The sequence below is a fragment of the Vicia villosa genome, unplaced genomic scaffold (genome assembly GCF_029867415.1).
Source record: "Vicia villosa cultivar HV-30 ecotype Madison, WI unplaced genomic scaffold, Vvil1.0 ctg.005650F_1_1, whole genome shotgun sequence".
NCBI lineage: Eukaryota > Viridiplantae > Streptophyta > Magnoliopsida > Fabales > Fabaceae > Vicia > Vicia villosa.
Window position 1 is genome coordinate 37,212 of NW_026706658.1, and position 72,089 is coordinate 109,300.

At 36.1% G+C, this 72,089-nt stretch overlaps 5 protein-coding genes and 2 non-coding genes across 7 annotated transcripts in view; 5 read left to right on the forward strand and 2 right to left on the reverse strand.

Moving 5' to 3' along the window:
- Positions 1–14,222: 14,222 nt before the first annotated feature.
- LOC131642710 (small nucleolar RNA R71) lies at positions 14,223–14,329 on the forward strand. Its single transcript, XR_009295978.1, has one exon. It is a non-coding gene; the product is annotated as a small nucleolar RNA R71 (small nucleolar RNA).
- Positions 14,330–28,156: 13,827 nt separating this feature from the next.
- LOC131642704 (F-box/kelch-repeat protein At3g23880-like) lies at positions 28,157–29,841 on the forward strand. Its single transcript, XM_058912924.1, has 2 exons — positions 28,157–29,329; positions 29,446–29,841. Exon 1 carries the CDS (start codon positions 28,185–28,187, stop codon positions 29,325–29,327), a length of 1,143 nt encoding a protein of 380 aa, XP_058768907.1. The 5' UTR covers positions 28,157–28,184; the 3' UTR covers positions 29,328–29,329; positions 29,446–29,841.
- Positions 29,842–33,347: 3,506 nt separating this feature from the next.
- On the reverse strand, positions 33,348–34,532 carry LOC131642705 (F-box/kelch-repeat protein At3g06240-like). Its single transcript, XM_058912925.1, has one exon. It carries the CDS (start codon positions 34,530–34,532, stop codon positions 33,348–33,350), a length of 1,185 nt encoding a protein of 394 aa, XP_058768908.1.
- A 5,415-nt stretch (positions 34,533–39,947) lies between these two features.
- Positions 39,948–41,120, reverse strand: LOC131642706 (F-box/kelch-repeat protein At3g23880-like). The gene has a single exon (XM_058912927.1). The coding sequence runs from the start codon at positions 41,118–41,120 to the stop codon at positions 39,948–39,950; it is 1,173 nt and encodes a 390-aa protein (XP_058768910.1).
- Positions 41,121–43,139: 2,019 nt separating this feature from the next.
- LOC131642707 (uncharacterized) lies at positions 43,140–44,183 on the forward strand. Its single transcript, XM_058912928.1, has 2 exons — positions 43,140–43,472; positions 43,602–44,183. Exons 1-2 carry the CDS (start codon positions 43,140–43,142, stop codon positions 44,181–44,183), a joined length of 915 nt encoding a protein of 304 aa, XP_058768911.1.
- A 22,669-nt stretch (positions 44,184–66,852) lies between these two features.
- LOC131642709 (small nucleolar RNA R71) lies at positions 66,853–66,959 on the forward strand. The gene has a single exon (XR_009295977.1). It is a non-coding gene; the product is annotated as a small nucleolar RNA R71 (small nucleolar RNA).
- Positions 66,960–69,409: 2,450 nt separating this feature from the next.
- Positions 69,410–72,089, forward strand: part of LOC131642708 (uncharacterized) — a 2,726-nt gene continuing 46 nt past the window's right edge. Inside the window, exons 1-2 of the mRNA XM_058912929.1 lie at positions 69,410–69,646; positions 71,377–72,089. The exon at positions 71,377–72,089 is cut by the window's right edge and continues 46 nt beyond it. Coding sequence (XP_058768912.1) covers positions 69,410–69,646; positions 71,377–72,089 — 950 coding nt within the window. The remainder of the gene's footprint in view (positions 69,647–71,376) is intronic.

Below are 72,089 nucleotides of genomic sequence, written 5' to 3' on the forward strand. Positions count from 1 at the left end.
TAACACCTTACTTGCATAGTGTATGACATGAAATATTTTTCCTTTTCTTTGGCCTAATACCGCACCTATGGCATAATCGCTAGCATCACACATAAGTTCAAAATGGTTTTTCCAATCGGGTGCTACGATCACAGGTGCGGTGGCTAGCCGTTCTTTTAGGTCATTGAAAGCTTGTACACAAGATTCATCAAAATTAAAACATGTACCTTGGTTGAGTAAATTACTCAAGGGTTTGGCAATCTTTGAAAAATCTTTCACAAATCTTCTATAGAATCCTGCATGACCTTAAAAGCTTCTTACTCCTTTGACATTTATAGGAGGTGGAAGCTTTGAAATTACCTCCACCTTGCCCTGGTCCACTTCAAGTCCTCTGGAAGATACTTTGTGTCCGAGTACAATTCCTTCAGTTACCATGAAATGGCATTTCTCCCAATTTAATATCAAATTGGTTTCAATACATCTTCCAAGTGCCACATCCAAATTATTCAAGCACATATAAAAAGTTTTTCCAAATACTGAGAAGTCATCCATGAATACTTCAATACTTTTTTCAATGAGGTCTGAGAATATGCCTTGCATACACCGTTGGAAAGTAGCTGGAGCATTACACAATCCAAATGGCATCCGTCTATATGCGAAAATTCGGAATGGACATGTAAAAGCTGTCTTCTCATGATCTTCTGGGTTTACCACAATCTGATTGTACCCGGAATACCCATCTAAGAAGCAATAGTAATTCTGTCCCGATAACCTCTCAAGCATTTGATCCATGAATGGTAGAGGGAAGTGATCTTTTCTCGTAGCTTTGTTGAGTCTGCGATAATCGATGCACATTCTCCACCCGGTTACGGTTCTTGTTGGAATGAGTTCATTCTTGTCATTACGGATTACCGTCATGCCTCCCTTCTTTGGCACAACATGTACTGGACTCACCCATGCACTATCAGAAATTGGGTAAATCATACCTGCTTCTAGAAGTTTGATCACCTCCTTCCTTACTACTTCTTTCATTGTTGGATTTAGTCTTCTTTGTGGTTGAGCTACCGGTTTGAATTCTTCCTCTAACATGATCTTGTGCATGCAATATGCAGGACTTATACCTTTCAGATCTGCCAATACCCATCCAATTGCAGCTTTATTCTTTTGGAGAACTTGAATGAGTCTTGCCTCTTCTTTTGTAGTCAACTTAGAACTGATAACGACCGGTTTATTTCCCTCTTCATCTAGAAAGATATACTTCAAATGAGGTGGGAGTAGCTTTAATTCTATCTTTGACTCTTTAACACCCTTTTTTAGCTCCAAATCTTCTACCTTGTCCTCCTTTGTGATCGTGTTGCCACCTTTCTCTAGTTCCTTTCAAAACAACTCAATTTCTTTTTCTTCTTCTTGAGTAAGTACATTGAAGGATTCAACAAGAGATCTCTCTAAAGGGCTAGATAGATGAATTTGGTTTGCCACTTCAACTACACTCTCTTCAGTAACATCCATGTGAAAACAGTCATTCTTGTCTTTTGGTTGCTTCATGGCATCGAAAAGATTAAAGCATACCTCTTCATCTTGAAATCTTAACTTCATTATGCCATCATCAATATCGATCATCATCCGGGCTGTTTTCATGAATGGTCTTCCAAGAATGATAGGTGACTCCTTATCTTCTTCCATGTCAATCACAACAAAATCTACCGGAAACAAAAATTTGTCAACTTTCACTAACATGTCTTGTGCAACTCCATAAGGAAGAGTGGTTGATTTATCTGCTAATTGTAAAGTCATTCTTGTTGACTTCATCTCAATATTTCCCAACCGCTTCACTATTGATAGAGGAATTAAATTGATACTTGATCCTAGATCGATCAATCCATTCCCAATATTTTGATTGCCAATTGTAACCGGCAATGTGACTCTTCCAGGATCTCTCGTCTTTTGAGGAAGGCGTGATATTATAGCACTACATTGTGCATCAATTATAGCAACTTCTTCTTCTTCCGGTCTTTTCTTCTTTGTCAAGATATCTTTCATTAATTTCGCATATTTTGGCATTTGAGCAATTGCTTCGGAGAATGGAATATTAATTTGTAGTTGTTTAAAAATTTCCATAAACCTTGCATATTGCCTCGCATTGTCCTTCTTTGATGGAGCATGGGGATATGGCAAATGTTGACTTGGTATCACGTTGCTTGCCATCTTTTCTCTACTACTGTTTCTTTTTAGCTTTTCTTTCTTTTTAACTTCTTTATTCACATTTTCTTATTCGGCATTATTATCAATAATTTCATATTCTTCATCTTCTCCATCATGTTTTCACCTTTCTCTTCCGTATCATCTTCAACATCATTCTTTTCAACTTCATTATTACTTCCTTTTTGCCCAGTCCTAGTCACCACCGCTTTGCAATGCTCTTTTGGATTCTCTTGAGTGTTGGCTGAGAAAGTTGCATTTGATTGATTAGCTGCAATCTGTTTAGCCATTTGGCCCACTTGAGTTTCCAAATTCTTTATAGCTGCCTCTTGATTTTTTTGATTTGTCATTGACATTTGCATGAACTGATTCATTGTCTCTTCCAACTTAGATTGTCCTCCTTGTTGTTGTGACGATGGTTGAGTGTAAGGTTGAAAGGCTTGTTGTTGATTGATCGCGACTTTACGTGTCTATTAATCTGATGACTGCAAGTGCATAGTCGTGTCGTGTAGTTTTAAAAGATATCGAATCCACAGGGACTATGAATCGATCTACCGTTATCTAAGGTTACTATGTAAAGCTAAGGCTACTAATAATTTGATTGTTCCTAAGGGAGAGTGTTTGTGAATAATAAGAAATATAATAATGAACAGATATCAGTATGTATTTCGTTTAACTTTAGGTGATCCGAAGGTCCATTGGGTGATGCATAATTCAATTAAAAATCTTTACTAATTCAATTGGTTAAAAATCCTCGTCTCAAACTTTCACTCTGTTGATTTAGATTACTATACTAACTCTTAATGTACGCTTTCGCCATCCCATTAGATATTAGAAAAGCTTTTTGGAAACAACGTAACTAATAAAATGCCTGTTTTATGAAGTTGTTATCTATTTAAATCTCCTAATCTCAAACTTTCGCTCTGTTGACTCGGAACATGCTAATATCCATAACGTACGCTTTCGCCATCCCGCTCGGGTGTAAAAACAGTTTTTGAAAATAAATAAGTCCTAATTAGTTTTAATACGCTTTCGCCATCCTTAAAACTAATGTCCTATGTCTACTATCCAGTTAAAGATCTCAAACTTTCGCTCTATTGATTTTAACCCCTCAATCTTTCTCTCTATTGGTTTTAAGACTTACTAATTAAATTTGACATACAAACCAAAAACAAGTGATAATTAATAAAACATAGTTTAAGCCAATTTATTTCGGATCCCACAGTTAACTTACTTTACATACCGATACCTTAGTAAATTAGCCAGACATATTAATACGGTTAAGCATGCATAAATTAATTTGGCTTATAATAAAAGGCATGTTAATTGGCATATAATATATCATGCAATAACTATATAAATAAAGGCGGTAAATATTAAACCTGAATTAAATAAATTGCAATTGAATCTTCGAGTACTGAACTTCCACCACAGGTTGGCTGGATCGTTCTTCGGAATTTAAACGGACGAAAATTAAAACAAGGAAATAAAATCGATAAATCTAACGTAAGGCTAGATTTATAAAAGGTTCACAACAATTTCCGGTGTAGAAATTGTTGTGAGAAAATAGACTGTTTGAATGAAAGCAGGAAGAAAATATAAATCACGGTACAATTTCGGCAGCACTTCGTTGGCAGGAAATCGGACCTTGAGAACTGAGGTGACTGCTTCTATTTATAGGGGATGCTTTGCAGTTGCGTTGCGTGAAAAGAGGGAGCTCAGCTGACTTGGACTTGGAGACGTGCGTCTCCACTTTTTGGGGAAGCTCCTTTGAATGACTTGAGACGTGCGTCTCAAGTGGAGAAAATATAGGGGACTGGAGACGTGCGTCTCCCTTTTGCTGATGTGGCCAATGAGACGTTGGAGACGTGCGTCTCCACTTGCTTGTGTGGTTTGGGCTACGCACAATTGATTCTCAGTGGGCTGGTTTGTCTCTTTTGGGCCTTTGGGTCTTCTTTAGTACATTTGGGCCTTATTTGCACCTCCTTTTCACTTCAGCACCCATTTTTCATCTTTTAGGCATAAATAGTGGTCCTTTTAGCTCCATTTCCTCTCCTTTTCACAAATAGTCATAATAAGAGTGTAAAACCTGAAACAAAGCAAAAACTCGCGTAATATCATAATAAATCAACATAATAAACGGAAAATGCTATAAATATCTACGAATTTCAAGCTAAATATACGATATAAAATCGTGTTATCAAATTCCCCCAGACTTGAACCTTTGCTTGTCCTCAAGCAAAATAATAAGGTAAAGATAGGAGGACAGCGAAATGAAATACGCTTCCACCATGTCGTTCGATCATACTCAGCTACATAGTGTTCTTGTTTGAAAATAATGGTGCAGATCCTAGCAATAAATTTATAGTAGCGACACTAGACAACTCCCAGCATGCATAGCAATCCGAATCATGCCATTATAGCTTGACCTTGACTCGTCATCATGTTTTACCCTTTTCATTCGCGCGCAATCACATTAAGCCCATTATCTTGACACGCACATAGCAGAGTAGTCGGTTAGTGACTATGATCCTTCTTATGGAGTTCTGGCACAATTATGTGGTATACTCCTTAGCGCTCATTTGTAGATTGTGGGGAATCCGACAATAGTCCTTCCTACCAAGTTCAGTACCAGATGACTTCTGAACCAATAAACAATGAGTTTTTAAATTCTTTGTATTTGAGATTTGTGACCGTTAGGTTAAATGATCTTGTGAGGATCACCTTACTTAGTAGGCACATTTCTTTTTAGCGGTTAAGCACATAATTATTATTATAAGGATCATACACTTATATTCATCGACTCTCTGCGTAGTTGGTGTCTAAGACGGTGCCGACTGCTAGAATAAACTACTAAGGGTTACTTCAAAAATTAAAGTTGATGGTTTCGGTATAAAGGGTATTCAAATCGGTTACGCATACTTGGGGGTTTTAGAGTGTTGGGACAATAAGGGTATTGGCTTGAATCTTTATCGATTTCTATGCGTTGAGTGTTTGAATAGCTTCGTATTTCTCGAACGTGTGGGGTTGTGCGTTTATCGTTTTGGAGTAAAATTTTTGTTATGGCTCAAGAAAATGGAAGAAATTGTAATAACTACGGAATTATACATATAAGACTTGAAATTCCATAAATATTCTTTATTGAATTAGAAAAACATTACAAGGAAGGGAAATAAAACTAAAAGGAAGGGAAATAAACTAAAAGGAAATAAAACTAAAGCAAGTAATACGACTCCCCCAGACTTAAATGATGCAGTGTCCTCAATGCATGCGAACTACTCCTCAGTGTTGCGGTTGCGAGAACTGCTTGCGCCTCTTGTACGAACACGGCGACGTCTATCAGTAGGAGAGCCATTTACACGAATGTTAAGATCATGCAATTGTGTAGCAATTTCAATGTATTGACCTTCGTTCCTAATAGCATAGTCACGGTGCTCTTGTTGCATCTCTCGAATGAGCCTTAGTGTTTCAGTTTGATTTGTCTGCATAGCTTGAAAGAGTTGATCTTGGCGTTGAATTGCAGCGTACATGGCATCAAGAGTGATAGGCGGAGGGTTGTTTTGAGGAGGTTGGTTGACATCAGCTTGTTCTTGGTTGGGTTCTCCTTCCATTGCATCCACAGGTTCATTAGGATGTTCAGGTTGGTTTTCTTGAGGGTTGTCATTAATGAGCCTCCAACGCTGAACATAACGGATGTTGATTTGCTCTGGGCATGGCAGGATGACATAAGGAATTAGAACTTTGTTGACGACCAAAGTGTAGCGGCTATCATGGCGGGGTGAAACCAAGTGAGAGTCACGGCAGTAGGTGAGATCGAGTGATTGAGCAGGCATCATGAGATGAGAAAGGGAGATGAGGTCATCACCTAGACCTAAGGCACAGGCGAAGGAGGTAATAATTCCGCCAAACAGAAAGGGGTTTGTAGCAGGGGCGTTGATGCAGCCTTGGATGTGTTGGAGCATAAAAGGTGTGGCATTGAAACGGATATTGTTAAGCGCACAGTAGAGGAAAAATAATTCATTTTGGTTTACCTTGTGGTTGTTGGATCTTGCAAAAATAGTGTGCCCCAAAACACGTTGAAAATAACGTATAGCGGGGTTTTGAATGTGAGAAGCATGTAGAGCCCTCCAACCGGTAGGAACTTCGCCAGTAAGATTAAACCAAAATTCGAAAGCAAGTTCTTCCCAAGATCGGCCATTGAGTTCTTGAAAGATTGCGTGGAGAGCATTTGGTGCATTATTAAAATGCAAGTACGTATCCACGACTTCTTGATCCAGAGTAAATTCACGGTTGAACATCCGAAATTGGATGCTACCGGTTAAGAGCGGTTGATCAGAAGGAGTGTCGTAGTTGAAAGAGCTCAAGAACTCTAAGACGAGCGGTTCATAAGTTGGTACGGGTTCGGTACAAAGATGGTGTAGGCTAGATTTAGTGAGTAAACGGGTGACACCATCTATGAGACCCAGAGTTTCTAGACATTCGATGTTCACAAATTTTGTGGGAACAACCGAACGTTCATAGAATGCGAGGTATTTGGTTCTTTGAGCATCGTTGTCATCCTCTCGAAAGATAATATTTGTAAGGTTAGGAGGTGGCCTCTCTGGACGCACACTACGGATGATTGAACGTGGAGGCATGATGTGTTTGGAAAGAAAAATAGTATGGAGAGTAGAAGAGTAGAAAATGGTTTGGAGGTTGTGAAGGAGAAGAGTGGTGGTGGTGTGGTTTTATAGTGAGGTTTGAAAATGGTGTGGTTAATGGAGAATTAAAATGGAATTATGGTGATGTTTGAAGTTTGAATGGAATGGAGAAATGGGAAATGATGTGGAGTTAAAGAGGTGAATGATGGAGGATGAATGAGGTTTATGGTGTTTAAATGGAAGAAATAATGGGGAGAATGAAGAAGTTTGAATGGTGAATTTTGAAATTCAAATTCAAAATTCAAAATGGGGAGTAAAGAGTCTTCTGTGTGGTCAAAAAGCAACGCAGACTGCTGGCCTTGGGAGACGCGCGTCTCAGGCAGTCAGTCTGCTGGGGAACAGGGCATGGAGACGGGCGTCTCCTGTCCTTTGCGTGCAGTCTACTGGTCCCACATGATTGGAGACGTGCGTCTCCTAGCTTAGGCAGGTGGCTGTCACGCGTGCATTGGTGTGGACCAGTTCTGACATATAGGATTTATTAGAGAATAGCACAGATTGGAATATGGGATGTTACTATAAACAGCAAAATACCAGACTGGGTGAGTTATATGCATTCATAAATATATAGCAGTCAGACAGTAGAATATTATAACATAGTAGCAGTAATGAATAAAATATTGCATTTCAGATTAAAAACTGGTACTGAATGTTGATAGAATTAGAGTGTAAAAATGCAGAAAATTAAATTCTAATCTAGGAATTGGAAATTGCTAAAACTAGAAATAAAATCTAATAATCTAAACGGTAACATCTAGCCACGTCTATTGTTGTGCACATTAGAATAAATGTGTTTGAAGACTTCGTCGAATTGAGCATTGACGGTGTCGATGAAATCGAAGAAGTGCATTTGCAAAGTGTGTAGCTCGTTGCGCACATGTTGTACATCTTGTTGCAGTGCAGTGATGGCTTGCTCATGTGTGTTCTGATTAGGCAGTCTTTGGTTCACTGATGCGGTGGATGTAGCAGGTTGTTGAGGTTCAAGCTCGACATCAGTCATATCAACAGTATAATCATCAGTAGGAGTCTCAGGCTATACTCGGAAATGGGTTCATCTTCAGGAAGAGGTTCATAATCAGGAATGGGTTCATCTTCAGGAAGAGGCTCATAGTATCCAGGAGGAGTGTCAGGTTCAGATTCCGATATGTGCATTTCCTCATCAAAATGTTCATAAGCTTGTGGGGTTTCAGGTGAGGATTCTCTCTCAGGGATCTGACCATAGTAAAGCCAGTTAGCAGGGTTGTGCACACTCGTCCTTGGGCTCGGTAAGGTGAACTGATCCAATACCTTATTATCAATGATTAAATCAAACTGATCAGGTCCAAGGTTACCAATGATACCTCGATTAAAGCAGAAGCGAATATCCATGGAATTGTGGGAACCAAGAGGTGTCAATCTAAGTAGAGGTATTCTCAGTCCTATAGCATTAGCAATCATAGTGACAAATCCGCCAATCCTAATAGGTAAAACTTCGTCTTGCGTGATGCGCTCGAAGTTTGTTAGCATGAATGCGATGGCATTGACCGGACGATTCTGAGAGGAGCAGAACATGATGAATAACTCTTCTCTAGAAACTTCAGTGACATTATCGGGTTTACCAAAGATGTAGTGAGCAATTATCTTATGAAAGTATTTGAAAGCAGGGTTATGGATGTTCTCAGATTGAAATTCGTTCTCTTCAGGGTTATCATTTCCAGTGATCTTGCCCCAATATCTTTCCAACTCCCAGTATGCAAGACTGTCTTCAGCTACTTTGGTGTATGCATCTGATCCATGAGGTAGTTCTAGCATTTCAGCAAAATCTCGGATGCAAAAGTTAAATTCCATACCAAAGAGTTGAAAGAGGATGACTCCTTTCCTCAGCCCTTGTCCACAGTTAGGAAGATAGGTCAAGGAGCTCAAGAATTCCAGAGTGAGCTTTCGGTAGGTACTAAACTTGTGGAACAGGTGAGAACCGGTCCAACCGATTTGGTTCAGCAAGTGCATGACGCTCTCTTCGATACCAAGTCTTTCCATAGTCGGCTGGTGAGGATAGCAAGTCAAATCCATTTGTCTTTCAGCCAGCTTATCAAATCTTGCTTCTTGTCCTCTACCACGGAACACAACTTCCATATTATCGACTTCTTGCATCTTGATTAGTTAGTAGTTAAGAAAACCTAGAAGTTGAAAATATTAAGAGTAAGTTAGAACTAGGCTAGTGTTGATTTAAAAGGAAAATAAAGAGAAAAAATAAAATAAAATAAAATAAAAATGTAACAAGTTATAATAATAATAAATATAATTATAAAAAGGAAATATTTTCTCGATTTAAGATAGCAGTTATAATTATAGTAATTATTATAAAATGTAGGAAAAATATAAAAATATAGAAAAATTAAAATAATTCAAAATAGGATAGAAAATTAAAAATAAAAATTAAATAGTAAAAGAAGTAAAAATAATTGTGGGTTGTCTCCCACCAAGCGCTTTGTTTTATGTCGTAAGCTCGACGATTTAAAAATAGAAAACTATTTTTTCGAATGAGCGGGCAGCTCGTCAAGTTTAAAAAGTTCGATGTTTTCATCGTGTTCGAGATGATGGTAATACTTAAGGCGTTGCCCATTTACGACAAAAGGTTTGACGGTTTCTCCTTTGATTTCTATCGCTCCGCTCGGAAACATGTTAGTTATTTCGAAAGGGCCAGACCATCTAGATCGTAACTTACCAGGAAATAATTTTAGTCTAGAATTAAATAGAAGTACTTTATCGCCTATGCTAAAAAATTTCCTAGATATACGCTTGTCATGCCATTTTTTCGTTCTCTCTTTATAGATTTTGGCGTTTTCGTAAGCGTCTTGTCTAAGTTCGTCTAATTCGTTTATGTCTAGAAGTTGTTTCTCACCAGCGGCAGTGTAGTTTAGATTTAAATTCTTAATGGCCCAATAGGCTTTATGTTCTAATTCTACCGGAAGGTGGCATGATTTTCCATAAACAAGTTTGAATGGGGTAGTTCCTATTGGAGTTTTGAAAGCTGTTCTATAAGCCCATAAAGCTTCATTTAACTTGGTTGACCAATCCTTTCTAGATATAGCAACAGTTTTCTCCAATATTTGTTTTATTTCGCGGTTAGATACTTCTACTTGTCCGCTTGTTTGTGGATGGTATGGTGTAGCTATTCGATGATTTACTCCATATTTTCGAAGGAGTTTCTCAAGTATTCTTGAAATGAAATGAGACCCACCATCGCTAATTACCAGTCTTGGCACACCGAACCTAGGAAAGATGACGTTTTTGAAGAGTTTGATAACTACTCTTGTATCGTTTGTGGGAGAAGCGATAGCTTCTATCCATTTCAAAACGTAATCGACAGCTACGAGTATATATTGATTTCCAAACGATGATGGAAACGGACCCATAAAGTCTATTCCCCAGACGTCAAATATTTCTACTTCTAGAATGCCCTTTTGAGGCATTTCGTCACGTCTCGAAATATTTCCGGTTCGTTGGTATCTATCACAGTTTAGTACAGCAAAATAAACGTCTTTCCACAGGTTGGGCCAGAAGAGTCCAGATTGAAGGATTTTGGCGCAGGTTCTAGATGTGCTATGGTGTCCTCCACACGGTGCAGAATGACAGTGTGTTATTATGCTTCCTATCTCTTCCTCGGGTACACAACGTCTAAAGATTCCATCGGGGCCTCTTTTAAACAGGAGCAGGTCGTGCCAATAGTAATGTTTTAGGTCATGGAAGAATTTCTTCTTCTGTTGGTAACTTAGATCAGGAGGAAGTACACCAACAGCTAGGTAGGTTACGAAATATGCATACCAAGGTGTGTCAGATAGGGCTAAAGCTACTTCTGCAGAGTTGTTAGTTTCAGTGATTGGATGGTATGGTTCTAATTCATTGGCTTCTAACTGAGCGATGAGTCTTTCATAAGGGAAATCATCGTCAATTGGTAATTGTTCGGGTTTCAGATTTTCCAATCGAGAGAGGTGATCTGCTACGACATTTTCAGTTCCCTTTTTGTCTTTAATTTCTAGGTCGAACTCTTGTAATAACAGGATCCATCTTAACAGTCTCGGTTTGGCGTCCTTCTTGGTTAAGAGGTACCTAATGGCGGCGTGGTCAGTGTATATGATTATTTTGGCTCCTACCAGGTAAGAACGGAACTTGTCTAATGCGAATACGACAGCTAATAATTCTTTTTCTGTCGTGGCATAATTCATCTGAGCTTCGTCTAGGGTTCTACTCGCATAGTATATGACATGTAGTTTCTTATCTTTTCTTTGCCCTAGAACACCTCCTACAGCATAATCACTTGCGTCACACATTATTTCGAAAGGTTCATTCCAGTCGGGAGGTTGCATAATTGGCGCAGAGATTAATGTTTGTTTAAGCGTATGGAATGCTTCAGTGCATTTATCGGTAAAAATGAATTCGGCGTCTTTCATCAGTAATTCGGTTAAGGGTTTGGTTATTTTAGAGAAATCCTTAATGAAACGTCGGTAAAAACCAGCGTGTCCTAGAAAACTTCTTATTTCTCTAACAGTTTTGGGAGGTTGAAGGTTTTCGATAATTTCGATTTTGGCTTTATCTACTTCGATCCCTCTATCGGATACGATGTGTCCAAGTACAATTCCTTGTCGAACCATGAAATGGCATTTTTCCCAATTAAGGACTAGGTTTACGCCTACGCATCTTTTAAGTACCAATTCAAGGTTCTCTAAGCATTTTTCAAAACTTCCTCCACAGGCCGAGAAGTCGTCCATAAAGACCTCCTTTATTCCATCCAGGAAGTCGGCAAATATTGCCATCATGCATCTTTGGAAGGTCGCGGGTGCATTGCAAAGTCCAAAAGGCATTCGTCTATAAGCGAATGTACCATAAGGACAGGTAAACGTGGTCTTCTCTTGGTCGTCAGGGTGGATAGGAATTTGGAAAAATCCGGAGTATCCATCCAGATAACAGAAATGTGAGTGTTTAGCTAGGCGTTCGAGCATTTGATCTATGAAAGGTAAAGGGAAATGGTCTTTTCGGGTGGCTTTGTTTAGCTTCCTATAGTCTATGCACATTCTCCATCCAGTTTGGGTACGTTGTGCTACAGATTCGCCTTTTGCGTTGGTGATTACAGTAACTCCTCCTTTCTTTGGTACGACGTGAACAGGACTAACCCATTTACTATCGGATATTGGATATATTATTCCGGCTTCTAGCAGTTTTTGGATTTCCTTTTTAACCACATCGCTCATAATTGGATTTATTCGCCTTTGATGTTCTCTAGAGGTTTTACAATCGTCTTCGAGCATAATGCAGTGCATACAGAGGGAAGGACTTATTCCTTTCAGATCTGATATGTTATATCCTAAAGCGGTTGGGTATTTTCTTAGGATAGTAAGTAATTTTTCAGTCTCGGTTTGTCCTAAATCGGCATTAACTATAACTGGTCGGTTTTGTTCTTCGTCTAGAAATTCGTACCTAAGGTCGGTAGGTAGTGTTTTAAGTTCTATAGCAGGTTTCTTAGGCCCAGGTATAGGATCAGGAGTTAATGCTAAACATTCACTCAGGTGGTTATCTTGATATTCCCCACGCCAGTTGTCTTCTTCAAATATTGGCGGTATAGGAATTCTTAGGATCTCGGTTTCCTTATTTGGTTCGGATTTTATTTCATTAACACACTCGTCGATTATGTCGGCAGAGCAGCATGTGTCAATTATAGAGGGTGCTTTTAGGAATTGGGAAAGAATAAATTCTATTTTCTCTTCTCCTACTTCGAAGGTAAGCTTTCCTCGCTTGACGTCTATAATTGCACCAGCGGTTGCTAAGAATGGTCTTCCTAATATGATCGGGATGTTAGAATCTTCTTGGATATCCATTATGATGAAGTCAGTTGGGATGTAGAATTGGCCTACACGAACAGGGATATTTTCTAACATTCCTACAGGGTATTTAACTGAGCGGTCAGCTAGTTGAAGAGACATTCTCGTTGCCTTAAGCTCACCTAGATTTAGCTTCTTACAGGTTGAAAGAGGCATCTAACTAACACTGGCTCCTAAGTCGCACAAGGCTTTCTCTATGATGGTTTATCCTATTACGCAGGGTATAGAAAAGCTACCAGGATCTTTCAATTTAGGAGGCATGTTATTTTGGATGATAGCGCTACACTCAGCGGTAAGCATTACGGTTTCGTTATCCTCGAGTTTCTTTTTGTTCGATAGGATTTCTTTTAGGAATTTAGCGTACGAAGGCATTTCAGTTATGGCTTCTGTGAACGGTATGGTTATGTTTAATTGTTTCAGAAGTTCTACAAATCTTTTAAATTGCGCTTCGGTTTTTGATTTAACTAATCTCTGAGGGTAAGGAATTGGTGGCTTATAAGGTGGTGGTGGAACGTAAGGTTTTTCTTTTTCAGGTTCCACTTCGTTATTGTTCTCATTAGTCTTAGCAGTTTGATCATCAGTTGATGTCTTTTGGGTTTCCTTTAGCTCTTGTTGGGACATGGGTGCGTTTTGAGTTCTAGGATCAATAGGTCCATCATAGTTCGTTCCACTTTGTAGTGTTATCGTGTTCGCATGTCCTTTAGGATTAGGTTGTGGTTGAGCAGGAAACGTGCCAGCAGGGGCAGTAGTAGGTGCTTGTTGTTGAGCTACTTGTGAAATTTGAGTTTCTAACATCTTGTTATGCGTAGCTAAGGCATATACTTTGTTCGATAGTTGTTTTAGTTGCTCGCTATTGTGGATGTTTTGATTTAGGAAGTCCTTATTGGTTTGTTGTTGGGAAGCTATAAAGTTTTCCATCATGATTTCAAGATTCGACTTCCTAGGGGCGTTTTGAGCAGCTACAGGCGCTTTTTGATAGCCAGGTGGTACAGCAGGTGCTTGTCCAGGCGCGTACAACGCGTTGTTGTTTTTATATGAAAAGTTCGGATGGTTTTTCCATCCAGGGTTGTATGTGTTAGAATAAGGGTTTCCTTGAGCATAGTTTACTTGATCAGATGGGACTCCAGTCAAGAGTTGACACTCGGCAACTGCATGTCCAGTCAATCCACAAATCTCGCAGTTAGGTGCTACGGCAGCAGCGGTGGCTGATGGAGTGATGGTTAAGTTTTCGATCTTTTAAGTTAAAGCGTCTACTTTAGCGTTAACACGGTCTATACCACTTATTTCGTACATTCCTCCTTTGGTTTGGGTTTTCTCTAGAGCGGCTCGTTCTCCACCCCATTGGTAATGGTTTTGTGCCATGTTCTCTATAAGGTTGTATGCTTCATCATGGGGTTTGTCCATTAATGCTCCGCCAGCAGCGGCATCTATAGTCATTTTAGTGTTATATAGGATACCACCATAGAAAGTATGGATGATCAGCCATGGTTCGAGTCCATGATGAGGGCATAGTCTAAGCATGTCCTTGTAACGTTCCCAAGCTTCGAAGAGTGATTCGTTATCTTTCTGGGTAAATCCGTTGATTTGACCTCTTAGCATAGCAGTTTTGCTAGGCGGAAAGTATCTCGCTAAGAATACTCTCTTCAATTCGTCCCATGTAAATATGGAATTAGAAGGCAGGGATTGAAGCCATGCTCTAGCTCTATCTCTCAAGGAGAAAGGAAAGAGACGTAATCGAATAGCTTCGGAACAAACGTTGTTAGCTTTGACAGTGTCGGCATATTGCACGAACACAGATAAATGAAGGTTGGGGTCGTCTGCAGGGCTTCCAGAGAATTGATTCTGTTGAACAGCTTAGACCAACGAAGGTTTCAGTTCGAAATTGTTCGCCTCAATCGCAGGTGGTGCGATACTTGAGTGCGGTTCAGCGCGTGAAGGAGCGGCATAGTCTCTAAGAGGACGAAGGGCAGCCATCTCTAACTTCGGGATAATTTGATTGATTTGATCGGTAAAGGTCAATTCCTGATTAATCGGAATTGGTGCTACTTCGGGAAGATTTCGAGCTCGACGTTTGACGTTAATGAAACGTTCGATCTCGTTAATTCGTTGTATTAAATCTCCTCCTTGTGAACGAGTATTTGGCATACAATTGTTCAAAAAGAAAGAAATAATTGCCCTAGTCTCTACGGTGTAACAGTGAGTTACAATATCGACTTAAATAGTCCCCGGCAACGGCGCCAAAAACTTGATCGCGACTTTACGTGTCTATTAATCTGATGACTGCAAGTGCACAGTCGTGTCGTGTAGTTTTAAAAGATATCGAATCCACAAGGACTATGAATCGATCTACCGTTATCTAAGGTTACTATGTAAAGCTAAGGCTACTAATAATTTGATTGTTCCTAAGGGAGAGTGTTTGTGAATAATAAGAAATATAATAATGAACAGATATCAGTATGTATTTCGTTTAACTTTAGGTGATCCATAGGTCGATTGGCTGATGCATAATTCAATTAAAAATCTTTACTAATTCAATTGGTTAAAAATCCTCGTCTCAAACTTTCGCTCTGTTGATTTAGATTACTATCCTAACTCTTAATGTACGCTTTCGCCATCCCATTAGATATTAGAAAAGCTTTTTGGAAACAACGTAACTAATAAAATGCCTGTTTTATGAAGTTGTTATCTATTTAAATCTCCTAATCTCAAACTTTCGCTCTGTTGACTCGGAACATGCTAATATCCCTAACGTACGCTTTCGCCATCCCGCTCGAGTGTAAAAACATTTTTTGAAAATAAATAAGTCCTAATTAGTTTTAATACGCTTTCGCCATCCTTAAAACTAATGTCCTATGTCTACTATCCAATTAAAGATCTCAAACTTTCGCTCTATTGATTTTAACCTTTGACCGTCTTAACCCCTCAAACTTTCGCTCTATTGGTTTTAAGACTTACTAATTAAATTGGACATACAAACCAAAAACAAGTGATAATTAATAAAACATAGTTTAAGCCAATTTATTTCGGATCCCACAGTTAACTTATTTTACATACCGATACCTTAGTAAATTAGCCAGACATATTAATACCGTTAAGCATGGATAAATTAATTTGGCTTATAATAAAAGGCATGTTAATTGGCATATAATATATCATGCAATAACTATATAAATAAAGGCGGTAAATATTAAACCTGAATTAAATAAATTGCAATTGAATCTTCGAGTACTGAACTTCCACCACAGGTTGGCTGGATCGTTCTTCGGAATTTAAACGGACGAAAATTAAAACAAGGAAATAAAAGCGATAAATCTAACGTAAGGCTAGATTTATAAAAGGTTCACAACAATTTCCGGTGTAGAAATTGTTGTGAGAAAATAGACTGTTTGAATGAAAGCAGGAAGAAAATATAAATCACGGTACAATTTCGGCAGCACTTCGTTGGCAGGAAATCGGACCTTGAGAACTGAGGTGACTGCTTCTATTTATAGGGGATGCTTTGCAGTTGCGTTGCGTGAAAAGAGGGAGCTCAGCTGACTTGGACTTGGAGACGTGCGTCTCCACTTTTTGGGGAAGCTCCTTTGAATGACTTGAGACGTGCGTCTCAAGTGGAGAAAATATAGGGGACTGGAGACGTGCGTCTCCCTTTTGCTGATGTGGCCAATGAGACGTTGGAGACGTGCGTCTCCACTTGCTTGTGTGGTTTGGGCTACGCACAATTGATTCTCAGTGGGCTGGTTTGTCTCTTTTGGGCCTTTGGGTCTTCTTTAGTACATTTGGGCCTTATTTGCACCTCTTTTTCACTTCAGCACCCATTTTTCATCTTTTAGGCATAAATAGTGGTCGTTTTAGCTCCATTTCCTCTCCTTTTCACAAATAGTCATAATAAGAGTGTAAAACCTGAAACAAAGCAAAAACTCGCGTAATATCATAATAAATCAACATAATAAACGGAAAATGCTATAAATATCTACGGATTTCAAGCTAAATATACGATATAAAATCGTGTTATCATTGATATCCTTGATTATGTGGCCTTTGTTGATATCCTTGATTGTTATTCCTTGGTGGATAACCTTGTTGATACAGAGGATTCTGATATTGATTCTTCCTTTGTCCTTGATTGTTGTTCATGTAATTCAATTCTTCTTCCAACACCAGCGGGCAAAATCCTGTCTGATGATCTCCCTTGCATAACTCACACTTCGCAACTTGATAAGAATTAGATACACCATTCAGCTCCTTCAGTTGTTGTGGTAGTTTAGACATTTGTTGCGTCAAAAGTTCCACTTGCGATGTTAGTAACTTATTTTGGGCCAGCAGAGCATCACTGTTATTCAATTCCAAAATTCCGGCTTTCTTATCTCTGACAGTTTGATCATGATTCCCCTGACGATCATTCAGAGCCATTCGCTCTATTATCTGAGTAGCTTCAGCAGGTGTCTTTGACATAAGTAAACCACGAGCTGTGGCATCCAAGAGTGTCTTGTTTGTAGCTGTGAGACCGTTACGGAACATGTGGATTTGATCAACTTCTGCAAAACCGTGTCCTTTGCATTTTCTCAACATAGCTTTATACCTTTCCCATGCTTCATTCAGTGATTCATTACAGCCTTGAGAGAATACTGCTATTGCTGTTTTTGCCTCAAAGAATCGGTTTTGAGAGTAAAACCTTTCTAAAAAATTTTCCTCTAAGGTATTCTAGTCGGTCATCACTGTTTCGGGTTGATCCAAGTACCAATCTTTTGCCTTAGATAACAAAGAATGTGGGAACAACCTCTTGAATAGTGTCTCTTCATCAGCTTGAGCTACACCAGTCGTACCCGCTAACTCATAGAACCGAGTAAGATGCGTGTACGGATCTTCGTGGTCCAATCCGGCGAAAGGACTTGCACAAATCAACTGTATGATACCGGTCTTCAATTCTGACGGTCGCCCGTTGGCGGCAGTTCTAGCGAACTGTGGGTTGAGTCTTGGACTATTTGCATATGGACCAGGAGCAGCCATGTTGACAACAGTTGGTTGTATAATAACTTCCTGTTCCTCTTCAGCGAATAGTTCGTGAAAGAAAAGTCCTTCTTGCGACTCGTCAATTGTTTCAAGTTGTTGTGACAATGTCGCGGTTGCGTTGTCTCTTGCTCTTGCTATGTTTTCTCTTCTTCGTGTTTTGCTGTTTAACCTCCTAGCGGTCCTTTCGATCTCGGGATCAAAAAGAAGTTGATCACTGGGGACTTTGCTGCGCATACACGAATTTTTGCAAAAACTAACAAACGAGTGAAACAACCAAATCGATAAAATAGTAACAAAAACTCAAAATAAAACTATTGCAATGCGTGCAATATTGACACCAATCCCCGGCGACGGCGCCAATTTGTTAAAAGTATTCTTGGTTAATATTTTCAGTATATATCGTATCCACAGAGATTGGTTTAATATTACTGCCGTTCTATAGTTGTTTATTTTGAGTGAGAAAAGTAGTTGAATTTGTTGTGTGATTATAACTATGCTATTAAATCTAAACAATAATTTAAATGCAAATTATGAAAGTTTGTTGACGATTAAAGAGATATGTTGAGCTTTAGGGTTCATCAACCTATTCCTATACAATTTGTTAATTAAATCACAATTGAACAATCATTTGAATTACTATCTTCACTTATCCTCAAATATGATTCCATGTCTGCAAACCAAATTAGATAGACTTTTACCGTTATGAGACTCGATCTCTCCAAATATCAATATCGGTAATAGTAATAAAGAACGATAATTATGAAAACCCAATCACAATTCCATCTCTGCAAATTGAGATTGAATCAATATAGTAACCTAGGGCAAAAGTTAGAATCTTTTCTTTCGATCAAAGACTCCACAATGATTTAAGATAAAAATAAGGTTTCTTATTGATAATAAATTCAAACAATTGTTCATAGGAATTAATCAACGGTATTGTATATTCATAGGTTAACTACTACCTTAAACTCAACAAGAGGAATTTAGCTCTCCATAGACATGAAAAACACACAAGAATCAATGGAGGAATTCATCTTCATCAACGGAATGTCTTCAATTGGTAAAGAATCCACCTTCAATTGTTGTTCTCAGCTTCAGAATAAGAATGTGTAAGAACAAGCATACACTCACAAATGAGTTTTTGATTCATGGCAAACATCACAAGCAACCAAATACAAAAGCATAAATGAATGACTCAAGACAATGGAAGATTATGAAGCTCAAATCACTCAGAAAATGGTATTGTATCTGTTAGGTCGACCAAGCAAAGCCCTAGGTCGACTCAAAACCAGAGCAAACTCAGCAAAACTGACAAGGTCACTGTTAGGTCGACCTACCCACACTCCTAGGTCGACCTAAACTGAAGGGATTTACACATGTCACTGTTAGGTCGACCTACCCACACTCCTAGGTCGACCTAAACTGAAGAAAAGTCACAAAAATGCATTTCAACTGACTTTAGGTCGACCTAAACCTTCAACAGGTCGACCTAACTGGAAACAACTGCATTTAGGTCGACCTAAACCTTCAACAGGTCAACCTAACTGACTTTAGGTCGACCTAAACCTTCAGCAGGTCAACCTAACAGATTTTAGGCCAACCTAACAGGTCAACCTAACTGGGACAATTTCAACTCTGCTTCTGTTAGGTCGACCTAAGCACTAAAGTAGGTCAACCTATTTGCTGAAAACTTCCCAAATTATGTGTTTTCTCTGCTCCAACATACCAGCAACTATATATACCATTCCATGTTAATTATTCATCAACACCAACGACTGAAAGATACACAAACGCTTCTCATCTTCGTTCTTCATCATCTCCAACACAATTACACATAATCATTCTTGCGTTGCGGGTTAGTGATGAGTTCGATAACGTCCATGGAACGAAATTGAAGATTCCTAGTGGGTGAAGGTTTGTGGGGTTTGTTGGTGAATAAAATCTGCGGGTTTTGTCCTCCACGACGGGTGGTTCTTGGGGGTTTTTATCAAGAGGCGTTCATTGAGGATTCGGCTGAGTGTAACGATTGAGGAACGGGGAGTTCAAGGAATCAAGACACTGCAGAAGCGAATCAAAGTGAAGCTCTTGGATAACCTTGATCTTGCTCAAGATAAAGGGGGAAGAAGATTCAAAGGATCGACATAATTGGTTTATCGTTTATCGCTTTGTTATCTTCTTTGTATATACTACTTTCAACATTAATGAAAGATTACCCAATTTCAGTTTGGAATTGGGGGCAGATGTAGTCGTAGCGAGGACGATCGACGAACTGCCTAAACAAATATCGTGTTCTTGTCGCTTTTACTTTTTCATTTACATTCTGTTCATATTTGGTTATAATAGCAAATTGATCAACGATTCGAGTGTTAAGATTGTGAATTAAGAACTTACATAAACATCACAATCCACCACACATTGAATCACCTTCAATTTGATCATTATCACCAAGTGTTTGTATATTTGTTTCTATCAATCTTACTGCATTGCAAACATTGTCCATCATACAAGAAGTTAATCTGATTTTCAATAAGAGCAACGCTTTGATTCTGCAACGTATACTCTTATCACTTACCTCAAGTCTTTGACTGGTTTTTAAACACATATATAATCGTTTCGATAGTGGTTCGGAATAGACGCGAGTCGATTCAGAATCACTTCCGTTGAAAAGTCGTTTAACTCCGTAAAACTGTGAACGATCTATTCACCCCCCCTCTAGATCCTAAGGCCAGCGTCTAACAAGTGGCATCAAGAGCTCTGGTTTATTCCGTGCTACGTGAAACACTTATTGGAAAGATGGCTTCCGGACCTAAAGGGGCTCACAATAGAGCTCCAGTTTTCAACGGTGAAAACTATGGCTATTGGAAGGATTGTATGTGTGTCCACATCAATGCAATTGATAGGAACATCTGGACAGCTATTGTCAATGGTCCCTTTCAGATCACCATGACAAATGCAGCTGGTGCAGTTGTTCCAAAACCAGAAAATACTTGGGATGCTGAAGATGAAAAGAGATATGCATACGATTGGAAAGCGAGAAACATTCTAATCTCAGCTCTAGGAGTTGATGAATACTATCGCGTTTCCCATTGTAGATCAGCTAAAGCTATGTGGGACACATTGCAAGTTGCCCACGAGGGAACGGATGATGTCAAACTAGCTAGGATCAATACGCTAACTCAAGAATTCGAACTCTTCCACATGGAAGATGGTGAATCCATCAAAAACATGCAGAAGAGATTCGTTCACTTGAAAAATCGTTTAAATTCTCTTGATAGACCTGTTTCCAATGCAGTTGCTACTAACAAAATCTTAAGATGTTTGAACAGGGAATGGCAACCCAAGGTTACAGCAATAAAGGAAGCAAATGATCTAAACACCTTAGACATCACCACTCTCTTTGGTAAACTAGAAGAACATGAACAACATCTTAAATGCCTTGACATGCATGAGAAAAGGGCAAAGAAAGAGAAGAACATGGAGAAAGAGGTAGAGAAGAAGTCAATAGCTCTAAAAGCTTCAAGCTCCAAGACCTCAAGACAAGAGCTAGAGGATAGTGATACAAGTGATGATGAAGACTCCGATGATGAGGAAATGAGACTGTTTGTGCGAAGATACAACAAGTACATAAAGAAAAATAGAGCAAAACACTCCGGCAAAAGCTTGATTAATCATAAGAAGCAATTCGACAAGTTCAAACAAGACGATGATAATAAAAGAAAATCTAAAGGTCCTTGTTTCAATTGCGGCAAAGATGGTCATTATAAACCGGATTGTCCATATCTCAATAAGGAGAAAGACAAGAATCAAAGCAAAAGTCACAACAAGTCTAGAAGAGCTTATATAGCATGGGAAAGTGATTCCTCAAGTGAAAACTCATCAAGCGATGAAGAAGAATCAGCAAACTTATGTCTTACGGCTCATCAACACAAGAAAAAGAAACGTGTAAGTCATCTTAAACCTGAACTTGTAGATAAGGTATCTCATGCTCAATTAAAATTAGCTTTTGAAGAACTACATAGAGATGCAATTGAAGCTTTCAAACTTTTGGCCTCAAATAAGAAAAAAATTTCATATCTTGAATCAAAAGTTGAGAAGACCGAAAAGGACATGGAAGCTTTAAAACAATCTATGCTAGATATTCAAAAGGAAAAAGTTGAGATAGATCCTACATCATGGTTTGGTTGTGAGACATGTCATATTTGGCAAAAAGAAGTAAGAGATCTAAAGGCCAAGTTAGATAAGGCTCTACAACCAAAAGTGACTTTTGCGGTTGATCCAAATAAGTTCAAAAGATCGTATACTCCTTTATATAGTAAATACACTTTTGTACCAAAAGTATCAACTAGCAAAACATCATATTCTCATCATATTACCTGTCACTATTGTTGCAAAAAGGGTCATACCATTGAAAAATGCAAATTTAGGAGGATTTTAGTTCCTAAAGGAGTATTTCAATGGTTGCCTAAGTGCAACAATTTATGTACTCACCACCTAGGACCCAATGAAGATTGGGGACCTTCCACTCTAAATTAATTTTGCAGGAAAAGTGTCTTGACATTGCCGAAAGGTTGTGGTTCCTTGATAGCGGATGTTCAAGACACATGACGGGAGACATATCACTCTTTGTTGAGTTCCACGCAAAGAAAAAGGGGTATGTCACCTATGGAGACAACAATCGGGGAGCTATACTTGGTAAAGGAAGTGTAGGTAACCCGTCTACCACAACTATAACTGATGTGTTACTAGTAGAAGGTCTTAAACATAATCTCCTAAGTATTAGTCAATTGTGCGACAAAGACTTCAAAGTAACTTTTACAAATTCTGGCTGCACAATAGAACATATTAAGAAAAGAGATATCATGTTTAAGGGCACATGAGTAAACCACATTTATATGCTAAAACTTGGACGAAGGCATACTTTTTTTGGTTACTCTCAATCTAGTAAGGCATATAGGCATATAGGTTCTCTCAATTCAGTTACTACTTATTGTTGAAGAGTCAGTTCATGTGTCCTTTTGATAAATCTTATGCAAAATGTGTCGAGAAAGGTATATCTTTTGATAGTGCAGGCCCATCTATTGAAGACATTGTCAAAGATAAGGAAGACGAAAGTGAAAGTGTTGCAAAGGAAGATGCTAAGAAAGAGAAAGATGAGTCTCATGACAGTGTTGAAAAAGAAAGCATCTCAAACAATGAAGAACTTCTTAAGGCCAGGACAAATGTAAAAGATCATCCAATCGACAACATAATAGGGGACATCTCAAAGGGCGTGACAACACGCTCCTAGATAAGTAACTTTTGTTATCATTTTGCTTTTGTTTCACAAGTTGAACCGAAAAACGTGAAGGACGCATTACTTGATGAGCATTGGCTAATGGCCATGCAAGAAGAATTAAACCAATTTAAACGGAATGATGTTTGGGACTTTGTCTCTCATCCGGGAGATCATCAAGTAATCGGTACTAGATGGGTTTTTCGTAACAAACTTGATGAAAACGGAGTTATCACTAGAAACAAAGCTAGATTAGTTGCTGAAGGTTACAATCAATAGGAAGGTATTGATTATGAAGAGACATACGCTCCTTGTAGCACGTCTCGAAGCTATTCGCCTCTTACTTGCCTATGCTTGTTCAAAAGACTTCAAACTATTCCAAATGGATGATATTATATTTGGGTCGACTAATGCAAAACTTGTCAAAGAATTTTCTAAGCTTATGCAGAGTGAATTTGAGATGAGTCTCATGGAGCTGCTCAAAAGTTTGGATGAGTGAAGCGAAGGAGATTGACACACCTATGGCAACAAATACTAACCTAGACAAAGATGAGAAAGATATCAATCTTGTCCAAAGGAATCTCACTTAAAAGCTGTCAAAAGAATTCTGCGATATCTACGTGGAACTCCTACATATGGCCTATGGTATCCGAAGGGAAATGAGTGTTATTTGGTAGGATTCTTCGACTCAGATTTTGCTGGCTCCAAATCCGATAGAAAGAGAACCAGTGGAACATGTCATCTATTCTCAAATTCATTGATAAGTTGGCATAGCAAGAAACAAGTATCAGTTGCATTATCTACTGCTGAGGCAGAATATGTAGCTGCTGGAAGCTGCTGTGCGCAGATATTATGGCTCAAGCAACAACTTCTTGACTTTGGTATTAAGCTTGATCGTATACCTATCATGTGCGACAACACAAGTGCCATAAACTTGAAGAGCAAGAAGCAACTAGCTGACATCTTTACCATACCTCTTGCAACGGAGCAGTTCTTCAACATTCATAAGGAATTAGGGATATTAGATATCTCTAATTTGAGCTAAATGCGTTTGTTTTCTTAATTTTATTCCTTTACTTTATATATATTGATTATGCTCAAGCTAACATCTCTCTCAGTATGAAGGTAGTTCAGCATCACATCAAGTATCATTCCACATTGACTAGAGGAATATACTTCATTCTACGAAATGATGATGGGATACCTATAATTGAGAAAGTGGTAACATGTTTGTTGTTCACTTCCAAAAATATCATTGATGCTATAATATGCTATCAATTAACATGTTTATAGTGACTTCTTATATGCTTCTCCACCTATCTCACTTACATGTATATGTTGTTCATCATTACTCATAACATATCATGTTTGGACATAAAAATAGTAGAATAAGCATACATCTAACATGTTTGGGCAAACGTTAGCGAGCATTGCATTAGTTCATTTCATTGCATTGCATCTCATTTCTGTCATGTTATTATGTCTTTTATTACTTGAACTTAAGCTTGGTTTGTACCTTTAAATATGTTTGGATATTATGCTCTATTTCTTTACTATTGTGTTATGTAAGACATTGTTGTTTAGATTATTTTGTTATTCTCTTCTACTATTCTCCTGGTTTCTTTTGATGTTGTCAAAGGGGGAGATGAGTTGAGAGTGCGGGGGAGCTTAGTACGGGGGAGCTTACGCATACAAGACTGGGGGAGCTTTCGTCATTTAATCAAATGTTTGTCATCATCAAAAAGGGGGAGTTTGTAAGAACAAGCATACACTCACAAATGAGTTTTTGATTCATGGCAAACATCACAAGCAACCAAATACAAAAGCATAAATGAATGACTCAAGACAATGGAAGATTATGAAGCTCAAATCACTCAGAAAATGGTATTGTATCTGTTAGGTCGACCAAGCAAAGCCCTAGGTCGACTCAAAACCAGAGCAAACTCAGCAAAACTGACAAGGTCACTGTTAGGTCGACCTACCCACACTCCTAGGTCGACCTAAACTGAAGGGATTTACACATGTCACTGTTAGGTCGACCTACCCACACTCCTAGGTCGACCTAAACTGAAGAAAAGTCACAAAAATGCATTTCAACTGACTTTAGGTCGACCTAAACCTTCAACAGGTCGACCTAACTGGAAACAACTGCATTTAGGTCGACCTAAACCTTCAACAGGTCAACCTAACTGACTTTAGGTCGACCTAAACCTTCAGCAGGTCAACCTAACAGATTTTAGGCCAACCTAACAGGTCAACCTAACTGGGACAATTTCAACTCTGCTTCTGTTAGGTCGACCTAAGCACTAAAGTAGGTCAACCTATTTGCTGAAAACTTCCCAAATTATGTGTTTTCTCTGCTCCAACATACCAGCAACTATATATACCATTCCATGTTAATTATTCATCAACACCAACGACTGAAAGATACACAAACGCTTCTCATCTTCGTTCTTCATCATCTCCAACACAATTACACATAATCATTCTTGCGTTGCGGGTTAGTGATGAGTTCGATAACGTCCATGGAACGGAATTGAAGATTCCTAGTGGGTGAAGGTTTGTGGGGTTTGTTGGTGAATAAAATCTGCGGGTTTTGTCCTCCACGACGGGTGGTTCTTGGGGGTTTTTATCAAGAGGCGTTCATTGAGGATTCGGCTGAGTGTAACGATTGAGGAACGGGGAGTTCAAGGAATCAAGACACTGCAGAAGCGAATCAAAGTGAAGCTCTTGGATAACCTTGATCTTGCTCAAGATTAAGGGGGAAGAAGATTCAAAGGATCGACATAATTGGTTTATCGTTTATCGCTTTGTTATCTTCTTTGTATATACTACTTTCAACATTAATGAAAGATTACCCAATTTCAGTTTGGAATTGGGGGCAGACGTAGTTGTAGCGAGGACGATCGACGAACTGCCTAAACAAATATCGTGTTCTTGTCGCTTTTACTTTTTCATTTACATTCTGTTCATATTTGGTTATAATAGCAAATTGATCAACGATTCGAGTGTTAAGATTGTGAATTAAGAACTTACATAAACATCACAATCCACCACACATTGAATCACCTTCAATTTGATCATTATCACCAAGTGTTTGTATATTTGTTTCTATCAATCTTACTGCATTGCAAACATTGTCCATCATACAAGAAGTTAATCTGATTTTCAATAAGAGCAACGCTTTGATTCTGCAACGTATACTCTTATCACTTACCTCAAGTCTTTGACTGGTTTTTAAACACATATATAATCGTTTCGATAGTGGTTCGGAATAGACGCGAGTCGATTCAGAATCACTTCCGCTGAAAAGTCGTTTAACTCCGTAAAACTGTGAACGATCTATTCACCCCCCCTCTAGATCCTAAGGCCAGCGTCTAACAGAATGCTCTCCTAATTTCGCTCATAAAAAGTCTCTCCAAAAGTCTCCTCCTTATGAGGATTAGGGCTTTTATTTATAGCTTTTTTTCTTTATAACGCAATCACCGCGGCGCGACACGGGCTGGCGAGGCGCGAACCCAAGTCAGAGGTCACGCGCGTCTCGCCTATGATTGGCGCGGCTCGCCACTTGCTTTAGCCCAATTCTTTGTGATTCCTCTTCTACAGAGCTTCTACGCTTGCGTGTTCCTTCGTCTTTGCTTCTTACTTCAATATCTGCACAAATAACACCCAAAGTGACGCAAGTCGTTCTACAATTAACATCGAACCTTGAAAGTTCAATTCTAACTATAAAATCCTTAAAAATCACAAGATATATTCACTTTTGGCTCAAAAGGTAGTTAATGTAACACATGAAAACACCATTTATTCACTCCTAACAATGTGAAGTCTTTATGTTGCTTTATGGCAAGTCGATCTTGTGGAAGATCGTGATCTGCGACATCTCGGTTGGGGAGAATGTGACCGTTGTCTCTTTTCTAGTGTTGTTGATGTCGTTGATGTTGTTGTTGACGTTGCTGGCCATAACGATTGGATGGGTGATGGATTTGCTTTACTCTTGTGGAAGGAAAAGATGGAGAAGCAAAGATTTTCACAGACGGCGCCATTGATCGTATCTGATCAAACAGGCCTTGAGTGAATTGGAGATGTACCGGCAAGATACACCAATGCCAAAGAGAGAAAGAGAGCAAAGAGAGCAAGTACAGAGATTAGGTGAGGATGAATGAGTTACCTGACCCTATAGTGAAAGAGGGTATTTCAAGCCCCCAACGCGGGGCCAAGATTTCCCCACTTTAGGCAGGATCGTTGGAGGCCCAAAACGAAGAAAACTGAAAGGATGCCACGTTGTAGGATAGAGTCAGCAAGTGACTCACGTCCTGAGCGAACCGCCCGTAGGGTTTGGACTGGAGGTTGACAAGATTTTTTGCTACTGAGTGACCATGTGCTCTTCGTGGAGCACATGAAGTGAAACTCCAACGGTCATTAGAGAGCGTGTGCTCAATTGGGCTTGGATCATGTATAGTGTTCGCTGGTTATTAGGTATGTTCGGCCCAGACCAAAACAAATATACATTTAATAATTACATTTTATAACTTTCATTTTTCATTGGAAGAAATTAACCATGAAAAATTTATTTTCAAGTATTGAAAATTATAAATGTTATTATTATATTAGAAGCCGATCTAAACAACACCCGGAACTGATAAGTAGCTTACATCATTCCACCTAGGAAGAAGTTCCAATAGACTAGTACAATGCAATAAATTAAAAAAATTAAATTTTATTTATAATAGAAAATAAAATGAAATACTATTTTTCTATAAATAAAATCATTTTTTTTACGTTTTAGCTTTTAATAAAATGAAATTCTAATTTTCTATAAATAAAACCATTAGTTTTTTTTAATTTCCTTATCAAGTTTGTTTTATCTTAATTAAAATTTGATATTTGTATAAAAAATATTACATATATAATTAATTTTTTTGGTAAATAATTTAAAAATAGTAAACAATTAAGAGAATTAGATCAGCCAACGGATAATCTCAAATTATGCTCTAAACTGTTTACTTCGCGGTTAAGTTTTAAAGCACTCAATATTCTCTTATGCTCATATCCACAATTTTACCAATTTGAAATTGTTTACTTAGCCTATAAGTTGGTTAAGTTTTCTACTCATTTTCTTTCAACCAAAACGATATCTTCTTGTTGCCTCTCGGTGGTCATACTGCAGATATGCCGCCCACGCCTCACTTATTCCTCCCTTATCACCTTATCGAACAACTCATATCATTCTTTCCTGTGAAATCTCTTATGCGATTCAAGTGCGTTTCCAAGTCAGGGAACATACTCGTATCCGATCCCACATTTGTACAACTGCACCTTCAAAGGTCCCAAAGAAATAAGAACCTACTACTTACATACGGTAATCATGGGGATTTCGGTTTGGTATCGTTACCTATAAGTTGTTTACTGGATAACACATCCATCACCCTTTCCTCTCACCAATTGAAACACAACGAGCGTCCCGGAGTCATTGGTTCATGCAACGGATTGATCTGTTTGTTTTATTATACCACATCCATTTCCTGGTTCCGTGTCTGGAACCCAGCCACTGGGACAATGTCGGATAGATTAGGATATTTTCACAAACCTCGATCCAAATTTATGCCTGGACCGCTTGGATACACATTTTTTTATGATATTTCAACAGACAATTATAAGATTGTGGCGTTTGGTTATAGATTTATAAGGGTTTTTTGTTTTAATCATAATGTTTGGAGAGAAATTCAAAGTTTACCGGACAAAATAGTTATTGTTGATCATCTTCGATACAATAAAAGTGTGTGTTTGGATGGCACTTTGATTTGGTTGGCCTTTCTAAATGAATTCCCATATAACGATTGGCGGGATACTTTTTCTATTGTGAGATATTTAATTATCTCGCTGGATCTTGCTACGGAAACACGCAGAGAGTTGTTGCCTCCTCCGGTTTATGATGAAGTCTCTGATGTTGTTGATCCAAGTATTTCAATGTTGAGGAATTGCCTTTGTTTTTTTTATAAGTTTAAACGTACCCATTTTGTTTTATGGCAGATGACTCAATTTGGAGTTGAAGAATCTTGGACTCAACTCTTTAAAATAAGTTATGAGAATCTTCAAGTAGAGCATTTCTTATGTGACTTTTATAGGCGATTGTCACTGTATCCTTTGTATATTTCTGAAAATGGTGCAACACTGATATTGGCAAATGATCGTGAAGACCAAGCACTTATCTATAATTCAAGAGATAATAGAGTTGAGCGAAGAAGAATTACCAATGAAATAGATTGGCGTCTTTCTGAAAGTTATGTTGAAAGTTTGGTTCCAACCAACTGAAAGTAAGTTTAGTTCAAATTTGTTAAAGTCCTTGTATTTTGTTTTCAAATCCATGTGATTACATAATAAAGTTTGTTATTGTATTGTTAAATGATTATCTATTGACTTATTTAACTAGACGATGGTTTTTCCAAAAGCAAATTCAATCTCACTTAATAGACAAAGGATTAAAGCGGGAAACAATCATTTGAGCAAACTGTTGAATAGATCATATGTGTATCTTGCTGGAGTTGTGATAGTTGTGGCATTCTGTAATGTATCAAGAAGTTGATTCCAAGTGGCAGAGTGCTAGTTGCACTTGGATATTTGATGTTGTTCCTTCCTATTTGATTTTGGACCGTTTCTTCTCTCTCAAGGAGGGAGTAATGGTGTGCCTTTTTTAGTTTTGTTGTTTATGGTCAGTTCTTTAGTTGGATGAAAGAGTGTTATGCATTTGTTCCTTGTACTGCTTTCTCTACTAGATGAGCAAAGTTAATATAGTAGTCCTTCAGTAGAGCTAGTTCTGATTTGTTTCATCTTTTTGCAGGCATGACAATAGTGTTAAATTGTGCCTCTCAAACAAATTTTACAATAATTGTATGAATAAATTAAATCAGATGCTACTTGGCATAAAAATTTGCATGAAGTATTTATCCAAGGAAACTTATATGCATCTGCTCAAGTGTTTCAACTTCTTTAGCATTTTATACGTAACTATCAAAATACATTACATACAGATTATATATCCTTATTGCAATCTATTTACATTCCAATCATTAAACATGATGTTATAACCTGTCATATGATACAGGCATAGCTGCTTAACATTTGCAGAAGCATTCAAGTTTTCGTCTTTGTAGAAAGCGCGAGTCATGATTTTGTAATAATTTGGGGATAAAATTCAGAAAGGTAGAAAGGCAAAAAAAAATTAAAAAAAAAAATTTGCGTAGCTACATACTTTATGGAAAGTGATTTGTATAATATCAAACAGAAAAGTTCAGGAAGCACTTCTTAGTTTCCTTAAATAGCGCATGAGACATGACCCTCCAAGTTCATTTGGTAAGGCAGCTACATTTCATCATTTCAAAGTGCAAAATCACCGAGAATTTTTAAGTGCTTTATTTTTGAGACAACACTGCAGGCATAGATTACACGCGGATGATATTGCAAAGTGTGTGCTTGAATCATTTATGAAGAATCAATACCGTTTAAAACGTACCGAGAATTTAGGTGCTTTATTTTTGAGACAACACTGCAGACATAAATATTTAGCAAGAAATTCCTGCAAAGGCTTTCAAAAAGATAAAAATAAAATGAAAAGGTCCATAAATATGTTACACAAAAAGAGTAGTAAAACTAAAGAAAATGTAGTTCCTTAAAGACTATTTCTACCATTCTCTCCTTCAACCATCTGCAAGCAACCATCAATAACACCTAAATGTACTTGAACTTGGGTTGGGTTGTGGCCCTGAGATTAAAAAAAGAGCCATATTATTATTACACATCAAACAAATATATAAAAGAAAATATCCATATAATGCAATGTCATTATCAGGTAGATATTCTTGAACTGGTATAAAGCCATAAATAAACATTATCAGGACATTTTAAAATCTTTTTTTTTAATGTATAAAAGCTCTTTTCAACCATGCATAATCGAACACACTCGCCCAAGCTTACGACTGCGTGGATTGGAATTATCTGAGAGGGTTGTTACGGAAGCTTGGTTTTGGACCTAATTGGATGCGTTGGATGGAGGCAGGGGTGTTCCAAAGTTACTCGTCAGTATTGGTGAATGGAAGCCCGACAGCGGATTTTGTTGTAACGAGGGGACTGCACCAAGGGGATCCGCTATCTCCGTATTTATTTGCGATAGCTGCGGAAGGTTTAACCAGAATCATGAACAAAGCGGTGGAAAAATTGGTTTTCAAAGAATTTTGTGTGGGGAACTCTGTCGGCTACAGCTTGTTACAGTTTGCGGATGACACGATCATCGTGGGTGAGGCCTCATGGCAGAATCTTTGGAGCTTGAAGGTGGTGCTGCGTGGTTTTGAAATGGCATCCGGCTTGAGAATTAACATGGCAAAGAGTAAGGTTTACGGTGTCGGTATTGATGAAGGTTTCTTGGTGACTGCCACTCAGTTTCTGAGTTGTAGCATGGATAGTATTCCGTTCAAATTCCTGGGGCTGACTGTCGGTGGAAATCATAGACGTTTAAACTTTTGGAATCCTCTAATCGCAACTTTGAAGGCTAGATTATCGACTTGGAAAGGCCGCTTGTTGTCTATGGGGGGAAGAATAACATTAATCAACGCTGTCATCTCCAATATTCCTATTTACCAACTTTCGTTTTTTAAGGTTCCGTCAAAAATTGCGTATTTAATTACTTGCATCCAAAGGGATTTTCTGTGGAACGGCTCGATTGAGAAACACGGGTTGACGCTGTTGAGTTGGGAAACGATTTGTAGAACAAAGGAGGATGGGGGGCTCGGGATTAAGGATGTCGCGCGCCTAAATAAAGCGCTTATGTTCAAATGGGTATGGCGGTGTATTGTGGAGGATGATGCAGTTTGGCAAAATATCATAAAAATGAGATACGGGGATATTGTTACTCAGTTTGTGGCTGGAGGGGGAGGTAGATTCAAAGCAAAACAATCTCTGTGGTGGCGTGATTTGCTAAACCTGAACCAATATAGCATTTCAGAAAACCATGGATTCTCGGACCTGTTGAGTTGGAAATTGGGAAATGGAACAAAAACTCTGTTTTGGCATTCTAAATGGTTTGGAACAGAGAAGTTATGCGTGGTGTTTCCAGGTTTATATGAGGCTGTAGAGGATAAGAATGCGGCTGTGAGCATGTGTGGGGAATGGGATCATAATGGATGGAAGTGGCGTTTGGACCTCAATGCGGGGCTGAATAATCCTGTGCTCAGGGGGGAAGCGGCTGAGTTGGAAGTGCTGCTGAGAGGTTTTTCGCCAACTGATTCAAGTGCAGACCGTGTGGTTTGGCCGTATGATTCCGGAAACGAATTTTCGGTCAAGTCCTGTTATGCAAAGCTGGAACAGGGGCGGGGTGGTTCTGTTATGCCTATGCATTTAAAGGAGGCGCTTGGATTGAATTGGAAATCTAAAGTCCCACATAAGGTGCAAGTCTTAGGGTGGAAACTTTTCCATGAGCGGTTACCGACGCGGGATTTACTACTTTTGAGGGGCATCATCGTGGACTTGGATAATTGCACGTGTGTGTTCTGCAATACTGTAACTGAGTCATGTAATCATTTGTTCATACACTGTGACTTTGCTAGAGCAATTTGGAAGAAAATCTTTATCCGGCTAGATTTGAGGGGATATGATACTGAGATTCATGTAGGAGATGTGTGCTGTGGTTTTTTTATTAAGTTCAATACAGCTCTGTTTCGCAAGGCCAGTAGGTACCGAGAAGGTGTGATTTGGTTGACAACGGTATGGTGCATATGGAATTCTCGTAACGGGATTATATTCAAAAATGAAGTGGGAGATGTAGAAGAGTTGGTTTTCAAAATCAAGATGTATTCTTGGTGGTGGCTCCAAATAGATGCTAATAGATTGCAATGTACTTTTTACGAATGGTGTAAATACCCGTTGGATTATTTGTAATAGTATTTTAATTTGATGTAGCGAGTCGGTGCCTTTTGTATGTCGGGTTAGAGTACCCCTGGTACTCTAAAGAGAAGTGGAATATAGTTTTGTTGCTTATCAAAAAAAAAAAGAAGATCATATTCAAATATTTCAGATTTTTGTTTTGCTTAAAATATTCTGAAGACTAACCATATAGATAATGATTTACAATATGGTAACCTGAGCCATAACAACAACATAGGGCATATTTGGATTGACTTATTTGACACTGATTGGAATAGATTATTAAAACAGCTTATAGCATTACTCATAAACTTTTTTAAAGTTATTTTTCTAAGTTCTCAAAGATAACCATGCAAGTTTTTTCATAAACTGTTTGTGGTATAAGATTCAAACAATTAAACAAATGAAGAGGAACTTACTTCAACTCGTAGGAACCAAGCTTTCAACATAATTTTGGTTAAACATCCAATTCATTCGCTTCACCATTCTAATTTTTTCTATTCTATTCTCAAACCAATTATAGACAATCACTTGCAATCTACCATCGGTTTCTCCTTGTACTAGTGCGATGCTGCAATTCTCATAAAGACAGAGTGGAGCCAGAGAACATCCATATTTATTATGAATATCCAAATCCTCATAACTTATTTTAAGAAATTGAGTCCAAGATTTATCAATTCCAAATTCCTTCATCTTCCATATTATAAAATGGGTTTTTTGGGTATGGTGACTAAAATAGAGAGAGTCTTCCAACACATGAATAGTTGGCAAATTAGGTATAACTTCAACAAAATCTTGAGGGGGAAGAAACTTGGTATATGTGTCTGTATTCAGATTGAGCGAGATAATCACAATTTTCTTAGCATTCTCACGGACCAACAAGTTAATAGTATCATTCAAATACACAGCTTCACTAAGAAACCTGCATCTGGGAACATAGTCCCATTTCTGTAAAGGACCCATGTGAGGAAGTTTAATAATTTTCAGAACATTACTGCATAAACTAAATATTTCCAACTTGTTTGACTCGAAAAGCACAATCTTATAAGTATCAGTTGAATTATCATAACCAAATGACAACCCGTGAATCCTCGGAAGGGATTGTTGAGCAAATCTAGTAGAGAATAGCCTTGAATGGAATTGTTGAACAAATTTGTTAGACAATGTGTTAGTGGCTGGGTTCCATAACTGAAACAAGAATTTTCGAGGAAACTTTGTCATATGCAATAGAAGAAAACAGAATAATCCATTGCAGGAACCAATGAATTGGTATTGATAGTCGGGATCGGATGGGAAGTAGTTTTTGGTGGAACTGATTACGGAAGGATTGCTTAGTAAAGTATTAAGCGAGAAGAAGGGTAGGATATAAGAACCCCGAGACATGCACAGGATTTGTGTGTTTTTCTTGGATTGTTCAAGATGTATTTTGATGAATTTTGGATCGGAGATGAAAGTGTTCCATGCTTTACTCACGCATTTCAATTGCATCAAAGATTTAACCGGAAGGTATGATAGGATTTGTACTATGAGTTCTTCCGGGAGGAACACTAGCGACTTTATCCTAGTGCGCTTGGATTTACGTGACTCGGCGTTACGGCGATTCATGAGAATTTACGGCAGGGTTTTTGAAAGCAGAACCCTAAACGTGTGTATTTGAGGCTCTAAAACTATGGTTGGTGTATTCTTGTTCATTTAAATAGGGTTATTTATTTGGGTTTAACAAAACAGGGTTATTTCTTTCTTCAATTTTAATAGGTTTTTTTTCTTCTTTTTGATGTTTTTTTTTTTTAATATGGAATTTAGTGGTGTTATCTTGAACAACCAACATACAAACTCACCTCTTTTCGAACTATATTAAATAAAAATTATTGGCTTTAAGAAGTATTTTCTCGGTCTTAAACTATAAGATATTTTAGATATTTTAGGTGAATTAAGAAGCCGAATTAATTTTGCATGAGAAAGATAAATTATGTATTATTTTATAATATTGTCTTTTATTAATTACATATAAAAAGCAATTTAAAAAATGAAAAGAAATAATAATAATAATAATAATAATAATAATAATAATAATGATGAAGGGTATATTGAAAAAAATATCATCATTGTTGCATTAGAATTATAATATGACTAGGGGTGGAAATAGGCCGAACCGAGTGAGGTTTTAGCAAGTCTGAGTTTGATCTTCTAAAAAATTTAAAGTCTAAGTTTGGTCTGTATCTATCAAAGGTTTATTATTTTGGCATTAATATGGTCTTTTTGAAAGTCTGATTGACCAATTAGCCTACTTAAAAAATACAATGAGACTAAGTGTTTGTTTCCATTAACTTATCTGAGCTTATCTAGTAATATAAATTTTAGGAGATAACTTGTTTGAGATAATTTATGAAAACACCTTATAATATTATTCTTAGGATTTGTTTAAACTTATTTTTATAAGTTCTTCAAAATAACAAAGTTTAAATTTTGTATTTTAACTAAACGTACACCCGCACGATGTACGGATAAGTTTTATTAAATTATTAATAGTAAATAGTCTAGTTTAAATTAATAATTTAAAATAATGATATAAATTAGGAATAATTTAATAGTTTGCATGTTATAAAAAATAACAATGTAAATTAACAAAAATGAAAAATAAATCATAGTGAAAATCAATTGAGTAAAAATAGTAAAATTAATGGATTTAGATCCTCTCCTGTGTCATCTCTACTGCTGCCCATGCTGCCTTCATCTAAGCCATTTATTCATCATCTTTCTCTCTCTTTAAACCAAATTTATTTTATTTTATTGATTTGTATTGATTCTGGGCCATTAGATCAAGCAGCAAAGGCATAGCTGCAGACATTGGCAGCAGAGGATCCATTTTCAAAATTAATAGGTAAAAAATATTAAAAACGTTGTCATTGTTATTATTGGTATAAAATAATTCATATGCTAATTAACAACTAATAAATTTAAAAATAAATGTAGATGTTATAGGTGGTATCATAGTAAATTATGAGTTTCTAAAAATAATAACTATTAGTTTTTATTTTTAGGGTCTGTTTGGTAAAAATAGCGGTTGACTGATAAGCTAGCTGATAGCTTATGGCTGATGACTGATGGCTGATGACTGATGGCTGATGACTGATGACTTATAGCTTATAACGGATGGTTGAGACTGATAGCTTATAAGCTCATTAAAGTGTTTGGTAAAATTAACGTTTCAAATTTCAATTAACTTATAAATGTAAAATGACAAAAAGATATTTAATATATAATTATTTTATTTTAAATTAAAATAAATTATAATAGTTAAAAATGGATTTTAATTAAAATAATAAGGATAAAAAAATAATAAGCTATAAGACATAAGCTAAAACGCTATTTGAAATAGCGTCTGGAAAATAAGCTATAAGCTAGTAAAATAAGCTATAAGCTCATGATGAAAAGACCGTTACCAAACGGGTCTAAATTATCATATGAGCTTATAAGACATAAGACATAAGACATAAGCTCGAAAATAAGTCTTCCCAAACAGAGCCTTAGTTTGCATTTTAGTAATTTTAAATTATTTAGTATCATTGCCTATTAAAAAAATTAATATTTGATTTATGATCCGACAAAAATCTATATTATTTTAAGTTAATTCATAGATAAAACAAAAATAAAAAATAGCACTAATTTAATTGAATTAGAAGAGCCACTTAATTGATGAAATTTTGATCAAAATATATCGTAAAATTTTATACTACAATTATTTGATCAAAGCCTATTCATGATAAAATATAAGATTTGTACTTCTTTATTTCTCAAAAGACTGAATACAAAAAAGCAAAAGTAGTAAAATTGAGCAAAAGTCAATAATTAGGAGTTCAATCAATTTTAATTAAAAACAATAGAAGAATGGGAAAGAAATGATCTATATAGACTTGTGAATGAAAAGAAAAAAATAAAATAATAAATTTGAATAAGAGATCAGTGACTTTGGGGTTGTTCGTATGGAAAATAATGGGCAAGCTAATATCATCGGAATGGGAAATTTTTGTGTCGAAACTAGCAATGAGACTACTCTAGTTCTCAAAGGTGTGAAACACATTTTGGAACTTTGATTCAATCTTTTATCCGTTGGAAAGTTGGATAATGAAGGATATTATAGTTCTTTTCGTGCAATAAATGGAAGTTAAAGAGAGGCTCAATGGTGATTTCTAAAGGAAAAAGGAATTCCAACTTGTATGACGCCCAACTTGGGATTTCAAAGTGCTACATCAACACTTGTTTCAAAGTGCTATATCACCTACAATCACATAACAGATACTAAAAGGAAGAGTCCCCCCTTACCTTGATTCAAAGTCTTGAAAGTTCTTCCTCTTCTCTTCTCTTTTACGTGTTCTTATTCTTTCTCCTCTTTTTGCCTTTTTGACTCCTTTTTCACAATTTCCTCTATTTTATGAAAAATAGAAATTATCTTAAGTAAAAGGCCTAACCATCACACCCCCTCTTTACTAACTACAACTTAAGCCCAATAGCTCTTTATTCCACAATCTCTCAATAATTCCATTAATTAATTAACTCCATTAATTAATTTCTAAATTTCAGAATAAATAAATGAATAGGAAATATGGGGTGTTACACTAGGAACCATGGCCTATAAGCTTTGACTCCTTCAAGGTATCCCACGAACACACATCTTAGAGCTCTAGTTTCGACTTTGTCTTGCCTAATGTGAGCATAGGCTACGCAACCAAGTACTCTTTTGTCGAGATCAGATGGATGTCCCGACCAAACTTCTTCAGGTGTCTTCATATCTAACGCAGTCGCAGGACATATGTTTATCATATATGTTGTTGTCGAAACAGCCTCTTCCCAAAACTCCTTCTTTAACCCAGCACTAGTTAACATGCATCTAACTCTTTCTAAAATGGTTCAATTAAATCTTTCAGCCAAACCATTTTGTTGGGGAATACCTGCAGTAGTTCTATGCCTTGCAATACTAGAGGCTGCACAGAAACTGTTGAACGCTTCATTGCAGAATTCAAGGCCATTGTCGGTTCTCAACCTCTTGACCTTTCTGTCAGTCTGATTTTCGACTAGAGTCTTCCAACTTTTGAAATTCTCAAAAGCTTCATCCTTAGTCTTCTGGGTGAATAACCATAACTTTTTGGAATAAGCATCAACTATGGATAGAAAATACCTTGCTCCTGAATGTGATGGACACCTTGTAGGCCCCAAAGATCAGCATGGATGTAATCAAGGGATCCATGTGTTCTTTGTTTGCCTTTATAGAACTTCACTCTGCAAGATTTTCCAAGTATACAGAGTTTACAAAACTTTGGCTTTTTGACTTTGTCCCCACCAAACAGATTTTGTTTCCCCAATTAGTAGTGCATATATATGTCAAGTGGACAAAATGAGTTGGACCCCAAGGAGTGCCCAAATTTGTAGTTGAGTGAGAACACACTACCATGAAAAATAACACACATGCACGCCGCCGCCGCCATCTATCTGGTCGCGTGCTTGGGCTTGAGCTTGGGCTCTGATCCAATAGTGTTTTTGGTACTAGAAATGATATAAATTGTTTAAAACATATTATTTAATATTAATTAATTTTAATGATCGTGTGTGATGTAAATTAATTAATTAGTAATAAATTAATTAATTTAAATCACACACGATCATTAATGATCCTGGAGCTTTACCGAGACTTCACCTTGCCTACCATGCTACCTCGTCTGACCCGATAAACAAGTAAAAGCTGGAGCGGTTATCTTGGTGACCAACAAGTAATGGGTCAGTTCCCCTCCACTCTCCCCACGATTTTCTCTTCAATCGGGTCAGATCCTTGGCTATAAATAACAACCCTTCCATCATTTATTTGCTCCTCACACCAGAGTTCACAATCCAATATCTCTCTTTTCTTTCCTATATTCACTTTATCTAAATTTTTTTTTCTATTTTCGAGTGGCATGCTTGCGCCATCTGCGATAGGTTTATCCATAAATTAAGAGTGATTTCAATACCATTTTTGGTTGGTTCAACACCTACTATAAATGTGTATTTCTAAAACGATCACATAACGTGCAAGTAGTGATCGTATGATTGAACTGAGTTGTTTTATCCTGGATGCGTCGTGGTAGTTAGAACTACTTTACGTTATTTTGGACAATATTGCGAAACATTTTAAAAAGAGCAAATCGTTCCGCGACTCACCCCGATAATTTCTTCTGTGCCTATTATCTAAATACAAAATCAACATAAAGTGATTGTGTAATATCAAATAGAACTCTAAAATTATGTTTTACTTTCAACTTTTAATGCCAAGTAAGTAATATCTTATTTTATTTATATTATTGTTGTAAAATTTGTTCACGAAACACTACATAAATATCACAGACCCTGCAATTTCATTTGATATGGCAATTACATTTCAATATTTCAGTGTTGTACCTATTTGGCTTAGTTTATTGGTTTTTCATTTTGGAACAATATAACAATTGTTTATCTTCCTCAAAATCATTTTTAGAATATATTTAACCCCTCGGTTACTGCACAATCATCCAGAAAAACATTTTATTGTTTCAGTTATGTGTATATCTTGCAAGTTGTAAGAGCTTTATTTTTGAGACAACACTGCAGGCATAAGTTAAAACCATATAAATATTTAGCAGTAAATCTGCGTTTTCAAAGAGATAAAAAAAAATCCATAGGTCCACAAATATTTTACACAAAAAGAGTTCTAAAAGTATAGAATACATAATTCCAACAAGACTATTTCTTCCATTCTTTCTTTCAACCATCTGCATCTGCAAGGACCGTTAATAAACTATAAAACTATGAATAAACATTAGTGTATTAGGGCATATGTTTGAAAATTTTCTAGAGACTAAACTCATAAATATCATTCCACAGATACTGAACTTCCTTTTAATAATATGAAAACCTAAGCCATCATGAGAAGAACAATCTATTATTAAGAAATGGCAATGATTTTAAAATAACATAAACCCAAAAAATTAAACAATTGAAGAGGAATTTATTTCAACTCGTCGGAACTAAGCTTTCAACATAATTTTGGTTAACCATCCACAACACTGAACTGTCCATTCTAGTTTTTTCTATTCTATTTTCAATCCAATTATAGACAATCACTTGCAATCCATGGCCATTTGCTGCTTGTACTAGTATGATGCCACTCTCATAAAGGCATAGTGGGGCGAGAAAATATTTATATTTCATATGAATATCAAAATCACTCCCATAAAGGCACCATGGGGATAGAGAATTTTTATATTCTGGGTGAATATTCAAATCCTCATAGCTTATTTTAAGAAATTGAATCCAACACTTTTCCGTTCCAAATTCCGTCATCTTCCATATGATAAAATCGATTTCTTGGGTATGGTGACTAAAATAGAGAGACTCTTCCATCACATGAATAGTTGGCAAGTGAAGTGAAACTTCAACAAAATCTTGAGGAGGAAGCAACTTGCTATATGTGTCGTTACCCAGTTTCAGCGAGATAATCACAATTTGTTTAGCAATCTCTCGCGCCAACAAGTAAATAGTGTCATTCAAATACATAGCTTCACTGAGAAATTTGCGTTTATACGGAACACGATTCAAATGATTTAAAGGAACAGTGTGAGGAAGTTGAATAATTTTCCAAACATTAGAGCCGAAACTAAATATTTCCAACTTGTTGGGACGGAAATACACAAACTTATAAGTATCAGCTGAATTATCATAGCCAAATGAAAACCCGGAAAATCTGAAATAATCGAAATTAGGCATGGTATATATCTTAGATAATGTGTTGGTGGCTGGGTTCCATAACTGAAACCAGGTGTTTTCAGGATAAGTTATCTTATACAATGTAAGAACGAAACAGAATAATCCATTGCAGGAACCAACGAATATGTAGCGGTATTTAGGGTTGTATGGGAAGTAATCTTTGGTGGAATTGATTATGGAAGGATTGTTTAGTAAAGTATTGAGGGGGAAGGGTAGGATATAAGAGCCCAGAGACATGCATAGGATTTGTGTGAGGTTTCTGTTTTTCTTGGATCGTTGAAGATGAAGTTTGATGAATTGAGGATCGGAGATGAGAGTGTTCCATGATTTACTGACGCATCTGAGTTGTGTCAAAGATTTGGCCGGAAGGTATGATAAGACTTCGGCGACGAGTTCTTCAGGGAGGAATAGGAGCGACATTATGTGCGGTGTTGAAAGTGAAATAGAAAGCAGGATACCACGGTTGTTGTATTATGGTTCATTTAAATAGGCTATTTCTCTAGGTTAAAAAAAATAGGGTTAGTTTCAATAACAGACGAATTTAAAAATTTAAATAGTTACTTATAAATTTAAAATAAATTATAATTGGTGTTTTTTTAATGGGAAACATATATTAAGTTTTTTTTTTTTTAATCTTGATATCCGACGACCGATTAAATTTCAGAGGACCGATCCCACCTTCCACTAGCGGGAGCCATTTAAAGTCAGAGCAAAATTCTATATTGATTGGTACATAAGGATTGTTAGCACCTAATAGAATTTATCATTTTTAGATAAATTTTTTAGTATTCATGAAGTTAAGTTGAGTACCGGTAATTTTAGTATAAATTATATTCAAAATTTAATTTTAAAAAAAAAATATTCATGATGAATCACATTATTTGATTTGATTTGTTGATGGTACCGATATTCAAGTAAATTCAAAGGTTCTCATTGTTGATCTTATTTTTAAGGTTTGTTGGTGGTACTTGTACTACTAGTTTTTGTTTTCCAAAAAATGTAAAATTCCTCAAATTATAGGTTGATGGAATGGTGGTTTGCAAATTCACCATTTTAATTCTTATATTTTATTTTTTAACTTTTAAAAATTCAATAAATAAATAAGTCCAAAAAAAATGGGAATGGTGTTTTCGTTAAAGATAAGTAAAATAAATAGTAATTAAAATTAAACGAATTTATTTCTTTTTTTAAAAATTAATAAATAAATAAGTTCTAAAATTATGGGAATGGATTTTTCGTTAAAAATAAATAATAAAAAAATTAAACGAATTAATTGCCTATATTTTAGTTTTAAATTTTTTTAAAAAATAAATAAACTAAATAACTCCTAAAATCACGGGAAAGGGGGTTTTGGTTAAATTTGAATAAAATATATAATAAATAAAATTAAAAGTGTTATAAACATTTATACTAGTGGATGTACATCTCTCTTCTTATTCTTCATCTTCCTATTCCACTTTAATGTACTTAATTTTCTACCTTCCTTGGGTCCTATAAATAAGACTCATGTTACAATGTAAAGTTCACCCTTGAGAAGAATATAATACAATGTTGCTTGTTCTCTTCTCTTCCTATCTTTTGATCTCTATATAGTTTCATTTAGTTTATAACACGTTATCAGCACGACGCTCTCAGGTATGATTTGGAGGAGATCATTGTTTTTATTTATTTATAATATTCAGTAAATATAATCATATTAGGACATTTAAAATTTTGTAATTTTATTGTTCAATGATTTTATTGTAATTTTATGGTTAAGCTTATGTAATTTTATTGTAATTTAATTTACCATAGAATTGATGTATGTTTAAGAATACTATATAAAAAAATCTCAAGTAGCAACTCAACTTTAAGTAAGATGGGTTGATGTTGTTGAGGTTGTGGATAACACATGTGGCTTTACAATGATTCCAATTTTGATGGATAGTGCACAAATAAATTTAATTGTGTCAAAGGATTAAAAGGTGGATTTGGCTTAAAGCATGAAAGAATTATTTTTGTTTATTCGGTGGAATTGAATTAGAGAAAGAAGAAATAATTTTTTGCATCCCAGAAGGATGGTTTTAATTTTAACACATCCCAGAAGGATGGTTATAATTTTTAGATCATTGTTTGTAACAAAAACAAAGCATCCCTGAAGGATAGTGAAATAACATTGTATAGTTCATGAAGAACTCATCCTGCTTTATTTATTTATTTTATTTTATTGTATATGTAAGATGTATTTTGTCACTAAATTGATATTTTCTTTTTTTTATATAAAAAAAAACAGATAATTTTAAGACTAATGTGACAATCTAGTTTACTATTGTGTTATTTCTAAATATTAGAATTTACAAAAGTATTATTTTAAATATTAACATTTAATATTTCCTTCATGATAATTATCTCATTATAATATTTTTATTTCTTTTATTTTTTATGATAGAACTACTAAGTATGTCAAATCTTACAAAATTGGATTTTGGGGCTCTTGATATTTCGGGAAAGAACTATTTGACATGGGCCCTAGACGCCCAAATTCATTTAAGCGCAGAAGGTCACGGTGAGACTATTAAAGAAGGAAATAAATCATCTGATCAACAAAAGGTAAAAGTCATGATATTCCTTCTTCGTCACCTTCACGAGGATCTTAAAAATGAATATCTTACCGTAACTGACCCACATGTCTTGTGGAAAAATTTGAAAGATAGATATGATCATCAAAAAACGGTTATCCTACCAAAAGCTCGATATGAATGGATGCATTTACGTTTGCAGGATTTTAAAAGTGTAAGTGATTATAATTCTGCAATGTTTAGAATAACTTCTAAGTTATTATTATGTGGAGAAAAAGTAACTGATTAAGATATGCTAGAAAATACATTTTCCACTTTTCATGCATCCAATGTGCTCCTGCAGCAGCAGTATCGAGAAAAGGGGTTTATTAAATATTCTGACCTAATATCTTGTCTTCTTGTGGCTGAGCAAAATAATGAACTATTGATGAAAAATCATGAGGCCCGTCCCACTGGTACAACTCCATTCCCAGAAGTGAATGTGGCAAGGCACGACCACTATAGGAAAAATCGTGGTCGCGGTCGTGCATACGCACGTGGTCGTGGTCGTAATTATGCTCATGGTCTTGGTTTTGATCGTGGTCGCAATGGGAATCATAAAAACACATATTTCCACCCGAAGTGGAAAAATGTTGAAAAGAATGAAAAAGAGGGTCAGAGTAGCAAAAAAAATGAAAATATTTGCTATCGTTGTGGAGGAAAAGGTCATTGGAGTCGCACTTGTCGTACTCCAAAACACCTTGTTGATCTTTATCAAAAATCACTGAAAAATAAAAAGGAAAGGATCGAGACTCACTTTGCTAATGAAGATGATGATCAAGATTACGATAATATGGATGTTACCCATTTAGATATTGGTGACTTCTTTGCTGATCCAGATGAAAAAATTGATCACCTTATTGGAGATGGAAGCGTCAAGAAATAAAATTTGTGGAAATTTTCTTTTTATGTTTTATGGATGTTTTGAATTTTATTTTCTAATAATAATAAAGTGTGTTTTCTACTTGTTTGTTTACATAATTTACTATTTAAATAATTTGTGGTTTTAATGTGCGCTTATAACTTATTGTTAAAAAAATATTATTATTGTTCTTAGAATGAATATGGACGCTAGCTCCAGTAATGAAGATATATGCCTTGCTGACAGTGCAACAACCCACACAATTCTCAAGCATAAAAGATATTTCTCTAATTTAGTGAATCGAAAAACTGATGTCAGTACTATTTCTGGCACCTTAAAAATAATTGAAGGCTCTGGAAGAGCCCATATGTTGTTACGTGGTGGAACAATATTGCACATTGATAATGCATTATATTCCCCCAAGTCCCATAGAAATTTATTAAGTTTCAAAGATATCCGCCTAAATGGATACCATATTGAAACAGGAGATGATGGAGGGATTGAACATCTGTGTATTACAAAACACAATTCAGACACAAAATGTGTAATGGAAAAGCTATCGGCTTTATCCTCTGGCCTGTACTACACTTATATTAGTACAACTGAAGCACATGCAACTGTAAACCAGAAGTTTACAAATAATGATAAATTTCTAATTTGGCATGACCGGTTGGGCCATCCTGGTTATATAATGATGCGAAAAATAATTGAAAATTCATGCGGTCATCAATTAATGAGTAGGGAAATTACTCAATTGAATAAGTTCTCATGCAGCTCTTGCTCACAAGGGAAGTTGATAATTCGGCCATCACCAACAAATATTGGAAATGAATCTATCAGTTTTTAGAGCGTATACATGGTGATATTTGTGGGCCAATACACCCATCATGTGGACCATTTAGATATTTTATGGTTTTAATTGATGCATCAACTAGATGGTCACATGTTTGTCTGTTGTCAACTCGTAACCAGGCGTTTGCGAGATTGCTAGCTCAATTGATTCGAATAAGAGCTCATTTCCCCGATTATCCTGTCAAGAAAATTTGTCTTGATAATGCTGCAGAATTTTCATCTCAAGCATTTAATGAGTATTGTATGTCTATTGGGATTGACATTGAACACCCAGTAGCACATGTTCATACACAAAATGGACTTGCAGAATCATTTATTAAACGAATAAAATTAATTGCAAGACCACTGATTATGAGATGCAAGCTCCCAATTTCTGCTTGGGGACATGCAATTTTGCATGCTGCAACATTAATTCGCATCAGGCCAACGGGTTACCACACCTCTTCCCCTTTACAATTAGTTTTTGGTAAAGAACCTAATATTTCCCATCTAAGAATTTTTGGATGTGTGGTGTATGTTCCAATTTCTCTACCACATCACAATAAGATGGGTCCTCAAAGGAGGATGGGAATATATGTTGGATATGAATCTCCGTCTATTATAAAGTACCTTGAACCAACAACAGGAGATTTATCCACTGCTCGTTTTGCTGATTGTCATTTTGATGAATCAAATTTTCCAGCATTAGGGGGAGAGAATAAGAAGTTGGAAAAAGATATCAGTTGGAATGAATTATCATTATCTCATCTTGATCCTCGAACAAAACAATGTGAACTAGAAGTTCAAAAGATAATTCACCTGCAAAACTTAGCAAATCAATTGCCAAATGCATTCACTGATCCAAAAGGTGTGACTAAATCATATATACCAGCTGCAAATGCTCCAATAAAAATTGATATCCCTGTTGGACAATCTAATGAGTCTCAACCACGCCTGAAGCTTGGTAGACCAATCGGTTCCAAAGATAAAAATCCTCGAACAAGAAAGGGAGCTAAGAATAAAGATGGCCCAAGTGAGGATATAGAAAATCTAAAAGAATCGTCAGACATAATCGACATTTCATCTCTAGAAGAGATTGATCAGGTACCTGAAACTCATGAAAATAAAGAGATCTCAATAAATTATGTCCAAAATGGAATACAATGGAACCGAAATGAAGTCGACATTGATGATGTTTTTGCATACAATATAGCGCTAAATAAGATAAATGGCAAAGAGGATGAGGAACCAACGTCTATCAAAATTTGTAAACAAAGTGAGGACTGGCCAAAATGGAAGGATGCAATTGAAGCAGAATTAAACTCACTCTACAAAAGACAAGTTTTTGGACCTGTAGTCCGAACACCTGAAGGTGTGAAGCCAGTTGGATACAGGTGGGTTTTCATACGAAAACAAAATGAAAAAGGTGAAATTGTGAGATACAAAGCTCGACTTGTCGCTCAAGGATTTTCACAACGACCTGGAATTGATTTTGATGAAACATATTCACCTGTAATGGATGCAAGCACTTTTCGATATCTAATAAGCCTAGTAGCACATGAAGGGCTTAATTTGCACATGATGGATGTTGTAACAGCTTATCTGTATGGTTCACTTGATAGTGAAATTTACATGAAACTCCCTGAAGGGTTCAATGTACCAGATGCACACAACTCCGAATCTCGAGAACGCTACTCCATAAGATTGAAAAAGTCTCTTTATGGGCTGAAACAGTCGAGACGAATGTGGTATAATCGCCTCAGTGAATATTTGCTTAGAGAAGGATATACAAATAACTCCATTTGTCCTTGTATTTTTATAAAAAGATCAGGAAAGGAATTCGCAATAATAGCTGTCTATGTGGATGACATAAATATTATTTGAGTTCCTGAAGAGCTCCCAAAAGCTATGAGTTGTTTAAAGAAAGAGTTTGAGATGAAGGACCAAGGAAAGACAAGATTATGTCTAGGTTTGCAAATTGAACATTTGGACAAAGGAATATTTGTACATCAAGAAGGCTATATTGAAAAAGTGTTAAAACGCTTCTATATGGACAAAAGTCACCCGTTGTCTACTCCAATGGTTGTTAGATCATTAGATGTGGAGAAAGATCCTTTCAGACCTCGAGAAAAGGATGAAGAATTGCTTGGTCCTGAAGTACCATATCTCAGTGCAATTGGAGCACTAATGTACCTTGCTAATTATACACGTCCTGATATATCATTTGCGGTAAATCTATTAGCAAGATACAGTTCTTCACCTACACGGAGACATTGGAACGGAGTCAAACATATACTTCGTTACCTTAGAGGTACAATAGATATGGGTTTGTTTTATACAAAAGTATCCCAATTCAAATTAACAGGTTATGCAGATGTAGGTTACTTGTCAGATCCTCATAATGGTAGATCACAAACTGGTTATTTGTTTACATGTGGAGGTACAGCTATTTCATGGAGATCGGTGAAACAAACCATAGCAGCAACATCATCTAATCATGCAGAACTTTTAGCATTACATGAGGCAAGTCGAGAATGTGTTTGGTTGAGATCCTTAATTCAGCACATCAAGAATACTTGTGGTTTATCTTTTGAAAAATTAAATACAACGATCATATATGAAGATAATACCGCATGTATCGCTCAATTGAAAGATGGTTACATTAAAGGAGACCGGACAAAACACATTTCCCCAAAGTTCTTCTTTACTCATGATCTCCAAAAGAACGATGATATAAGCATCCAACAAATCTGTTCATGTGATAACCTTGCAGACCTTTTCACAAAGTCACTCCCAAGCAGAATTTTTAATCAACTAGTACACAAGATTGGTCTTCATCGAAAAAATGATTGTTCAACTGAGGGGGAGAAATGAAAGGATATTGTACTCTTTTTCCTTCACTAGATTTTTTTCCCACTGGGTTTTTTCTAGTAAGGTTTTAACGAGGCATATCCTCAATGGACATCCAAGGGGGAGTGTTATAAACATTTATACTAGTGGATGTCCATCTCTCTTCTTATTCTTCATCTTCCTATTCCACTTTAATGTACTTAATTTTCTACATTCCTTGGGTCCTATAAATAAGACTCATGTTACAATGTAAAGTTCACCCTTGAGAAGAATATAATACAATGTTGCCTGTTCTCTTCTCTTCCTATCTTTTGATCTCTATATAGTTTCATTTAGTTTATAACAAAAAGTAATTATACAAGGGATACTTGAATATCCTAAAAGTTTGAAGCCAAAGTGACTTAACAGCTTTTTTTATGTGAAACATTTATTAGGTTATTATGTTATTATGACCCGTGCGTTAAAAAGTTGCCATTAATTTATTACAAATATTACTAAATAAGTCTAACATGTTTTTAAATTGTTACCTCCAAATTAAAAATATATTTATGTCCTCCAATCACAACTTTTTCAATTTTATTTTATACAATATATTCTTATCTCACATATTTCGTATTTTGTGGTTTACCATTCTATTTAAGTCATATTTAAAACTGAATAATTAATATAAAAAATAAAATATATAAAATACTACACAACATATAAATTGATCGGAAAATCTCACAAAAAATTAAAGAAATCATAAATACGGTAATAAATAGTGGCTAGTAAATAAAAAACAAAAAGTGGTGATTTTTTTTATTAATAATATTTTCAAATAATATAATATTAAGTCAATATTTTCAAAACATACCTTATATATTTGATTTAATGAAATAAAAAATATCTATATAACTCAAGTATTTCTTTTAAAATAAGTATTGAATATTTTTTTAAAATAATTTTTTTAATTCTATCCAATAGAATATTTTATAGTAAAAGGATTTTAATCCAAGTTCCTAACAAAGCAAACACAAAATGTAATTAATTCAAAAATATAATCATGTTCAATAAAATCAACTTAAAAAGTGTATAAAAATGTTAAATATTGTATAATATAATATAACATAAATATCTTGAATGCCATAAATTTATTATAGTAATAATAAACATTATAAAAAAATATCCTTCTTCTTTTACCACTAATGTTTCACTTGACAAACATCTAAATAGCAAATATGCGACCCTATCTAATTGATCCATAATATTGAAAAAAATAGATAAATATTAATATAATTCTCTTCATTACAATCAACTTTATTATGATAATAAAATTTTATTTATTAAATTAATTTATACCATATCAAAATTAATTATATTTAAATTAATAATAAACTCAATCACATAAGAAAATATATAATATTTTTTAGGGTTAAATATGCTGTTTGTCCCTATAAAATAGAAAATTTTGTTTTTGGTCCTTATAAAATCAAATGACATATTAAGAACATTTTAAAAAGTTTCTTGAAAAAAATAAACTCAAAATTTGATTTTTAAGTCGATATTTTCATTACTTTTATCTTATTTTTTGAAATTTAAAAAATTCATATTTTATTCTTGTCATTTTAAAAAATTCTAAAGTTTGAAAAATAAATATTTTATAGTATTTTGAACATGTATAAAAATAGAAAATTGTTTTAGAGACTAAAATTAAATGTTGGTTTATTTATAGAGACGAAAACATATTCAACCCTATTTTTTATTAAAAAAATCTAAATATTAATTAACAAAAAAAAAAGAAAATTATAATAGTGGAAGGTCAACTCATATCCCACTATATTAATAAATTAGAGGAAAAAATAAATAAAAACAAAAATAAAAAGAAAACAAATAAAAGTTGAAAAGATAAATTATAAATAAAAATCTAAATCATAAAGGTCAAAACGGTTCCTTAGAATTTCTCTGGATAAAATGTGGTAATGTGTTTCATCTTTCAAGTATTACTCTAACTTTCAAGTTGCGACCCAAAATCTCAAATAATTGAGTAATCATGGAAGGATACCTACAAACAATAAAACAACAATAAAGAAAAAATGTAATTATGTAAAATAAAAAAAAATAAAATACGGTGTATTGATAATAGTTTTTCAATATTAACAATTATTTTGACTAATTCATATAATGTAATTGTATGAAAAATTATTGTGTGTGATGAGATGACTAAATATAGATATGTGTATGATGAGATAACCAAATAAAGAAAATGAAATAGGTATTTACAAAGAATAACAAAAATATTAATATAAATATGAATTAATATAAATTTGGGAGTTACAAAATATTAATTAATATAAATATGAATTATATTATATATATATATATGATTAATGAATGATACTCCACCGTTGTTTGTTGAAATAATACTCCACCATTTTCACAAAATTATTATTATTTTTTTACAGGAACAAACTTAACAACTTTCATTCATCAGACAAGAAAAAATACAAGGAGGTACCATATTAAGGATATTATGCCTAGACCAAGAATTGACTGCCTTAGTTAACATATGGGCAACCGAACACAAAATTAATTTAGTAATAAAGAAAATTGATTTGGAGTTAGTGTGGAATAGTTTTTTTTTTTTTAATAGGCAATTGATTATAAAGCTCGCACTAGGGGTGCAACCCTTACAAAAAGACTCTAAATTGCGTTAGAACAAGATAAAGGAAGTTTGAACCATTCGTAATAAATGGCTCTAAACTTAGCATACCCAACAGACAACCATCTCCAAGATAGAAAAACGATGTTGGAACAAACCACATCAAAACTAAAAGCTTCCCCCTTGAAAATGATAGCATTCCTCATGAGCCAAATGCACCAAGTAGTAGCAATCCAAACAATGTTTATCTTCAACCTATGATTAGCGTTTTTCACCTTGTCTTGAATGGCTCCGAAATCCAAAAATTCCACTCCATTTAAAACCTCCTCAATTCCCAACCAACCATAAATTTGTGTCCAAATCTCCTTCACCACGTGACAATCAAAGAATAGATGAGAAAACACTTCCGGACAATTACCACAAAACACACAATCCGGATTTAGAATGCAAGTTACTCCTCTTTTCAACAATTCGTCTTTGGAAGGGATTTTTCCAATGAAGAATCTCCAAGCAAACATATGCATTTTAGGAGGAATTTTTAGCTCCCACATCACTTTCAACAAAGAAGATAAATGGTTTGGCCAAACAAAAGATTTGGATTCATTAACTAAATCCGAAATGCTACTTACCGAAAACTCCTTTTCCGGATTGATGCGCCACCGAAAACTATCCGCCTCCTTATCGATTGGTGTGAAAGAATTTATGTCGGCACAAAAACGGGACCAACACGGAAGCCCCCGAACAGCCGCTACCGAGGAAGAGGTTGCAGCCCCGGTCGAAAAAACCGAACCAGCCCCGCCCATAAAAACAGTGGCAGCCCCGCCTCTAAATAAAGCCTCCAACTCCCAAAAATGGTTGCCATTATTCCAAACCAACACGTCCGCAATCGCACAATTTTTTATGGTTGACATATCAAACAAATCCGGATAGAGCTCGCGAAGAGATTGATCCCCCAACCACAAACTATGCCAAAAAAGAATATTTTTACCATCTTTACAATCACACGAAAAACACCCGGAAAAACCACCATCAATAAAGTCATCAATCAAGTTATTTTTGGTGATATCTCTCCACCACATTGAATCATCACTTCTATTCAAATCACCGTTAGGAACTTGAATCTTGAGCTTGGGACAAGGATATCTCAAAGAAAAGAATTTACTCCAAATAGCATTATCTTCTTTCAAGATTCTCCATTTCCATTTCAAAAGAAGAGCTTTGTTAACTTCCTCCACATCTCTCACTCCAAGCCCTCCCTTCTCTTTCGGTCTACACACATACTTCCACTTCACCCAATGAATACACTTTTTATCGGTGCTCCCACCCCATAAAAAATCACTTTGGAGCCTTCTTATCTCTTTAATCACCTTTGTCGGAGCTTTAAAGAAAGATAATGTGAAAGTTGGAATAGCATTTAAAACCGAATTAACAAGGGTAACTCTACCTCCCATAGATAAATTCCTTCCCTTCCAACTAGAAAGCCTCCCTTTTATTTTGTTTATCACCTCCTCCCACACCTTTTTTTTCCTATGATTCTCCCCCACCATAATTCCTAAAAATTTGAAGGGAATGCTTCCTTTGTTACAAGAGAGAAAAGCCTTTGCCGCATTGAGAAACCAATCTCCAACATTTACACCGATAATATTACTTTTAGCAAAATTAATTTTCAAACCGGAAACAAGCTCAAAACCTCTCAACAAAACTTTTAAGCTCCAAAGATTGTCACAAGACGGTTCTCCAAGGATTATAGTGTCATCCGCAAATTGTAAAATATCCGCATAATCCTCTTCCCCATATTTGAAAGGTTTGAAATCCCCCACCTCAATAGATTTTTTAACAAGCGCGGTTAAACCTTCCATGGCAAGAACGAAGAGAATCCCCCACCTCAATAGTTGAAAATAGAGTAACCGTAAAACTCATGATAGGTAGATGTCTAATATGAGAGGTATCAATTAATGATGGTTGAATTTTGTTCTAATAAATTTGATAATGGTAGCATTTGGTATAATCCAACCTTTTTTTTTTGAGATTATACTCCACCATTTCAAAAAAATATATTTAATAATTAAAAAATTGACTTGAAGTTATTGTGGAGAATTAGAAAAAAAAAGGATATATAAAACTTGATTTTTAAAACTCATCATTTTTTTATTTCATTTATTTACCAATTAATTATTAACTAAACTACTTACAATCATTTTATTTTTTAATTTAAATAAAATATTACAAAGTTTCTCATCCAATTCCATAGGTCTCTTATACACCACGCAAAATTTCAATTTTGTCCTTGCTTCCGTAGATGCACATCTAAAAGCACCACATATTTTGAAAAAACTTGATTTCTTCTGTAGATTCATCTACGGAAGCGTATAAAACAAAAGAAAACACAGTTAATTTTACCTTATTTTCAGTTTAGCAATACTTCCGTAGATGCATCTATAAAATGTGGTGAAAATAGAGTGTTCCGTAGGTGCATCTACAGAACAGTCTGCTATTTTTTGAATTCATGTCTTTTCATTCAGAAACTCCATTTTTAAAGACATACATTTTCATATTCGATAATGCATTTTAAAGACAACAGTAGATAGACCAATAAAAATACAATATATAAATAATGTCGGTCAAATTGTGGAGTACATCATCAAATGCATACAAAAAAAAGGTGCATCTACAGAACAAAACAACGTTTAACAAAAAAAGGTGCTTTCGGAGATGCATCTGCGGAAGCACGAGGGCAATTTTGTCAATTCGGTGGTGCGGCTCATACCTATGGGGTGGGTTAATCTCAAATATTATTAATCATTTATAACAATAGTTTGAATTTTTTTAACAATTTAATAAAATATAAACTCATAATAAATTTATTTTTATTTTTAAATTTAAAATAAATTCAATGATAAGGACTTTTAATATTATTATTCCTAGCTCAACTATTATACATAAAACTAATAACAATTAGTTTATTTTTTATTTTCATAATGTGTAGTGATTGGTTGTCATTACATTTATTATAATTAATCCAAAAAATTATAATATTAATTAATTAATAATTGAAAATATGAATTAAATATATAATATATTTAATTTATGGTTACAATATTAAAAATTTAATAATATTAGAATTAGATCTTTTTATAAAATTAATTAATTAATGATTGAAAAAATGAATTAAATAAGATTTGGATATTAAAAAAATTGAGTTTTAATACTCATATTTTTTTTATTTCATTTATTTACCAATTATTAACTAAATTACTTACAATCATTTTATTTTTTTAATTTAAATAAAATATTATTAATCATTCATAACAAAAGTTTGAATTTTTTAACAAATTATTAAAATATAAACTCATAATAAATTTATTTTTATTTTTAAATATAAAATAAATTAAATAATAAGGACTTTTAATAATATTATTCCTAACTAAACTATTATATATAAAATTAATAACAATTATTTTATTTTTTCTTTTAATAATATGTAGTGGTTGGTTGTCATTGAATTAATTATGATTAATTCAAAAATTATAATATTAATTAATTAATGATTGTAAAAATGAATGAAATAAGTAATATTTTTAATTTTTGGTTACAATATTAAAATTTAATAATACTCGAATTAGATCTTTTTATAAAATTAATTAATTAATGGTATTGAATTGGAGTTGATGTGGAGAATTAGAAAAAAAGAGTAGTATTAAAATTAAAAATTCTAATATTATTATTATTATTATTATTATTATTATTATTATTATTATTATTATTATCATTAGGTCTGTATAATTAGGATTTTGTTACCAAGATGACATGTGGTTTGGATTATTGTAAAGATGACATGTGGGTAGGGTTGTCGTTTGGATTGTTGTAAAGATGACATGTGACTAGGGTTGCCATCATGACATCTTTAGATTTATAGTAAATAGATAAATAAAAAATCAATTTTCAAATTATTGGTTGTTGGAATGATGGTTTGCAAATTCAACAATTTATTTATGAATTTAATTGAAATGGACTGATAACTTAGTAATCAAATTATTAATGCACTGGTTTTCAAATTATTCAGTTAATCACAACCGTTGATAAATTAGTAATGTTAGATTTTTATTTTGAACTTTTTAAAAGTAATACAATTGAATGGTCATGATGCAGTGATGGTGTAAAATTTTTTACACCGACAGTGCATAGTGTTGTACCCCAATTTTGACCACTGAGATCCCACCCTGTTTCATATAGTAGGATCATCATCATCATCATCATTATCATTATGCATACATTATTTGCTAACCAAAATACCGAAAATATTGTTTCTTGTTACCTGTGTTCCAAGACAGGAAACTGGTCAAAAGGAGGCTGAGCAAATTAGGATTTGATTTCGATGTTTAAGAGGCGGTTGTCCGTTTGGAAGGGTATCAATCTCAATAGTGCGGGTCATGTGTGTTTGATTAACTCCTTGTTAAACTCGATCCCCATTTATTCTCTTTCCTTTTATAAAGCGCCATCTAAGATCTTAAATGAAATTCGTGCTATTCAAGCTAAGCTCTTATGGAATGGTAGTGAGGCTAAGAGATCTATCCATTGGGTGTCTTGGGACACCGTTTGCAAACCTCGGGAAGAAGGTGGTTTGGGTGTTAAAAATATCAAAATAATGAACTTGGTGTTGATTAGCAAATGGAAGTGGAGGATTTTGGTGGAGAAGGAGACGGTGTGGAGTAAAATTCTCAAGGCTAGATACGGAAATTTAAGGTTGAAAATTCTTGTAGGTGATATCTCGGCCGTGAAGAAAAATGACTCTATTTGGTGGAGGGATATTTTAATATCCGACAATTACGCTTCTCTTTTTAACCATAATTTTGCAGGTGCAATCAGGTGTCAGCTCGGAAGCGGCATGATCGCGACTTTACGTGTCTATAAATCTGATAACTGCAAGTGCACAGTCGTGTCGTGTAGTTTTAAAAGATATCGAATCCACAGGGACTATGAATCGATCTACCGTTATCTAAGGTTACTATGTAAAGCTAGGAGTACTAAAATTTCGATTGTTCCTAAGGGAAAGTGATTGTGAGAAAATAAAGAATAATAATAAAAGACAGGTATCAGTATGTATTTCGTTTAACTAAAGGTAATCCGAAGGTTCATTGGCTTTTGCATAATTAAATTAAAAATCTTTACTAATTCCAATTGATTAAAAAATCCTCGTCTCAAACTTTCGCTCTGTTGATTCAGACTACTATCCTATTCCTAATGTACGCTTTCGCCATCCCATTAGATTTTAGAAGAGCTTTTTGGAAACAATGTAATTAATAAAATGCCTATTTTACGAGGTTGTTATCTATTTAAATCTCCTAATCTCAAACTTTCGCTCTGTTGACTCGGAACATGCTAATATCCCTAACGTACGCTTTCGCCATCCCGCTCGGGTGTAAAAACACTTTTTGAAAATAAATAAGTTCCAATTAGTTTTAATACGCTTTCGCCATCCTTAAAACTAATGTCCTATGTCTACTATCCAGTTAAAGATCTCAAACTTTCGCTCTATTGATTTTAACCTTTGACCGTCTTAACCCCTCAAACTTTCGCTTTATTGGTTTTAAGACTTACTAATTAAATTAGACATATAAACCAAAAATAAGTGATAATTAATAAAACATAATTTAAGCCAATTTATTTCGGATCCCTACGGTTAACTTACTTTACATACCGACACCTTTAGTATTTTAGCCAGACATATCAATACGATTAAACATACATATATCGGTTCGGTTCATAATAATAAGCATATTAAATGGCATATAATATATCATGCAGATAAATAATATAAATAAGGCGGTAAATAAAAAACCTGAATTAAAATAAATCTGGATTGAATTGAATCTTGAAGTACTCGAACTTCCACCACAGGTTGGCTGGATCGTTCTTCGGAATTTAAATGGCAGAAAATAAAAACAAGGAAATAAAGCGATAAATCTAACGTAAGGCTAGATCTATGAAAAGTTCACAACAATTTCCAGTGTAGAAATCGTTGTGAGAAAATAGACGGTTAAATGAAAACAGAATAAGGAAAAGCAGTTCGCGGTACAATTTCGGCAGCACTTCGTTGGCAGGAAATCGGACACTTTGGAAGTGGGATAGCAGGTCCTATTTATAGGAGGAGGTTTGCAGTTGGAATCCGTGAATTGAGGAACTTTCTGCAGACTGGGCGTGGAGACGTGGGTCTCCGTTTCTTCAGGAAGACTTGAGACGTGCGTCTCAAGTGGAGAAAATCTTGGGCAGTCGGAGACGGGCGTCTCCTCTTGGTGACGTGGCTGAAGAGAACGTGGAGACGTGCGTCTCCACTCGCTTGCAGGTCTGGGCCACGCGCCTTTTGATTCATGGTGGGCTGAATATCTCTTTTGGGCCTTTTGGGTCCTAATTGCACCCTTCTTTCACTTCAGCACTCCCTTTTCATCTTTTAGGCATAAATATTGGTCATTTATGCTCAATTTTCTTTCCTTTTCGCAAATAGTCGAAATTAAAGTGTAAAACCTGAAATAAAGCAAATACACGCGTAATATCATAATAAATTAACATAATAAACGGAAAATGCTATAAATATCTATGGATTTTAGGCTAAATATACGATATAAAATCGTGTTATCAAATTCCCCCAGACTTGAACCTTTGCTTGTCCTCAAGCAAAATAAGAAGATAAAGATAAATGAAACACACTTCCACCACGTCGTTCAGTCATACTTAGCTACATAGTGTTCTTATTCGGAAGTAACGAATCTTAGCAATAAACCTATAGTAACAACACTAAACAACTCCCAGTATGCATACCAATCCGAATCATGCCATTATAGCTCGACCTATTTGACTTGTCATTATGTTTCACCCTTTTCATTCGCGCGCAATCACATTAAGCCCATTATCCTGACACGCACATAGCAGAGTAGTCGGTTAGTGACTATGATCCTTCTCATGGAGTTCTGGCACAATATGTGGTATACTCCTTAGCATTCACTTGTAGATTGTGGGGAATCGGACAATAGTCCTTCCTACCAAGTTCATTACCAGATGACTTCTGAACCAATCGACAGTGAGTTTTTAAATTCTTTGTATATGAGATTTGCGACCGTTAGGTTAAATGATCTTGTGAGGATCACCTTACTTAGTAGGCACATTTCTTCTTATGGTTGAACACATAATTATTATGAGGATCATACACTTATATTCATCGACTCTCTGCGTAGTTTGTATCTAAGACGGTGCCGACTGCTAGGATAAACTACTAAGGGTTATTTCAAAACTTAAAGTCGATGGTTTTGGTATAACGGGTATTCAAATCGGTTATGTATACTCGGGGGTTTTAGAGTGTTGCGACAATAAGGATATTGACTAATTCAGTTTCGGTGCGTTGAGTGATTGAGTAGCTTCGTATTTCTTGAACGTGTGGGGTTTGCGTTTATCGTTTAGGAGCAAAAATTTTTGTTATGGCTCAAGAAAATGGAAGAAATTGAAATAACTACGGAATTATACATATAAGACTTAAATTCCATAAATATTCTTTATTGAATTAGAAAAACATTACAAGGAAGGGAAATAACTGAAGGGAAAAATAAAACTAAAGGAAATAGAGATAATACGACTCCCCCAGACTTAGATGATGCAATGTCCTCAGTGCATAAGAACTACTCCTCATTGTTGCGGTTTCGAGAACTGCTCGCGCCTCTTGTACGAACACGGCGACGTCTATCAGGAGAGTCATTAACACGAATGTCAAGATTATGCAAATATGTGGCAATTGTTTCTTGGATGAGCCTAATTGTTTCAGTTTGGTTTGTCTGCATAGCTTGAACGAGTTGATCTTGGCGTTGAATAGCAGCATACATGGCTTCAAGAGTGATAGGCGGAGGGTTGTTTTGAGGAGGTTGGTTGACATCAGCTTGCCCTTGGTTGAGTTCTTCTTCATTTGCATCCATAGGTTCATTAGGATGTTCTTGTTGGTCATCTTGAGGGTTGTCTTCAATAAGCCTCCAACGTTGAACATAACGGATGTTAATTCTTTCAGGACAAGGAAGGATGACATAAGGAATAGGAACTTTGTTGACGACCAAAGTGTATCGGCCATCATGGCGGGGTGAAACCAAGTGCGAATCGCGGCAGTAAGTGAGATCGAGTGACTGAGCAGGCTTCATGAGATGAGAGAGTGATAGGAGCTCGTCACCAAGACCTAAAGCACAGGCCAAGGTAGTAATAATGCCTCCAAGCAAGAATGGATTTGTAGCGGGGGCGTTAACTAAACCTTGGATGTGTTGGAACATAAACGGCGCGGCATTGAAACGAATATTGTTAAGCGCACAGTAAAGGAAAAATAATTCATTTTGGTTTACCTTGTGGTTGTTGGATCTCGCAAAAATAATATGCCCCAAGACACGTTGAAAATAACGTATAGTGGGGTTTTGAATGTGAGAAGCATGAAGAGCTCTCCAACCGGTAGGATTTTCTCCAGTGAGATGGAACCAAAATTCAAAAGCGAGATCCTCCCAGGATCGACCATTGAGTTCTTGAAAGATTGAGCGGTGAGCAATTGGAGCATGATTAAAATGCAAATATGAAGCTACGACATCTTGATCTAGAGCATATTCACGGTTGAACATCCGGAATTGGATGCTACCGGTTGAGAATGGTTGAGTGGAGGGAGTGTCGTAGTTGAAGGAACTCAAAAATTCTAAGACGAGCGGCTCATAAGTAGGTACAGGTTCGGTACAAAGATGGTGAGGCTAGATTTAGTGAGCAAACGGGTGACACCATCAATGAGACCCAAAGTTTCTAGACACTCGGTGTTCACAAATTTTGTGGGAACAACCGAACGTTCGTAGAAAGCAACATATTTTGTTTGTTGAGCATCATCTCGGAAGATAATGTTTGAAAGGTCGGGAGGTGGTCGCTCGGGACGCTCACTACGGATTAATGAACGTGGAGGCATGGTGAGTATGGAAATGAAGAATAAAAATGTAGTGTAGAAGAGTAGAGAATGGTATGATAGTTGTGAGGAAGAAGAGTGGTGGTGGTGTGGTTTTATAGTGAGGTTTGAAAATGGGGTGGTTAATGGAGAATTAAAATGGATTAATGGTGGTGTTTGAAGTTTGAATAGAATAGAAGAATGGGAAATGAATGGAGTTTAAGAGGTGAATGATGGAGGATGAATGAGGTTAATGGAGTTTAAATGGAATAAATAGGGGAAGAATGAGGAGAATGAATTTTGAAATTCAAATTCAAAATTCAAAAATGGGATAAATGTGGTCTTCTGCGTGGTCAAAAAGGCAGCACAGACTGCTGGCCTTGGGAAGGCGCGCGTCTCAGGCAGCTAGTCTGCTGGGGGACAGGCATGGAGACGGGCGTCTCCTGTCTTATGCATGCAGACTGCTGGTACCACATGAATGGAGACGTGCGTCTCCTAGCTCAGGTAAGTGGTTTCCACACGTGCAGATGTGGACCAATTCTGACAGTAGCAATAATACAGAATACCAGCTCAGTACAGTGTCATTGTATCATACTATAAACGGCAAAAATGTGGTATACAGGAATGCATAGCAGCTTAATAGTAATGTAGTAAAACACAGTAGCAGTAATAAATAGAATATTGCATTTAAAATTAAACCAGTACTGAGTGTTAACAGGAGCAGAATGTAAAAGTGCAGAAAAATTAAATTCTAAACTAGGAATTTGAAATTACTAAAACTAGAAATAAAAATCTAATAATCTAATACGGTAACATCTAGCCACGTCTATTGTTGTTTTGATTAGACTGAATGTGCTTGAAAACTTCGTCGAATTGAGCGTTGACGGTGTCGATGAAATCGAAGAAATGCATTTGCAAAGTGTGAAGCTCGTTGCGCACATGTTGTACATCTTGTTGTAGTGCATTGATTGCTTGTTCGTGCGTGTTCAGATTGGGCATCCTTTGATTTACCGATGCGGTGGACGTAGCGGGTTGTTGTGGCTCGAGTTCGACATCAGTCATGTCAACAGTGTATTCATCAGCAGAATCTTCAGAAGGTGTTTCAGGCTCGTACTCGGGTATAGGCTCGTCTTCTGATAAAGGTTCATATTCAGGAATGGGTTCATCAACAGGAAGAGGTTCATAATAACCAGGTGGTGTTTCAGGTTCAGATTCGGATGCAGGCATTTCCTCATCAACATGTTCATAAGCTTGAGGAGTTTCAGGTGAGGGCTCTCTCTCAGGAATCTGACCATAGTAAAGCCAGTTGGCAGGGTTGTGCACACTTGTCCTAGGATTCGGTAAGGTGAACTGATACCAAACTTTGTTATCAATGAGCAATTCAAACCAATGAGGTCCAAGATTACCGATGATACCTCGATTAAAGCAGAAATTGATGTCCATAGAGGTATGGGTACCAAAAGGTGTCAATCTAAGCAAAGGTACTCTCATTCCTATGGCATTAGCAATCATAGTGACAAATCCGCCGATCCTAATGGGTGAAACTTCGTCTTGCGTGATGCGCTCGAAGTTTGTTAGCATGAATGCAATGGCATTGACCGGGCGATTCTGAGAGGAGCAGAACATGATGAATAACTCTTCTCTAGTAACTTCAGTGACATTATCAGGCTTTCCAAAAATGTAGTGAGCAAGGATCTTGTGAAAGTAGCGGAAAGCAGGATTGTGGATATTCTCAGATTGAAATTCATTCTCTTCAGGGTTATCATTTCCAGTGATTTTCCCCCAGAATTTTTCCAGCTCCCAGTATGGAAGGTTTTCTTCAGCTACTTTGGCATATGCATCGGGTCCATGAGGTAGTTCTAACATTTTAGCAAAGTCTCCCATGCAAAAGTTAAATTCCATTCCAAAGAGTCGAAAAAGGATGACTCCTTTCTTCAGTCCTTGTCCACTGTTTGGAAGATAGGTCAGTGAGCTCAAAAATTCCAAAGTGAGTTTCCGGTAGGTATTAAACTTGCGGAACAAGTGGTAACCAGTCCAACCGACTTGGTTAAGCAGGTGCAAAACGCTTTCTTGGATGCCAAGTCGTATCATAGTCGATTGGTCAGGGTAGCAAGTCAGATCTATTTGTCTTTCAGCCAGCATGTTGAATCTTGCTTCTTGTCCTCTACCACGGAACACAACTTCCATATTATCAACTCCTTCCATCGTAGTTAGTAGTTAATTGAAAAACCTAGAAGTTGAAAATATTAGGATAAGTTAGAATTAGGCTAGTGTTTATTTAAAATAAATTAAAAAGTTAAAATTAAGCTTAGGTAACAAGTTATAATAATAAATATAATTATAACGGAAATATTTTCTCAATTCATAGATAGTAGTTATAATTATAATAATTATTATAAGATGTATGAAAAATCAAAAATGATTAAAATTAAAATTAAAAATAGAATAAAGTTTTAAAATGAAAAATAAAAAATAAAAGATTAGAAAAATTAAAGTTTTAATAAATAAAAAATAGAAGAATAAATAAATGTGGGTTGTCTCCCACCAAGCGCTTTGTTTAATGTCGTAAGCTCGACGATTTAAAAATAGAAAACTATTTTTTCGAAAGAGCGGGCAGTTCGTCAAGTTTAAAAACTTCGATGTTTTCATCGTATTCGAGATGATGGTAATACTTAAGACGTTGCCCATTTACGACAAAAGGTTTGACAGTTTCTCCTTTGATTTCTATCGCTCCACTCGGAAATATGTTAGTTATTTCGAAAGGGCCAGACCATCTAGATCGTAACTTACCAGGAAATAATTTTAGTCTAGAATTAAATAAGAGCACTTTATCGCCTATGCTAAAATTTTTCCTAGATATACGCTTGTCGTGCCATTTTTTCGTTCGCTCTTTATAGATTTTGGCGTTTTCGTAAGCGTCTTGTCTAAGTTCTTCTAATTCGTTTATGTCTAGAAGTCGTTTCTCACCAGCGGCAGTGTAGTTTAGGTTTAAGTTCTTAATGGCCCAATAGGCTTTATGTTCTAACTCTACTGGTAGGTGGCATGATTTTCCATAAACGAGTTTGAATGGGGTAGTTCCTATTGGAGTTTTGAAAGCTGTTCTATAAGCCCATAAAGCTTCATTTAGCTTGGCTGACCAATCTTTCCTAGATATAGCAACAGTTTTCTCCAATATTTGTTTTATTTCGCGGTTAGATACTTCTACTTGACCGCTTGTTTGTGGATGGTATGGTGTGGCTATTCGATGATTTACTCCATATTTTCGAAGGAGTTTCTCAAGTATTCTTGAAATGAAATGGGAACCACCATCGCTAATTACCAATCTTGGCACACCGAACCTAGGAAAGATGACGTTTTTGAAAAGTTTAATAACTACTCGTGTATCGTTTGTAGGGGAAGCAATAGCTTCTATCCATTTTGAAACGTAATCGACGGCTACGAGTATATATTGATTTCCAAACGATGACGGAAACGGTCCCATGAAGTCTATTCCCCAGACGTCAAATATTTCTACTTCTAGAATGCCTTTTTGAGGCATTTCATCGCGTCTTGAAATGTTTCCAGTTCGTTGGCATCTATCACAGCTTAGTACAGCAAAATGGACGTCTTTCCACAGGTTGGGCCAGAAAAGTCCAGATTGAAGGATTTTGGCGCAGGTTCTAGATGTGCTATGGTGTCCTCCACACGGTGCAGAATGACAATGTGTTATTATGCTTCTTATCTCTTCCTCGGGTACACAACGTCTAAAGATTCCATCGGGGCCTCTTTTGAAAAGGAGTGGGTCGTCCCAATAGTAATGTTTTAGGTCATGGAAGAATTTCTTCTTCTGTTGGTAGCTTAGATCAGGAGGAAGCACACCAGCAGCTAGGTAATTTACGAAATCTGCATACCAAGGTGCGTCAGATCGGGCTAAAGCTATTTCAGCTAATTTCTCGGTTTCAGAGTTTGGACGGTATGGTTCGAATTCATTTGCTTCTAATTGGGCGATGAGTCTTTCATAAGGGAAATCATCGTCAATTGGTACTTGTTCGGGTTTCAGATTTTCCAATCGAGAGAGGTGATCTGCTACGACATTTTCAGTGCCTTTCTTATCTTTAATTTCCAGGTCGAATTCTTGTAGTAACAAGATCCATCTCAAAAGTCTTGGTTTAGCGTCCTTTTTGGTTAGGAGGTACCTAATGGCGGCGTGGTCAGTGTATATGATTATTTTGGCTCCTACCAGGTAAGAACGGAATTTGTCTAATGCGAATACGACAGCTAATAATTCTTTTTCTGTCGTGGCATAATTCATCTGAGCTTCGTCTAGGGTTCTACTCGCATAATATATGACATGTAGTTTCTTATCCTTTCTTTGTCCTAGAACGGCTCCTACAGCATAATCACTTGCGTCACACATTATTTCGAAAGGCTCATTCCAGTCGGGAGGTTGCATAATTGGCGCAGAGATCAATGCTTGTTTAAGTGTTTGAAATGCTTCAGTGCATTTATCGGTGAAAATAAATTCGGCGTCTTTCATGAGTAGTTCAGTTAAGGGTTTGGTTATTTTAGAGAAATCCTTAATGAAGCGTCGGTAAAAACCAGCATGTCCCAGAAAACTTCTTATTTCTCTAACGGTTTTGGGAGGTTGAAGGTTTTCGATAATTTCGATTTTTGCTTTATCAACTTCGATTCCTCTATCGGATACGATGTGTCCAAGTACAATTCCTTGTCGAACCATGAAATGGCATTTTTCCCAATTAAGGACTAGGTTTACGCTTACGCATCGTCTAAGCACCATTTCAAGGTTTTCTAAACATGTTTCAAAACTTCCTCCACAGACAGAGAAGTCGTCCATAAAGACCTCCATTATTCCATCTAGGAAGTCGGCAAATATTGCCATCATGCATCTTTGGAAGGTCGCGGGTGCATTGCAGAGTCCAAAAGGCATTCGTCTATAAGCGAATGTACCATAAGGACAGGTGAATGTGGTCTTCTCTTGGTCGTCAGGGTGGATAGGAATTTGGAAAAATCCGGAGTATCCATCCAGATAGCAAAAATGTGAGTGTTTAGCTAAGCGTTCGAGCATTTGATCTATGAAAGGTAAAGGGAAATGGTCTTTTCGGGTAGCTTTATTTAGCTTCCTATAGTCAATGCACATTCTCCATCCAGTTTGGGTACGTTGTGCTACAGATTCTCCTTTTGCGTTAGTGATTACAGTGACTCCTCCTTTCTTTGGTACGACGTGAACGGGGCTAACCCATTTACTATCGGATATAGGATATATTATTCCAGCTTCTAGCAGTTTTTGGATTTCCTTTTTAACCACATCGCTCATAATAGGGTTTATTCGCCTTTGATGTTCCCTAGAGGTTTTACTATCGTCTTCGAGCATGATGCGGTGCATACACAGAGAAGGGCTTATACCTTTCAGATCTGATATGTTGTATCCTAAAGCGGTGGGGTATTTTCTTAGGACATTAAGTAATTTTTCAGTCTCGGTTCGTCCTAAGTTGGCGTTCACTATAACTGGTCGGTTTAGTTCTTCGTCTAGAAATTCGTATCTAAGATCGGTAGGGAGTGTCTTCAGCTCTATAGCAGGTTTCTTAGGTCCAGGTATAGGATCAGGGGTTAAAGCTAAGCATTCACTCAGGTGGTTATCTTGATATTCCTCACGCCAGTTGTCATCTTCAAAAATTGGCGGCATAGGAATCCTTAGGGTTTCGGTTTCCTTATTTGGTTCGGATTTTATTTCCTTGACACACTCGTCGATTATGTCAGCAGAACAGCATGTGTCAATTATAGAAGGTGCTTTTAGGAATTGGGAAAGGATAAATTCTATTTTCTCTTCTCCTACTTCGAAAGTAAGCTTTCCTCGCTTTACATCTATAATTGCACCAGCGGTCGCTAAAAATGGTCTTCCTAAAATGATCGGGATGTTAGAATCTTCTTGGATATCCATAATGATGAAGTCGGTCGGGATGTAGAATTGACCTACACGAACAGGGATATTCTCTAACATTCCTACAGGATATTTAACTGAACGGTCTGCTAGTTGAAGAGACATTCTTGTTGCTTTAAGCTCACCTAGATTGAGTTTCTTACAGGTCGAAAGAGGCATCAAACTAACACTAGCTCCTAAATCGCACAAGGCTTTCTCTATGATGGTTTTTCCAATTACGCAGGGTATAGAGAAACTACCAGGGTCTTTCAGTTTTGGAGGCATGTTGTTTTGGATGATAGCGCTACATTCAGCGGTAAGCGTTATAGTTTCGTTATCCTCGAGCTTCTTTTTGTTTGATAAGATTTCTTTTAAGAACTTAGCGTACGAAGGCATCTCAGTTATGGCTTCTGTGAATGGTATGGTTATGTTTAATTGCTTCAGAAGTTCTACAAATCTTTTAAATTGCGCTTCAGTTTTTGATTTGGCTAATCTTTGAGGGTAAGGAATTGGTGGCTTATAAGGTGGTGGTGGAACATAAGGTTTCTCTTTTTCGGGTTCCACTTCGTTATTGTTCTCTTTAGTCTTAGCAGTTTGTTCGTCGGTTGTTTTCTTTTGGGTTTCCTTTGGCTCTTGTTGTGACATGGGTACGTTTTGGGTTCTAGGATCTATGGGTCCATCGTAATTAGTTCCACTTCGTAGTGTTGTCGCGTTCGCATGTCCTTTAGGATTAGGTTGTGGTTGAGCAGGAAACGTGCCAGCAGGGGCAGCAGTAGGTTCTTGTTGTTGAGCTACTTGTGAGATTTGAGTTTCTAACATTTTGTTATGCGTAGCTAAAGCATCTACTTTGTTCGATAGTTGTTTTAGTTGCTCGCTATTGTGGATGTTTTGATTCAGGAAGTCTTTATTGGTTTGTTGTTGGGAAGCTATAAAGTTCTCCATCATGATTTCTAGGTTTGACTTCCTAGGGGTGTTTTGAGCAGCTACAGGCGCTTTTTGGTAGCCAGGTGGTACAGCAGGTGCTTGTCCAGGCGCGTACAACGCATTGTTGTTCTTATAAGAAAAGTTCGGGTGGTTTTTCCATCCAGGGTTGTACGTGTTAGAATAAGGGTTTCCTTGAGCGTAATTTACTTGATCAGATGGGACTCCAGTCAAGAGTTGGCATTCAGCAACTACATGCCCAGTCAATCCACAAATCTCGCAGTTAGGTGCTACAGCGGCAGCGGTGGCTGAAGGAGTGATGGTTAAATTCTCGATCTTTTGAGTTAAAGCGTCTACTTTAGCGTTAACGCGGTCTATACCACTAATTTCGTACATTCCTCCTTTGGTTTGGGCTTTCTCTAGAGCGGCGCGTTCTCCTCCCCATTGGTAATGGTTTTGTGCCATGTTCTCTATGAGTTTGTATGCTTCATCATGGGGTTTGTCCATTAGTGCTCCGCCAGCAGCGGCATCTATAGTCATTTTAGTGTTATATAAGAGACCACCATAAAAGGTATGGATGATCAGCCATGGTTCGAGTCCATGATGAGGGCATATTCTAAGCATGTCCTTGTAACGTTCCCAAGCTTCGAAGAGCGATTCGTTATCTTTCTGGGTAAATCCGTTGATTTGACCTCTAAGCATAGCAGTCTTGCTAGGCGGAAAGTATCTCGCTAAGAATACTCTCTTCAATTCGTCCCACGTAGTTATGGAATTGGAAGGCAGGGATTGAAGCCACGCTCTCGCTCTATCTCTCAAGGAGAAAGGGAAAAGGCGTAATCGAATAGCTTCGGAACTAACGTTGTTGGCTTTGATAGTGTCGGCGTATTGCACGAACACGGATAAATGGAGATTGGGGTCGTCTACAGGGCTTCCAGAGAATTGATTCTGTTGAACAGCTTGGACCAGTGAAGGTTTCAGTTCGAAATTGTTCGCTTCAATCGCAGGTGGTGCGATACTTGAATGCGGTTCAGCGCGCGAAGGAGCGGCATAGTCTCTAAGAGGACGAATAGCAGCCATCTCTAACTTCGGGGTGATTTGATTGATTTGATCAGTAAAATTCAATTCCTGATTAATCGGAATTTCTGCTACTTCGGGAAGGTTGCGAGCTCGACGTTTAACGTTAATGAAACGTTCGATCTCGTTAATTCGTTGTATTAAGTCTCCTCCTTGTGAACGAGTATTTGGCATACAATCGTTCAAAAAGAAAGGGAAGAATTATCCTAGTCTCTACGGTGTAACAGTGAGTTACGATATCGACTTAAATAGTCCCCGGCAACGGCGCCAAAAACTTGATCGCGACTTTACGTGTCTATAAATCTGATAACTGCAAGTGCACAGTCGTGTCGTGTAGTTTTAAAAGATATCGAATCCACAGGGACTATGAATCGATCTACCGTTATCTAAGGTTACTATGTAAAGCTAGGAGTACTAAAATTTCGATTGTTCCTAAGGGAAAGTGGTTGTGAGAAAATAAAGAATAATAATAAAAGACAGGTATCAGTATGTATTTCGTTTAACTAAAGGTAATCCGAAGGTTCATTGGCTTTTGCATAATTAAATTAAAAATCTTTACTAATTCCAATTGATTAAAAAATCCTCGTCTCAAACTTTCGCTCTGTTGATTCAGACTACTATCCTATTCCTAATGTACGCTTTCGCCATCCCATTAGATTTTAGAAGAGCTTTTTGGAAACAATGTAATTAATAAAATGCCTATTTTACGAGGTTGTTATCTATTTAAATCTCCTAATCTCAAACTTTCGCTCTGTTGACTCGGAACATGCTAATATCCCTAACGTACGCTTTCGCCATCCCGCTCGGGTGTAAAAACACTTTTTGAAAATAAATAAGTTCCAATTAGTTTTAATACGCTTTCGCCATCCTTAAAACTAATGTCCTATGTCTACTATCCAGTTAAAGATCTCAAACTTTCGCTCTATTGATTTTAACCTTTGACCGTCTTAACCCCTCAAACTTTCGCTCTATTGGTTTTAAGACTTACTAATTAAATTAGACATATAAACCAAAAATAAGTGATAATTAATAAAACATAATTTAAGCCAATTTATTTCGGATCCCTACGGTTAACTTACTTTACATACCGACACCTTTAGTATTTTAGCCAGACATATCAATACGATTAAACATACATATATCGGTTCGGTTCATAATAATAAGCATATTAAATGGCATATAATATATCATGCAGATAAATAATATAAATAAGGCGGTAAATAAAAAACCTGAATTAAAATAAATCTGGATTGAATTGAATCTTGAAGTACTCGAACTTCCACCACAGGTTGGCTGGATCGTTCTTCGGAATTTAAATGGCAGAAAATAAAAACAAGGAAATAAAGCGATAAATCTAACGTAAGGCTAGATCTATGAAAAGTTCACAACAATTTCCAGTGTAGAAATCGTTGTGAGAAAATAGACGGTTAAATGAAAACAGAATAAGGAAAAGCAGTTCGCGGTACAATTTCGGCAGCACTTCGTTGGCAGGAAATCAGACACTTTGGAAGTGGGATAGCAGGTCCTATTTATAGGAGGAGGTTTGCAGTTGGAATCCGTGAATTGAGGAACTTTCTGCAGACTGGGCGTGGAGACGTGGGTCTCCGTTTCTTCAGGAAGACTTGAGACGTGCGTCTCAAGTGGAGAAAATCTTGGGCAGTTGGAGACGGGCGTCTCCTCTTGGTGACGTGGCTGAAGAGAACGTGGAGACGTGCGTCTCCACTCGCTTGCAGGTCTGAGCCACGCGCCTTTTGATTCATGGTGGGCTGAATATCTCTTTTGGGCCTTTTGGGTCCTAATTGCACCCTTCTTTCACTTCAGCACTCCCTTTTCATCTTTTAGGCATAAATATTGGTCATTTATGCTCAATTTTCTTTCCTTTTCGCAAATAGTCGAAATTGAAGTGTAAAACCTGAAATAAAGCAAATACACGCGTAATATCATAATAAATTAACATAATAAACGGAAAATGCTATAAATATCTATGGATTTTAGGCTAAATATACGATATAAAATCGTGTTATCACGGCACTGCTGTCCTGTTCTGGTACAGCAATTGGTCGGGGCAGCCAGCACTCATGCATCAATTTCCGGAGCTGTTCGTGCTTGCTAAGAACGACGCATTGCCGGTAGCGGATGCTGGCAGATTTGATGATTCTGGGTGGTGCTGGAAGACGGTAGAAGAGCTGTTTCACAGTGGCAGCAACATCGGTTTTTTATGGAAGGAGCTGATCGATCAAATTGTTGGTTTTCGGCCTACGGAAGGGAGACAAGACAGCTTTACATGGGGCTGCAACAGTGAAGGAGTTTTCAAGGTAAATTCTTGCTATGAAAGATTTTATGAAAAGCTTAAAAGTCCCTCTTTAAATTCTTCGTTTCTCAAGAAAATTGGATTTCTTTGGAGGATTAAAGCACCCCCGAAAATCCTTTTTTTCGGATGGAGACTCATTCATAATAGATTGGCAACGAAAGACCAATTATTAAAACGGGGCATCTCTTTGGTAGATGGAGGGATATGTTGTGTTTTTTGTCAATTGGAGGAGGAAAATTTATCTCACTTAATAGAGGCTGTTTTGTCATTTCGAGTATTTGGAGGAAGGTGTTCGAATGGATTGGCCCGGTTGACAATTTATTATTTGAAGAGTTCAAGGAGTTTTTTGATTTCTTTGCGGTTATTTGGCTAGCTACGGTGTGGAACATTTGGTTAAGGCGTAATGCGATTATTTTTAGAAATGAGTCTTTTAGTTTTACCGAATGTATGTCAGGGATAGTCTTATTCTCTTGAAATTGGCTTCAATCGTATTATGTCATTAGGGATAATTGTAATTTTCACATTTGGAATACCCTTCCTCTCAATTATTTTGAGTAGTAGGAGTTTTCCTTTTGTATTTTTTGGTTTGGAGTATCCATAATACTCCTTTTAATCCCATTGCTTATTAAAAAAAAAATAACATAAGACTGCATAGTAAGTGGCATGTACAATATAATCCTACGTGGCATTGATTAAATTAAGATAACTTAGGGTTTGTTTCTCATTGATCAAATTAATGACTTCACCAAAGAAGTCATTTTCGTGACTTCACCATAGTATTTTCCATAAAGAAATTGTCCTATTTTTAAACACTTATATCGAAAAATGACATCCAAATAATGGAATGTGAAATATAGTCTTAAATAATAGTATGCCCACATATTTATATTCTTCTATGTAATGTAATAAACATATATATATATATATATATATATATATATATATATATATATATATATATATATATATATATATATATATATATATATATATATATATATATATATATATATATATATATATATATATATATATATATATATATATATATATATATATATATATATAAAATAATACCATAGCCATAAATGTCTTCCTTAGAATGATTCAAAAAAAACAAATTTTAGAAAATAAAGAAAACGTGAGTTTAGAAAAAAAAAAAAAACCCTAGAATTCCTCACCACGCATCACTCTCAATTCCTATTAAAATTGAGGAAGAATGCATAACCGGCACGTCAACTTAAGTAAGATCTCATGGTGTTTTGTGTTGAACTTTCGTAACACAGAAATACATATTTTCGTTTATTAGGGTTCACTTTCAACACTGCGTAAGTTCCCATGAATCTTCCGAAAACCAAGTCACGTAAATCCAACCGCACTCCGATAACGTCAGTAGTATTCCTCCCTGAAGAACTCACCGTACATATACTATCGTTCCTTCCGGTTAAATCTTTGATGCAATTCAGATGTGTCAGTAAAGCATGGAACACCTTCATCTCCGATCCTGAATTCATCAAATTACATCTTCAACAATCAAAGAAAAACAGAAACCTCACACAAATCCTGTGCATGTCTCTCGGTCCTGATATCCTACGCTTTCCCCTCAATACTTTACTAAACAATCCTTCCATAATCCATTCCACCCAACGTTACTCCCCATCCAACCCCAAATACTGGTACAAATTCATTGGTTCCTGCAACGGATTATTCTGTTTCTCTGTTTTTTCATTGAAGGATCATCAAAGGCAAAAGACCTTGTTTCAGTTATGGAACCCAGCCACCAACACATCATCTATTATATTTAAGAAACACTTGGATTATCTATGGTTTTCCAAGTGTTCATTTGGTTACGATAATTTAACTGATACTTATAAGATTGTGTATTTCCATCCCAATAAGTTTGAAATACTTAGCTTCGGCTGTAATGTTAGGAAAATTATTCAACTTCCTAACTTGGTTCCTTTAAATTGTTGGGATCGTGTTCCAACTAAACGCGTCTTTCTCAATGAAGATGTATCTTTGAATGACACTATCATCTTGTTGGCCCGAGATATTGCTCAACAAATTGTGATTATCTCGTTGAATCTGAGTACCGACACATATAGCAAGTTACTTCCCCCTCAAGATTTTGTTGAAGTTTCACTTCATTCCCCAACTCTTCATGTGTTAGAAGACTCTCTCTATTTTAGTCACCATACTCAAGAAACCCATTTTATTATATGGAAGATGTCGGAATTTGGAATTGAAAATTCTTGGACTCAATTTCTTAAAGTAAGTTATCAGGATTTGAATATTCCTAATCAAGATAAATATTTTCTAGCCCCTTTGTGCCTTTACGAGAGTGGTGTCGCACTAGTACAAGCAGCAAACAGTGGTCGAACGGAAGTGATTCTCTATAATTGGAGTGGAAATAGAATTAAAAAAACTAGAATGGACAAGTTAACTTC

Bases quoted from the DNA above. Each gene is read 5' to 3' on its own strand.
- LOC131642704 (XM_058912924.1), top strand. From the start codon at position 28,185: ATGCCGCCCACGCCTCACTTATTCCTCCCTTATCACCTTATCGAACAA.
- LOC131642705 (XM_058912925.1), bottom strand. From the start codon at position 34,532: ATGAATCGCCGTAACGCCGAGTCACGTAAATCCAAGCGCACTAGGATA.
- LOC131642706 (XM_058912927.1), bottom strand. From the start codon at position 41,120: ATGTCGCTCCTATTCCTCCCTGAAGAACTCGTCGCCGAAGTCTTATCA.
- LOC131642707 (XM_058912928.1), top strand. From the start codon at position 43,140: ATGTCAAATCTTACAAAATTGGATTTTGGGGCTCTTGATATTTCGGGA. The intron at 43,473-43,601 runs GTAAGTGATTAT...GTGCTCCTGCAG, and splicing joins GTTTGCAGGATTTTAAAAGT to CAGCAGTATCGAGAAAAGGG.